We start from the raw sequence: 52,749 nt of genomic DNA on the forward strand, positions 1-52,749 counted from the left end.
CGGGAAGACCAACGTATTTTCCCATTTGTACACGGTTGCCCATTATACTTTTTTATTGATGAGGTTTACCCACATACTTTTTTTTTGTACACGGTTGACCAATATTACCGACTATCACAGGTAAACCGGTCAACTTTGGGTCAACCGTGTACAAAAAGAAAAGTATCTGGGTAAACCTTATCAATAAAAAAGTATAATGGGCAACCGTGTAAAAATGGGAAAGTACGTCGGTATTCTCGTGATTAATCCAATTTTAATCAACGTTCGTAAACATGTACTCTTTAATCAACACAACTATATATTATACTGTCAATTGTTTCCTTACATTCTATTTTCATGATTATGTCCATATTATAACTATACTCTTACACACAACTCAACATCGTTCTAATATAGATCATTTTTAAACCACACGTTAAAAATGAAAATAATATAATTCATCTCGGACGTACAACGCACGGGTCTTAAGACCTCGTTACAAAGAAAAAACAAGTTTTGAGGTCGGGCACCAACATTCATTATTATTGGGTTGCAATGATATGCAACATCCACAACGTCAAAATGTTCAAAATTTTTGTATTTTGGGTTTCGTATGAAATATTTGGTTGTTATCCCTTTTTTAGTAAGAAAAATATTTGGTTGTTATCCCTTTTTTAGTAAGAAAGATTCACATGTATTAAGTATGCGGGATCATCCATAAGATATTTTTTTTAGTCATACATCACTACTTTTTTTTTGATTAATCACGAAAAGACCAACGTACTTTTTCATTTGTACACGGTTAACCATCATATTTTTTTATTGATGAGGTTTACCCACATATTTTTTTTTTGTACACAGTTGACCCAAAGTTGACCGGTTTACCTGTGATAGTCGGTAATATTGGTCAACCGTGTACAAAAAGGAAAAGTATGTGGATAAACCTCATCAATAAAAAAGTATAATGAGCAACCGTGTACAAATGAGAAAGTACGTTGGTTTTCCCGTGATTAATCCCATTTTAATCATATATGGAAGAACATCTAATGTAACTATGTAACTATGTAACTTTGGCTATTTGAATTAATCTAGTTCAACCAACACTATAGATTTCCGAATTCGGGTATCATTTAAAACTTTTTTACCCGTCATAGAAAAATTATTAGAAAATAATGCTAATATTAAAATTAAAGGAACAAATATGTCAAATTGTCAACTTTATTGCTTGAGTCATGGTGCAAACTGCAACAAACGGATAGCTTACAAATGTAGAAAATTCAAAAATAATACAAGAAAGCTATACATTGTTATGAGTAAGTCAACATATTGAGATAGTCAAATATATAGTTTTTGGTTAACTACTATGTGGTAATCACCTCTAAAATCAAAATGATGACATGCACACAAAAAATAATTAAATGACATTTCGCTAAAGAAAATAACCACAAAAAAAAGAAGTATATGATATGTTTAGTCAATGAGAAGCCTCTTTAGGATTTATAGTACCATCTTCTTGGCATGTCAGTTTTCATTAAATTTGATGATTAGGTAAGACTTTACATTATGCTTACAAAAGGACTAAACATATATATTGTTGCTATATGGCATATAATATAACATCGACATACATACATTTTCTATTTTCAAGTATAAGAGGAAAAAGACCCCATTAGTTGTCGGCATTGAGCCTTTCAAAAAAAGAAAAAAAATAGATTGTGGGCATTGTAATAATATTGCATTTCTAAAGTCAAATCAGCAAGATGGCAATACAAGTTGAACATGGCAACCATAACCATATGGCAATATTACATCCAAATAAATGTTAGAACCATATGGCAATATTGTATCCATATATATATATATATATATATATATATATATATATTATAACAATCCTAATTTTAACTGTACAATACCGGTCCAGTTAATATTGTAGCCGGTTCAGTTACAAAACCCAATTTAGTCACAACAGTAACCGGTTTAGTTACGATAACACTTTACAATTTCTATTGCACATGATACAACTTCTAAAGCATAGAATATACCAACAACATATACACACATACATAAACAAATCTTTCGTAATCACCGCTGGTTACAACCAACGCCGGTACCAATCACCGCCGGCAAGAACCACCACCTCGAATAACGGCGGCGGGAGTGATGAACCATTAAAGATAATATGTCCATGTCCAACATCTCACACCACTGGTAACGACCGCCAATAAACGCCGCTGGTCACTACCGCCAGTAACCACCATCGGATTAGAGTCTAGATCAATGAGAATCAAAAGTTGACTGCCACCACCGGACATCAACTTCATCCAAATCTTTGACACTTACGACCAAACCATCGCAACTAAAAACCTTAAAAACCACATCTATACACAGATATAAGATGACTTAGAAAGTGAATGATGTACATGCTATCGATAACACTGCCAGATGTATACCAGTTTCGGTGAGTCGGCGATACAGCACCCATCACTGCCAACAACCACACACACACCACACATACGCATCAATTTTTGAAGAGAAACAAAAGTGGCGTATTGTTGGATGCGGGTTCTTCCCTCCTTCCAGTGATGAATAGGATTGTAACACCCGTCGTTTAAAAATATGGATTTCCAAAAACTTTCGCCTAACGGCGTCAAAGAAAGCGGAATTAAACTTTAAAAGTCCAAACCAGCAAAATCTGTTTGGTTTATTCATTAAATGGTGTTACTAGCCATATCATCAAAACAAATCTAAATGGAAATCCATTGGTTGCCCAACATTAAACAACCGACATTATAGTAAATACAAATCATAAATATCTAAACATAAATCGACGTCTAATGCGGGTAGCCACTATGGGTAAACTACAGCCAGCTTCAAGATCATCTACCCATGCCTCACATCTTCTCACATCTACCTGCTTACTATTGTTGGACCTGAGGGCACAACACATTTTAAAAGAGCAAGTGTTAGCTAACGAATTAGCTAAGTAAGATAATACATAGTTTATAAAACGTTTGTCCATTTAAAACATTATATAAAAGTCATATTAAGTCGTTAAGGCACATATCATCAAATATATCGTCTCACATACATATCATAGCATCAACATCTTTCATATTAGGATGAGTCATCCTAAATGTGCCTAGTCATCTTTTGCATCTCCACATATCACATCTAAACATCTTTATAGTTGTGACAAAAGTCACGCATCTCATATAACATATGCATCGTTATAAGTGTGACATAAGTCACGCCCGACTGGATGGACAAACCTTACGGCTGTACATCACTGTCCTTAAGGAATGACAAGCCAATCCAGGAGTAATCCGTATGTACATGACAAGTGGGGCAGGTCAGACCTCCCGTATTACTCTTCACATCTTTGACCATGTTGCAAGAAGCCACCTAAGCAACCACATCTACGCACTTAGCCGAGCAAGGGCAAGTATGGGTTAAGCTTAACACTTCACATCTAAATTATGAGCTCGATTTCACATCTCATATGGTTTAGGTGTTTATACTACCTAAACAATTACCACATATACATCTTTACGTTTGGGTCCTTAAACGTGCACGTGTCATGGTAACTTAATAAGTCTAGTGAACTAGATGAACAAGCCATGTAATCATGCACATTTCACATATCATCAACATATATCACATTTCAAATCATCTCGAAACATTACATATCATTTCATAGCATATCATTACATCTCATATCATTGCATAGCATCTCATAGCATATCATTACATATCATCTTTCATTGCATAACATAGTTCATCACATGACGTATTTCATAATAACTCAAAGCATTTCATATCATATCATAACGTCACATATCTTTGGGGTAGCATTTCAGGCTTCAATATGCATATACATAGCCCATATCACCTCCCGTGTAATCCCGATTAAGCATAAGTATACAAGATATCAATTGGGAAATTATTATATGAAAACTATGTTTTTGTTGAACCCTCAGCGTGTCAAAGTAGTGTATCTTACCTGATGACGAGCACAACGATCAATAAGCAACTTTAAAGTGTCTTGTATGTGTTCCCGACTACCTATAATCATTAAATGATTATTAACAATCTAATCACCTTCTTACTTATGATCATAACCAAGCTTTAAATACTTGACCCATGTCAATGCTTGATTTAACAAAGATCCGACCATTAGATTAGAGTTCACTAAACTCGACAAAACTTGACCTTCGCTCACTATATTAACCATCTGAACACTTTTAGGTTTCATTCATATTTAAAGGATATTACCATTGGAAAATAGACTCTCCCACAATTTCGTGGATAGCTTATTTGTCAAAAACGGAGTTACGGTTCAAAAGTTATAGTCGTTTAAAAATGTTAACAAAAATCAGTCCCTAACGGGAGTTACGAATATTTGTAACGGGAGTTATGAAAATTTGTAACGGGAGTTACAGTGGAGGTGTTATCACAATTACCTAGCTAACGGGAGTTACACAACCGTAACGGGAGTTACGACGACCAGTCGTGAAAAACAACTCCAAAACCTAACCAAACACATCCCAAACGACTTTAACACAACTCCAGGTCTTATGAACATCAAATACACTTAAAATAAGACCAAAATCACTCATTGAAAACACCAATTAATTCTTGAATCATATACCAACATTATACAATCGATTTAAAACCCGTAATGACCTAAAATCGATTATAAACGTAATCGAATCCAACCCAAACCTTAAAACCAGAAATCAATGGGTTGAAAGGACTTATTATGCATAAAATAAATGTGGCTAATCATCAATTACCTGGAGATAGCGAAGGGGATGTAAAACTTGATCAAAGCACCCTCGAATCACCCAAACGACGATGAAATCGAATAATAAAATGCTATGGAACCAAGGGGACAACTAGGGCTTCAAAGGAAGAGTATAATCTCTGTATTATGAGTCTAAGGATAGGTTACAAGACCCTTAACCCGTTTTTGAGTTTAACCCTATGTCAAAACTAGTCCTTAAGCTTCCAAACGACTCATATTTAGCTCAAAACACCTATAGGGAACACTTACAACACATTAAACATTTTAAGCACCTCTAATGACATTTAAATATACCTTTAAACACTTATACACACCAATCATTAAGGCATTAAAGCCTTGCATTTAAAACATATTAAACATATAGACGCAGTGAATCGTCTAAAGACTTAATAGACACGAAATTTTGACTTAACGACCAAAGTCAACCGTTAACTAGAAAGTTCGGGATGTTACAAGGAATCGGATGATTTTTTTTACTTTCTTTACTAAAGTAAATGTTAAACAATAAGCACCTGTAATGGCATTGAAAGATCTATACAAAAGCCTTAAAAAAACACGCCCAAAAGATTCCCTACAAGATTTATGGGTGTTTTGTTTTCTTGAATCTTGCCATATATGTGTGTTTTTAGAAAAATATTTGGAAAATGAATATATGGCTTTTGTGGGTGAACAAAAAGGTTAAACCGATCGGAGTGGGGGATAAAGGTTCCGACGCCGCCCCTTTGCCGCCTGCTACACCGCCACGAGGGGCGGTAAATGCCAAAAAAACTCTCTCCCGATCAATATTAGACGACTTGGCTTGTTGATTTTTTCAATAAAATGAACCGTTACAAACGGCTAATTTGTACTAAATTCATTTTTAAAATTTTATTTTTTTAAACCTCATTTTATTATATATATATATATATACACTACTACACCATTTACAAACTCAAAACCAATTCATTTTATACAAACAAAAACCTTCTTTATCCTCATTTTCTCTCTACATTCTAGCTTTTCTCCCTATAATCAAATGGTTTAGACTAGGGCCGAAGAAATAAGTTTGGCACAAACTTCGGTCGAGGTGTCAGACAACCCTTGTGCAGTAACTACCAGAACGTACGTTTTGGTCTAGAGTGACCCATCTTTTCCTCACTTATGAAAACCAACCATCGACATATCGAGATTCAGATGCGGTGGCCGCTAAATGGCACCGCATGCGCACAAACATTCACGTATTCGATATGATGTTCAACCGTGTGAACCAAGGTCACGACGATGAACACGGTGCAATGGTTGCAAGGACTTCCGAGTACAATGCGGTATCTCGAAACAGTTTTGGCCACGTGGAGGAGTGAGAATTGGTACGAAACAATCTGAAGTTTAAAAAAAATTAATCATTTAGTTGTTTAGTTGTATTTTGTGATGTTTAGAATAATTGTTTAGTTGTGTTGTGTGTCTTTTTATTTTAAATAAATTGTTTGACGTGTGTTTTATATTTTTTTTAACTTATTATAAGGTACGAGTAATATGTTATTTATTTATATTATTTATATATGTTATTTATATTTATATTTTTAAAAACAATAATAAAAACAAAAAAAATATTAAAAAAAGGAGGGCTTCCCAAAAAGAGGAGTCTCACTCCAAGAAAAAGGAGGGCAACTCTTAAAGAGAGCCTCCACCAAATGGCGAAAGTTCCCTAATACAGGGAGCCCCGTTTGCCCCCACTCCTCATGGTCTTAAAAAATAGTATCAGTCGGTTGGAAGTGGTATAGGGAGATGGGGGCTATAATTGTTACTTTGTTTAGGGAATCAAAGTTACATGTATATCGTTACATATTTACACGTTTCTCTTATATTTACATTCCGTTTCTTTTAAAAGCTACGTGATAGTTGCGATTGTTCAAATTTATAACTGTGTTTATTTCTAAAACCCGTCATAATTATTTACATAATCTAGATTATATACCGTATATCCTTTAGAAGACTATTATTTTTAAATTTATTTAACATAAATATTTTTCAAATGACATTTTAAGCAACTAATACTTTATGTGATGACCGCTAGTGATTGTTACATTATGCATGCGGCTGTGTTTGGGTCTTCAGATACTGCAAAGAACTTACGTAAAAACACACAACAATTAAGACCCCGGCAACGCCGGGGAATCCCACTAGTTATCCAATAAATGTTCGAAGAGTCGGTGTATAACTAGATGTATACATCCTCGTTGGTCGTGTAAATTATATTTAATTCGTTTCCATAATCACACTTTTTATTTTTACTTTTTTATATAGCTTTGACTGTAATATGTGTGCGTGTATATATATTGATGAAAATTATATTAATAAAAATACATTTAAAATTATAATTCATCGACATATTTTACATCAGATATTATATAACACAAACAATATTATTTACAAAGTTGAAAGAAAAATTAAGTCAAACTAGCATTTTTACGTTGGAATGAAAAGAGTATAAAATAACAATGGAACACTATTCAGAAAGCCTAACCGATTTATAACTTAACTAGAGCACACTAATTATATCCGTCTAATCCATCTATTTATTAAATAAGAGAGAACACTACATTTTTTAAAGTTATTTTATAGAGACCGGCATGCACATAAAAATTATAGAGATTATACCTTTTGCTGCATAAACATACAAACTTATAAAGAAAACAATTTCAACTGTTTAAAGAATTAAAGACTGTTTCATCATGTTAATGTTATTGACTAGATCGTTTCTAACATAAGACCTAGCAAAGTACGAACATAACATTGCATTTTGAGTATAATAAAACGTTTTGAACCTGCCGTAGTGTTTTGAGTATAATAAAGCGTTGTTATAATCAATTTTGTCAACTGCTACATGAATCATTTGGTGAGCCACAGTTGTTCTTCTTCATATAACAGGGGGCTTTTATGCCGTTAAAAACACAAAGATAAACATACATTCATTTGGGTACAAGTAAATCAACAGCAACGAGTGGCAGATACATATAATAACTAGCTTAAAGATCACTCAGTCTGACCAAGATAGTATCAAAAGTGTTGCAAACTTGCAATACTGCGAATTTACACAATTAACCCTTCAGAGCATCAAAAAGACCCAAAGCAGCTTCAAAACTGCACAAACAACACCTATGCAGCAACACTAAAGTGCCTTAAAAACATAGCAAAGAGCTTAAAAACAGACGCAAAACATTTAAAAGTTAAGACAACTTGAACAATATACAATAGAACTTGAATACAGCCTGAACAAACACTTAAAAAGCTTAATAAAAAGTCCAAACAGCTTTAAAACACCACCTAAACAAAACAAAACAAAAAAAAAACACTTAAAGCAATACCTGATGGTTAGCAACAAAATTCCAGCTACGTTTTTTCTTGGTTAACTTAGGTATCCAACACGTTACGTTCTGTGAGATGACTAATCCCAAGGCGACCACCTGCTATTGGAGTAGCCCAGAGTCGTTGCTGGTGAACCTTTTGTATAAGATTCGAACTTGGGATTTCTAGGTATTTTCACCCTTAGAGACCAAGTTTATACCACTAGACCACACCACCTTTGTTGTTAAATTCCAGCCACGCTTTTCATAATCATAAATGCACATTTCACAAATTTTCAAAATTAAGCACTAACATGAAACAAAATTACTCATTTCTTATCATTTTGCTAAAATTAGGAGTTGGGGTTTATAACCAAATTTTAGGGGTTTAGATTACCTTCTGAAGTCATGCTGGATTAAGTGGATATCATTAGAGACGGTAAAGGCGTTGATCAGATAGATGGGCCAACTTTTAACTCAATGGGCTAAAGGGAACTAACACGATTTCATATGGGATGACTAAAAAATGAAATTCGGCAGGATCTTGAGTGGGACCTCATCCCCGCCATTTATAAATTAGATCCGCCACTCAACAACGACCAAAGCTACTACAAAGGATGCTATAGAAATTTGTGCTTCATGGTTCGATTGGGCACAAATACCCATTATTACAACTGGGTGACTGTAAATTTCAATATATTATTGAGCAGAAGTAGTATAACATATTTGTTCTTTTTAACATAAATTATTACAACTTTGAAACCACTAATGATATAGCTCAGAGCTTTGAAATGGCATATGAAGGTAAGTTTGACCTGGCAGGGAGTTTGAGATCTTCCCACTCTTTAATGTCTAATGCTTGAAAGTAACGCTCAACCATACTGTCACTTACAAACTCAAGTTTTGAAGGTTCCCACTAAAAAAAAAGGAAAAAGAAAATTAACGCCCAATAGATATAAAGAGTCAAATGGGTTATGCGAAATGATTTAACCTAAAATTAGTCAAGAGTGCTTAGCAGGTTAAACGGCTAAAATGCATAAAACACTCTAATCATTTTATTTAGATAAAGTTCAGATTTTTCTTGTAAAGATACAGCTTTTTAGCAAACTAACCATTTAGAAAGTCCAAAAAAGTGTCTGTAAGTCCACCCAACCCAGCCTGTATCAGAATTACACATTTTGATCCACTACCCAACCCAACTGATCCACCCATTTTCCCATTCCTATCTATTTACCTTTGGGTTTTTATCCTTGTCTAGCAGCAACGCCCTACATCCCTGCATTAGAAAGAGGTACGGTCTTGTGAAGGAAATATGCAGAGGATAATACCATCTACATTGCATAAAGTACACAAGAAAATGCATAGAGGAGCATGTCCAGCCTTCTGGATTGATGATTCCATAGAATGCAGATCATGCATAAGTATTAAAATTCCAACTATCAGAAAAATGGACGCAAAAACTCTTCCAGAGAGTTAAATTTACTTGTACACTTGTACATTATCATCATTTCAAAGCGCTGACAAAACCTAATTTAATTTACAGGACTACTGTGTTTTGTTGATGGTATTCAAACTTTATACTCTTAGTTAATAGTTGAGCACTTCTCTTAGACTATATGGTTTGGTCCAACATTGAAACTTTTAGGTCACAGATGAGTGATGGCAGTACTTAATTGGTACCTCAAAAAAATCCCTGCTGAATTGTCCTTGCATGACTGTACAAACCATCCGGTATTCACGGATAAGACATTGACCAACACCTTGAAGTCTCCCTTCTCTAATCTGCACACCATAGGCAAATAGATATAGAATCTTGGGTGTCCCTTTTTAACATAAAAAGGAAAAATCATGAATTGTCTAATTGTTATTTTTCCTAGTTTAGAACTCACTATAGAGAATATGATATACTATTTTACAGTGTTCAATAATACAGTAATTAAACATTGTAATTGAGTAGAAAATAATTTTACCTTTATAAATTATATTTAGAGAAACTAATTAATTATTTAGAACCAAAGTCACAGTTAATCCTTACAGAGCGAAGAGAAATTTTGAGACTTGTTGGAGATGCTTTCTTCAAGGACTCAATAGTCCATGAGATCCATTCATCCATATTTTTAGCAGCCTCTTTCTCCTAGAAAAAAAAAACATTTATAACCAAAAACATATCCAAATTAGCAGGTAAAACTGTAAATAACTACATGGGAAGCGCAACATGAATTGTTAAAAGATTCCAAATCCAAATCACATAGTCGTGCTTTACCAACTATATCATTGTAGATGGAGTGATCATATTGATTAATTCTAGGAAGTTCCATTACATGCATTTAGGGAACAACATGTTCTATGTTTGACACGTAGTTAAACCATTCACACAACCTACGGGCTATATCAAATATTGCAGCTTCCATGCGGATGGTAGATCAGCAGATTTTACTCAAATACAAAATTTTATTTCATGAAAAAGAAGCATAAAACAAGGTCACGTCAAAGCTTGTCAACTCTTGAACTTACGAGTGCAGAGATGATGTCTTCAATCGTTCTCTGAGAGAAACAACCTTCAATGGTTTTCAACCTGCAGCATACACATCATATACACATATCAGCCCGAAAGCCTAAAACTTAAAAAGTGGAGTCAAGAATGACACTATCATACACATATCAGTCCAAAGGCCTCAAACTTGAATAGTTTGTGTTAATGTTGACGAAATGTCCGGGTTGACTAATGGGTCAACATGGTTAACTTTTGGTACAGGTTATACATAATTATCAATATCATGAAAAATATTTAGTGTGTTTAATGTAATCACAAACATTACATTACTCAACTAATATACATTTTGGGCCCATTTGATCTATTTCACCCATATCACTTCGAGCTGCTTTTTTAATCCATTTGACTCATTGGGGATATAAACATATCCAATGATTGACCCATGTAAACGGGTCACAAATGCCACAACTAGTTTATGTCAAGGGAGTGCTTCGCTTGAACACCTGGAACTAAAATTCAGCCAAAGATGCTAGAAATAAACAGGTTCTGTTTATTTTATGCAAAACATGAATATGAGTAGAGTATACCGAAAATATTGACTCTTCTCTTTCAACTTGGGAGTACTCGAGAATTCAGATATGATCTTGCTGATAGTATTTGGATCACCTGTATTTGCTTTGCATAGTGCATCTTCTAGTAAGGATAACTTCTGTTTATGTGATAGAATACGTCAGTCAAACATCAAAAAGAAAACAGCTTTGTGCTATAGAAATGAAGATTTATTAGAAAATTTATAATTACACTTAGCATTGCACAAGTGATAACTAAAAACAAAAAATAACTGGCTGTATTACTTTTAAATTAGATACTTCAATGGTTGACTGGTTGTACAAAAATAAAATAAAATAATGCACACTCATATATCGTATAATAATGGGAAGCATTTTCTATATGTATATGTGTGAATATTGGAGGAGGCGATCGACCTATAGACATACAAATGGGTCGATTTGGGTTATATGTTATATCAAATAGGTTTATGCTAAATCATTTAACTTAAGAAGGGCTCACAAGTCATCCAATAAACTGTAAAAACCTCAAATGTTTATACCTTCCTAGATTGCTTATATTTTATTTTATTTTTTAATTTTGAAGCCAGATAATAATTGTAATAACCTAGTTTCTGTAATACAATAATACATTAGTCTCTTGTACATAATTCAAAAAGTGATGAAAAAGTATTCATGAGTCGGCCAGACCTGACCAAGACTGTTTTGGCCCACACTAATTCTCGAAAATCAAAATGAAATTTACCTCCAATGGGACGAAGTGGGTTGCAAGACCACATGCAAGCATTTCAGCGCCGTCCAATCTAGCACCTGTAAGACCCACGTATTCTCCTGCCAAAATTAAATCTCACACATCAAAAATGTTATACAGACATAGACCAATACATGATGAACTAAGCTTTTTTGAATTGAAGAGTGGCAATGCCATTAATCTGAATTAAGATAACATTTTTGAAAGCCTGTTGCATCTTAAGTATAATCATATGTAGACTTGAAATCAGAGTTATGCGAAACATATCTTCATGAAAACATTATTTGTGGAAAACAAAAACTCATTTTTCAGCAAAGATCATTCGTTCATTGTATATCATAAGATGGAACTCCATCAGACCAAGATCAAATTGGAATTACCAAAGAATCCAGGTAGTCGCGATAAGTAATAAGAGGCGCCTACATCTGGAAATAACCCTAATGCGGTCTCGGGCATTGCAAAAACCTGCAAAATGTTGGAATCATGAAATGTTTATATTGAAAACAGATGAGGTTTCTAGAAAAATAGCTGCTCCTATATAATGGTGTATAGTCATGGGTACAGTTTCTAGGAAGCAGGAAACCTTCTATAATAAGGGGTGGTTATTGGGTTAAACGACACCAAGACCAAAAAATGCAAATGAAAGCAGTAAGAGATATACCGAATTATCTGTAGCAACACGAAATCTACCATGCATTGAAGCGCCTGCACCGCCTCCCATAACAATTCCCCTAAGGAGTGATACCTTCAAGTAGGATTTCAAGTTGACATGTTGTGATAACTGTGTAGCTAAAAAGAAACCATCAAGTCTGAAAGATGCTTACCTGCGGTTTAGTGTATGTTGCCATTAAATAATTCAATGTAAATTCTTTGGAGAAAAAATGTGCACCTACTTTCCAGTTAGCTGATACCGGGAAAAAAAATCATCACATAAGCAATAAAGCTATACTTTCATTACGGCAATTTGCAAAGAATAATACCGAGCATGTCCAAAACTGAATTCGTCATATATGGCAGAAAACAGCCTGAAGCTTGCTCAAGATACCTTTATTAATATCATTAACAACACCTGCAACATCACCGCCGGCACAAAAAGCCCTTCCTTCACCCTGTGTCCACATTCCATTTCAGTGTAAGTCACAAAGTTAAGAACAAATTCTAAAGGATGCTAACTTATATAGGACGGAAGATTACAAAAGAGCAAATATACCATTTAAGATGAAAATTAGACGAGGAAAACACAAACATATATGATTTTAACTTAAATATACTGTCAGATTGTAGCTTATCAAATTATCCCGTGTGACATAATGAAACATGAATCTTGTGTAATCTCATAGTCAAGCAATGATATTCTGCTTGGAGTAGGAGTACCTTCATAATTATCAGCTTGACACTCGGATCCTCTTCGTAGGCATGAAATAGTTCCAATAACCGTGAAACCTACAACGACATAATAAATTTACAATAACTGGAAGAAAACTTTAGTTTAGAGAAATAATTAGATTAGATATAAAATGTGTGACTTGAGGAAATATAATGAATACCATTTCAAGGGAAAGCGCATTTAGTTGCTTAGGCCGATTCAGTATGATGATTCTCACATTTAAGTTCTCTTTAACCAATACCTGTCAATATCACAAAGAAAGTTTTAAGCACCCAAATATTATCCTTCCATGAAATGTTGAAAATGTTAAAATTCTGTGAGTGGATATTCGTAATAATCAATTGATAATCCGTATAAAAACTTTAAGTCGTGTAAGAAGACTTTTAGATTCTACAATTTCTCCTTTATTGTTACAAATTCCACAACCGGATAATTCAAAGTATCACTCAAGTTTAGCGTCCTTTAACCTATATGGGCTTACCGGACCTTATGCTTATTACGTTCATACTTCATAGGTGCTTATATGTATGTTTTCTTGCATGACCCGGTTCTTATATGCTTATATGACATGCTGGGAGGGCAAGGGGGTGTTTGCATATGTCACTCATAATAGTTGTGTTTGTCCTATATATTTGGTATCAATGGATGCTGCTATGTTTAATACGTTCTAAGATGTTTATTTCATATAAGTCTTCGTTAGCCTATCTTATATTTATCGTATTCAGGTGGTACTCGGCTTTTACTACACTCATGCACTTGTTTCTTTCCCTTTTTCGGCCAGAGGTCCTTCTGAAAGAAGCCTCTTTACCCCCATACCACGCTTACCCGGATAGGGTGCAGTTGTTTTTTACGAGACCAAAAACCACTGCCAAGGTAGCCGAGTGGTCACGCATCTAGACTTCCTCTTTTTAATAAGTCTCTTATGTTTGGAAATTTCTAAGTAAACATTTTGGGGACTGCAGAATGAATACTAGAAAAATTCAGTGCAGTGGAAATTAGTTTAGTAACTTCAAATTAAACAATATTTTCAAGCAATTACTGATAAAGAAAGTATAAGCATAATAATCGGAAATAAATAATAAGAGGGTAATTTATTTATAGAAATTGTTAAATTCAAAATAAAAGAAAAAAGAGAGAGTAAATAAGAGATTACCTGATTTGTTGGCGCCATGATTTGTGAAGATCAACACACAGAGAGAGAGAGAGTCGGAACAATGATATGAGTATATGACTAATCAACACAACCAGAGTGCAATACATTATCGGGTCGGGTCATGTCTGGTTGGGTCAGTATAGCAAATGGGTTGGGCTTTTCAAAATAGGAAGTGATATATATTTTAACAAAACATGTATTGTAAAATTATATATTGTGCTGTAAAACATATACATTTATTATAGATGATAAAACATATACATTTATGAAGTACTTTCTCGAATTTTGATTTCTTAATTTCGTGAACATGAGACTTTTCTTTATTCTTATCTCGTTATAATTTGTTTGACTTATGTAAGTTTTATTTATTGCTTTATACTTTCAATGTATTAATATACATATGATTTTTGTAGAGTTGCAAATATTTGTTTCAGAAATAAATTCAAATTTTCATTACCCAAATTTTCAATTTAAAGGTAGTAAAAAGAGAGCACTGTATATATAAAATAGATCAAAAGTATTTTCTGTAATAAGGGAGAACATTAGTTTAAATTGGACTCTGGAAACACTTTCTATTCGATCAAGTCAAACACATTGTACGTACTCTCGATCTCAATACATTTATACATTTTGATTTCACATCGATCTGTATCCTCTAATACACAATGTTAACATCAAAAATACATCCATGATTAAAATCCTAATTAACCATCTCATTAAACGCTTTTTCCCATAAAAACCAAAACGACACGCGTACAACCTACAAATACTTGTGATGTATGGCCATTTTCCGGCTGTCATGGCCAGGTGACGTGGTGTACGCGCCACCAGAATAGCGTGTGGCCGCACCACCATAGCTTCCATGTGTGTGATCAGCAACATGTCGATTGTTTAAGCCACTTCCACCATAGCCAGTTGTGTTCATGTGGTCACCTGTGAGCTTAGCTCTGTGTTGGATATATTCTTCAGCATGCATACCCATGGCGATTTCAGCTTCTCGTATTAGCCTTGCCTCGTGAGCTTCCTCTTGTGCTCTTGCCCACTCGGCCTATTAGAAAAACCAAGTTCATTTTGTTCATGCTTAATTACCCTGAATGTGTTTGTTACTATTTTCCCTTTTTACAGTAACATCTAAATAGTTATTAAATCTCACCATATAAAATGCCACATTCAAAATGTAGAATATAACTCCAAGTTAAAAGTGGGGGAAAGAAATTACAATTTAGACATAGTTATGTTGATAAAAATGGTGAAACATTGTATAAATTGTTACAATTATTATGAGAATACATGTACATATAGATGATTAAAAAAGATCTAATGTGCTTATGTTTATCTGTCATTATGATTATTAATCACATGCTTTGTTTGTCCTTTACCAATCTTGCTCTTCGCAAGATGTTTCATACCCAAGGTAGGCTAGCTTCAAGCCGGACCCATTAACCACACCCATTTCAATCGTGAGAGGGTTTGACTCGGGTAAAACGAGCACATTTAATATTGACCTGGTTTTGGTTAAATGTGAGAGGGTTTGAGGAACCATGCCTGTTGTTGTTCATGTCTAGAGTCGGACTTCACCTTGCGTGTTCCACGGATGTCGCTAATCTTTTCTCTAATGGCTTGCATATTTCTTGACTTCCTCGTTTCCTAAAAGTCAGATGTGTAATATATTTTGGTTGTTTGATGAAATGAGATAATGACAATGATTTCAACAAACATACGATATAGATACTTGTTTCATATATATGTACACAAATGAATGTTACCGAAATAGATGTGTACTTTTTGTGGCTAATGACATAGTGTTGGAACACATTAAATATAGGAGTGCTTTAAGGTCGACCTATCATATTAAAATCTTGGATATGGTTCACTGATTTGAGAAAACTACTGATTAATTAGATCAATATTAATACGTTACACTATTATTACATACTTGCATAACCATCTCTAAAGGTGTGTATTAGAAAAATATCTTGGATAGCCATACAGAAGTCTTAAGAACAGTCATGAGAATACCAGTTAGACCGCATACAACATAACTAAAGACTTGACTTTTCTCGGGTAGCCTGAACAAGAATCGCTCTCTAATACAAATATTACTTACATAACTAGAACACTTTCTGAACTGTATGTAGGAAGAAAAAACTTTTCCAGTTCAACAATGAAAAAACATTAAATACACTTTTGTACCATAGGGAGGGATGAAAGTGGTTCTAAACCCAAATCAGACTGGGTTTCAATAGATCACTTTTCAGTTCTGTTATTTTGCACTTCTTGGCTTTGGTTTGGTTCGGTCCAGCTTGACCCAGTAAACACCTATATTTGAATATATAATTCACAATATCTAAACGAGTGGTGACAAATGCCTTGCAGAACTTACATAACACAATAAAGGGAACACGGTTTTTGTTTTGCTAATTTGCTTACAGAGTTTTACAATTATATAGCAGCGGATGATCTATACTTAGCTTCCCCTGTAGGTCGAGAACGAAAAAGGCGAAAGCAACAGAGGAACATGAAAATGTTCGGTCTTCTGGGACTCTTTCACCTCGAAGACAATAGAAACGTATGGGAAGAAACAATTTGGGTTGTATTTTCCTGTGTTGAAACTTATTCGGTACACACCAGGGCTCAAATCATTGACCACTTTCATTAATTGACCACTTCTTCCATCTTTATCTGTAGTTGATGAACCTTGCGTTATCCATTTGTCTTTATCCGAGCCACCAAACACTGGGCCAGGCTGTATGGCATTATACATTTCTAACAGGACTTCAACTCCAGAAGCAGGACACCCACGGGCTACATCTAGTATATGAGTGGTGATGGGTGGGCGAGCCCGTGTAGTCGCTGCAGATAATTTTGCATCAGAAGCTATTGATGGAGCAGTCAAGTGCCCTCCCAATATGGCTACCCGACCTTCTACATTAAAAGGACGAGCGTCAACATGGGTAAACATATAAGAGGCAGCATAGTGGTTGGGTTGGATAACAAGTCAAAACAGTTTGGGTCATAACAGACAATTGTAAGTACTGGTCAAAAACTCAAAATTGGCGGAGATGAGTCGACCCACAAACCCTGATTTTGTTTCTCTTTTTGTGTTACGTTATAAATAATGAAAGTATTAAACATTATCGAACATTAAAGTTTTTAACAATCAATAGGAGGTTTATGCATTTTAAATACACTTTGGATGACTTTCCACCCCTTTGACCATGTTTTGTCCATTTTTATTTTTGCTTTTTGGCCCATTTAAGTTAAGAAAAAAAAAGGTATAAACCAAGTCGAAGTACCCCTAAACAGGTTGTCATTTCAAGAACGAATGGTACATTGGTGACCAACACGCCATATTGCCATCAAATCTACCATCTGATTAGAGTACACGATAGTGGGTCCCAGTGTCTATTGTTCACATAAACTACCATTACATCATGTCACATTATCACTAATTAAACAGGTCACATTATCATACCACAGCATCAACTGTGTATATTTAGTGGGTATGTGGGTGTGATACTTTATATTTAAAAATATAGAACAGTAAAAACAGTTATATTTCAGTTCATTGACTTATATTTGCACTGAACTTTGCTCGTTCATAGTTAGTTATATTGTTCAAGACAGGAAAAATTGTATAGGTAGAATTGAAGAAATATATGAAGGGAGGTATTAAAAGAATATAAAAAAGATCAATTTGCAAAGTAAATGCTACCTTCTACTTTGGTGACATCACTCGCGGTGGACTGGACCCGAGTAGAAGCAGAAACTTCTACGTTCGAGAAAAGCTTTTGAAGACGTAATTCCGTGATTTTCATTTGTTCTCCGGCTGCAATCTCAAACTCAACAATTGGCCTATTTGAAAAGCGCCTCTACAAGAGCAGCATAAGATCAGCTCAAGTGTCTACCACAATGACGTCCTTGTAAATATACTTTTTTTTTATTTGAAAAATCCCTCGTAAATTTACTTTACTGCTTTCTTTTATCTTCCAAATGTTAGATTTATGTATGCATGGTATTTTTACTTCTATGTATAAACATATGCCAATACTTTTATGTTACGGATCATTTAGAAAGGGTCAACAAAGATCTACATTACATATGGGTCACCAAAGATAGTGAGTATGTAGTCCACATGTCTAATGTTCATTGGTCAGTAGTAACTCGGTCTAGATAATTGTGGGCTACAAATACTTGTCCCCGTCCCGTTAATCATTTTAACCAGTTCGTATTAAAGAAAAATTATAGTCACTCTCAGGTTGTTCTTGAGCAAACTAAACTCAATTGAGACTGTTCTTCAATTGAGATATAGATATACAAGCCGTTCTTGTTTATCTATATCCATCTCACATCTTATCTGCCATTGTTGAACTTAGATAGGGTTTCACCCGTATCATCTTATGTAAACACAAGTAAGTACATATGTAATTTGGCAACACTTTACTTTATAAAAGGGAGATCAGAAAGATGACATTCTTAAAAACGGAGGGAAAAAACAAAGATTTTGCAGCAATGTTTGTCCGTAATGACATTCAATGCACTTTGTATCCTACATAGAGTAAAGTCAGTAAACTAAACAACAAAATGTGCAAATCAAACCCAAATGTAGAATACTCTGTTGGCTAAAAGCTAAAATACTAAATTATAAAGTGATTACCTTCACTTGAAAAACAATAATGTAAACATAAATATACCCTTGGGTAGAGGAATGAGCAAATGACTACCTACATCTCACCTCCCCTATACCTCGCCTTTGGCATCCAATAATAGGTCGCGTCAAGCCATAAGCTAAGTAAGCTTATAAACCACCAACCAATCCCATACTTGGCCGATGTGGGATCATAACAGGGTATTGGTGTTGTAGTTGTAAACATAAATGCTATCAGTAAATATCATGGAGAAAAGGATACCACCCTGGTAAAATTTTATATTTTTATATATAAAAAAATTAGAGATTTGAAACAAGAGCAGTCCTGAACAGTGAACGCTACTTGAAAAGAAGGATTAGTCAAGCTATACAGCTTTGGGACATGCCCATAAACACGACACTAGCATTACAACTTCCACATAGATGACATCATTAATATATCTGTTCGGCAAGTTTAAACAAAATAAAAAGTTCCTTTCGTAATCTCTTCATGGTCTAATTCCATTTTTAAGCACATAGTTGCATTAGCATATTTAACTTGTTGAGAAAGAGAAAACGCCATATTTAATGCAATTACCTGGCGACATCTAATGTTCAAATGAAACAATGTTTATTAACTTCAATGCACTTGTATACTTGCATGGAAAGATTTGGATATTTAGGGTCCATATTACTGGCTTCCACGTTATGTTCAATCAGTTAGTTTTAAGCCCAATTACTGAAGGGGACAAGCAAGAACAGTACATACTTTTCAGGCTACATGTTCATAATACCTAGAGTAGCAAGATAGATATACCTTCAATTCGGATAATATTTCAGGAGTACTCCTTCCAGATGCACATATAAGAAAAACATGCCCAAACTTTTGTTTATATCGAGAATTCCACTCATATAATTCCTGCATAGAAACACCTAACTTATTTATCTGTGTAGCATCCCAAACTGATAATGTACCTTACTAATATTCAAGAAACTGTGAATGTCTAAACAAATGCAATAAAGAGACGGCTGCTATGCCTGAGCAGTATAATATTTAACTACAGTCAAAATTGTGATACAACATAACCATGTATCTCAGTTGGCAAACCATTTGTGTCATTATTTTATATGGTTTTTGGCTGATAGCACTCATGCGCCTTTATACCTGTAAAGTAGAATCGGTTGCTGTTGCTAGAGCAGTTGACTGCTCCCCTTTGCTCCATCTATAAACAAAGAAAACAAAATTTAGTAGAAGAGCTAATGGGAATGCCACCTAAATATACATTTACAAAAAAAATGTTGGTCCAGGCCACCACAATATACATTTTTTTCCATCAGGACCAATCATGAAATTTTTTTTTTTTTAATTAAAACGGAAATAAAGCCAATCATGTATCAAGTTTTCAGTGGTTGTATATATAGAGTCCAACTACCCTTTTGCTAGACTCCCGCCATGGGTGACAACTGGGTCATCCTCAGAGACATTAGATTCCACAAATAAACATGACCAAAAATTGTATATTATATTAATCTCTTAAGGTCCTGAGCACTTTTGTAATATACAATCTTTCTTACATAAACTTGGGCCGAATTAGTATAACGCATACGTTGATGGGAAAAAGCCAAATTAGTATAACACATGTACAATTGTACATCTTTTGTTAATACAAAAGATTTAATAAAATGGTATCCTAAAAATTCATATCAAATTCCAGATCCAATATTAAATTAATATATAAGCACACAACATACTGAGCACTTGTGGAAGAAATATTGTGAGCAGGTGATGATGAAGGATTTTGGCCAATTTGTGGGTGACCACCAAATGCTTCAAGCCAACCATTTACATCAACCTAAAAACCGTACAGAATAAATTTTCTTAGATTTCATTAAAAAAAAAAAAAACACTTGATATAAAAAATCAAAAAAGTTACAATATACATATATATATTTATCCTGCTGGTAAGGAAGGGAAGAAAGAAAGAAATATTAGTACTTTATTGAACCAGATGTAATTGGCGGCAGCAACAGCTTTTTCATAACTAGCATAAGGTCCATCAGCGATCATATACTCCGCAAATTTAGTGCTTCCACAACAAGCTATGAAATCATTTTTACTGAATTTCATTTCCATTTTGATTTTGATTTCGATCTTTCAACAAAAACACACACTGAGGCAAACGAAGGTCCACTCGAGGAGAGGGTTGAAAATGAAATTGATATGTAAACTTTGAGAGAGTCTTTTATTTGGTCCCTAATTTTGGATTTCTTGCTTATTTGGTCTGTTTTTTTAACTACCAGGTTTGTCATGTATCTCAAAGCTTAGGTGACAAACCGACAATAATGTCAAGGGATTAGTGTCTGTGAGTGTAATGAACTATCTCCAAATGTTTATGTTATATAATGATATATTCGATTGTTTATGCAATGTAATCAACTTGTTATTTTGTCTATCTGATGTAACGAGTGACCTACTAAACTGGTATCCGGTCACCATTTTATATCTGTGTTTTATGTAGACGCTAACTCATCAATTTATGCACATGTGGCATGCTGAGCCGATTAAAATTGACTTTATGTTTGTATCTGTGTATATATATTTAACATATATATACACACAAAATTGCATATCTATATTCACTGATGATCTTCTCTTTGAATATCACCTCCCCAACAACCACAACACGTATACCCCAAGACAACCTTTAACGGCATCACATCACTACCAACATCTTGAATCTAAAGTTTCACTAATGGAATTGTTGGTGGTCGCCGGCGAGATCCGCCCTAACTTCTTCATGAGCAACCATCCCATTTTCCTCCTAGATTTGACCACGGTCAACGGCTAGCGATCGTCGTCGTGTTCACCCCATTTAACCACCCAACGAGTGAGGTTAAATAAGGTGAAAGAAGATGATGATAATGATGATAGCGTCGACTTCCAGCAAAGTTTTCGATCAACGGATACCTGTTCCAAATAAGGTGTTGAATCGATTACAGCGGTGGTAGTGGTTGTATAGCGATGATGATTTGCCATCATCATCATCCGACTCCGATTTGGTGTTAAATCTGATTGCGATACCTAATAGACTTTCCTACTTGGTCTTTCTCACACACACATATATGTATACATAGAGAAATTTATCGGATGAAGATGGCAAAGAATAATTAGATGTTGAAAAGATAAGTGTCAACTGATTGATTGATTGATTAGTAAAAGTATTTGAGTGGATCTTACTATTAAATATGATATCCCAGTTTATTATAAGTTATTATAAATATACTTGTATTGGTTTTAATAAATGGGAAAGTTTTGTTAATAAATATATACTTATATCAGGGCCGATTTAATTGTATATCGCCGGAAAAATTGAGTTGTTGGAAGTTGGTCGGAATTCATTGGAGAAGATGATCGAAACATGGAATTCACTAGAAGTCTATATAATGTTATGAACTATGACTTAATGTCTATTGTGTGTAACATAAGTGTCATCCTATGTGGCATTAACCTATTACACATAAGCAGTTACCCGGTAACTTACATCAGATAGACAAAATAACAAGTTAATTACATTGCATAAACAATTGAATATATCATTGCATAACATAGACATTTGGAGATAGTTCATTACACTCACAGACACTAATCCCCACTACAAGAAAAACTGATATTAGTGACAGATTTGCGACGAAAAAAAATCCGTCCCAAATTATAGACGGATTTTCGACGGATTTCAGACAACCAACCAATTAAAATCATACAAAAAATTTACGATGGATTAGGGACAAATTACCGACAGATATATAAACCGTTGGAAATCCGTCGCTATTAGGGACAGAATTACGACGGACTTGAACTTGCCGTCCCTAATCCGCTGGTATTAGGGACGGATTCGGACCGTCGAAAATCCGTCGCTATTAGGGACGGATTTCCGACGGACTCCGACTTGCCGTCCCTAATCCGTCGCTATTAAGGACGGATCAGGGACGGACCAAATCTTTTTTTTTTTACGACGGATTTACGGCGAACTTAAATCTAGCCGTCCCTAATCCGTCGCTATTAGGGACGGATTTGGGACGGACCAAATGTACCTTTTTTTATTTTTTGACTATACAAGCAATGATTTGCATATACAAGTAACGATAAAGTGTATTTATACATTAGAGTTCTAATGTTATCATCTACGCACCAATAGACTATTTGTTTGTGGCGTTCACATGTATAACCGAGTCGGTGTATATGTAGTTTTATAGTCGAACGTTACTGTTTGTCTATAAAGTTGGAGAGTAGTGTGACTTTTTATACTTTTTAATTTTTAAACGTGTTCATTTAGTTATATTGTTGTATGTAGGAATGCATGTTCATGCGCTTTTGCGAAAATTGGAATTTTAAAAAATCAAAAATATTTGGCCGTCCCTAATCCGTCGCTATTAGGGACGGATTTGGGACGGACCTGATGTAAAATTAATATTTTTCGAGTATTCGGGCATCGATATGCATATGCAAGTAATGATATAGTGTTTTTATACATTTATAGTTCAAATGGCACGATCTAAGCACCAATAGAAGATTTGTTAAGGGCGTTCACATGTTCAACCGAGTCGGTGTATATGTAGTTTTATACTCGAACGTTAATGTTTGTACATAAAGTCACAGAGTTGCGTGAGTTTTTACACTTTTTAAATTTTAAATATGTTATTTTAGTAATATGACTGTATTTAAGAATGAATGTTCATTTGTTTGTGCGTAAATTTGATTTTTAAAAAATAAAAGTTTAATTGGCCGCCCTAATCCGTCGCTATTAGGGACGGATTTGGGACGGACCAAATATAATTTTTTGTTTTTTCGAGTATAATTAAGAACAATGATTTGCATATACAAGTAATAATCAAGTATATTTATACATTTAGATATCTAACGACACGATCTACGCCCCAATAAACGATTTGTTTGTGGCGTTTAAACTTTCAACCGAGTTGATTGTATATGTAGTTTTATACTCGAAAGTTACTGTTTGTACATAAAGTCGCAGAATTGTGTGAGTTTTACACTTTTTAATTTTTTAGTATGTTCATTTAGTTGTATGACAGTATTAAGGAATGAATGTTCATTTGTTTTTGCGAAAATTTGTTTTTTAAAAAATAAATATTCAATTGGCCGTCCCTAATTCATTGCTATTAGGGACGGATTTGAAACGGACCAAATGTTATTTTTTGTTTTTTCGAGTATACGAGCAGTGATTTGTATATACAGGTAATGATAAAGTATATTTATACAATTAGAGTTTTAATGGCACGATCTACGTACCAATAAACCAATATAACAATTTGTTTGTGCCGTTTACTCGTTCAACCGGGTCGGTGTATATGTAGTTGTATACACCAATAAACTATTAATTTGCAGTATTTACTCGTTTAACCAAGTGCGCATATATGTAATTTAATACTCGAACCTAAGTGTTTGTACATTAACTCGCAAGGGGTGTGAGTTTATACACTTTAATTTTTTTAAATATGTTTATTTAGTGATATAGTTGTATTTATGAATGAACATTTATGATTTTTTTTTGTTGTAAAAGTATTTTTAAAAAAAATTAAAACTAAAAGTCCGTTTCTAATTCGTTGTTAAATTTAAGAATTTGGGACAAATTAAAGACAGACCAATATGCGATTTTGCGTTCTCTCGAGCATGCAACCATTTATAGTATGTGTGTGGAATTTTTTTACTTTGTATAATATGAAATGGGGAAGAAACAAAAATGATACTTATTTTTTAAGAAAAAACAGATTATTTCAAACTAAGTAATCTTTGAATATTAGTTATATTTTCATTATTATTATCTATACCTAAAAAAGCATTATTTATAAATAATACGGAGTAAGTAAGAGTAAGTCATAAAGAGGCAAATGGTCCATGTAATTATTTTCTATTTTAAAAAAAGTACTCTGCACTTCTACAGCTCCACTAGCTTTGAATATTGAATTGAATAATATATAATAAACCAACTAGCACTTGATCCTAACCATTAATTTACATGCTCTCAAAATCAACGGATATTGATTACGATCCATGTGATTGGAAATCCACCAATCATAACACCTTTCTATATTTTTATATATAAACAAACTTCTTTCATAAATCAAACAAGATCTCACCACCATATCAGTTTCACACTCTTTCAAATAGACTCCTTTCTTTGAAAAATGGATACAAAGAGAAAAAAGAACCAGATCTCACCACTAAACTTTCTAACACTTCATTAACTCTTTCATCTCAAACACACACACAAACACACCTACATACACTAAAGCTACCACCAACAACACTGCCACCACATGAGCTGCAGCCGCCCAACACCATCAACAACGGTGTCGCCGCTGGCCACCACCATCAACACCACTGCTCCGCCGCCAACCACCACGGTTATCATCACCATTAACATCTTAATTTCAAGGTTTTTTAACCATTGTGTTATATTGTATATTGTTTAGTGTAATTTTGTTATTGTAAATTCATATGAAAATATAAAAAGTTTATGGGTATAAATTTGTATTATGTTGTAAAAAGTTGATTTTAATTTGTAGTGTATATTTGTTGATGTTTATTGTTAATTTGATTTGCATATTTTAAAAATAGATATAGAAATAAATACATATTTCGTATAAATACAGTATACGTATACCTACCGTATATGTATATTGTATTTATATATTTTTTTGGGAGAAAAACTTTTAGTGACGGATTAGGGACGGAATTGTCCGTCAGTAATTCAATATCCTTAAATAATAATCCGTCGCAAATCCGTCCGTCGGTAAAACGCTCATTGCAAATCCGTCGTTAAATTAGTCCGTTGCTACTGAATCCGTCCTAAATCCGTCGTTAATCAAACCGTTCCAAATCCGTCGTTAATTTTGTCTGTTGTAAACCCGTCGGTAAAATTTATGTCCGTCCCAAAATCCGTCGTTAAATATTTTTGAGGCCGATTTTAGGAACGCCATAATCCATCGGAAATCCGTCGCTAAAGTCGTTTTAGGACGGATTTGGGACGGATTTTGGCCGTCGGTAATTCCAGTTTTTCTTGTAGTGCCCTAATGTCAAATAAGTTTTTATCTTACATGTAATTTTATGGTTAAATTTATAATTTTTTACAAATTATACTGTAATATTTAGGATAAAGTTTAAAACTTTTCAAAACCCTAATTGATCACTCTAAATTCTAATTAAAAATAAATAAATTTTGAACTCAAGTGGATTTCTCATAAAGTCAAAAATATTACTTATGACCTACCAACTTCATTGGCACACCATTGGTCTATTATATTTTGATAACAAAATAATTATCTTGATGAACAATTCATGTTGATAAAAAAGATATGTGAAGATGTTAGAAATATACTTTGTAAGATTTTAACTAACTCTTTTAGTGAATGTGATGGATATATTTATAATAGAATAAAAAAAGAAGTTGAATCAAGTAGTTAACATTTTGCCTCTGAAGATAACGGTTAAAGGTTCTATCATCAATATTTTGTAAGACAAAAGCTCTTTTTTCATCTTAGATAAAACCTCAAAGCAACATATCTATCTTAGGTAGGGGTAAAACTTTTACATCTCAACCTCCTTCGGATATCGTCGTGGTATTGAAACCCAAAATCCGTAAAAGACGATATTGAATATTACTTATTTACTTTTTACTATTTTAATAATAATCTAGATAACAGATGACGATTTTTAAGTTCAAACTTATATCTTGTAACCATAAGCCTTTACACTGCTTGCTTAGGATGTATGCGTGAACATGGTCGAGGCTTGAATTTCATATAGTTTTGTGACCGAAAACTTTGTCTTGACCCATAAATCATCTTGATAGCGGTTTACACGATTTTAATAGGTTAAAAATCAACACATAACCTTAGAATACATGTACCAAAACAATAAAGACAAACATTTGTTACTTTAATTTTACAACATATGGGATAGTTCTTTATTATTTTCAAAAGATATAAAAACAACAACGTTAATTTGCCTCGGGTAACAATATTTTCCTTAACTAAATCGAAGACCAAGCATTAGCATCGACCCAATTGAAAGCAATTGGTGCTAAGAAGGCATCGGGAATTCCAAAAGAAGTCACCAAAGCAAGTGCATGCGGTCTTAATTCACTGCAGAGTTTTAGAACTTCTTGCCTAACCACTGCAGCATTGGCTGTTGATAAGTAGCCATATCGAATAAAGGAAACATCTTCTTCCATCACAATTGTTGTGTACATCGATCTCATTAAACCTAGTACATCCTGCAACATTCAATAGATTTATCATAACCATCTTTACTTGGGTTCTTCGCCATTTAAATATAATCTACTTGAGAAAAGTTCAATACACACCTTTAAAGAGCCATCAGGAACGGTTGCTTCAACATCAAGGTATGTTTGTAGAATTAAACGATCTGCAAAGGCTCTGCCCAAATCCTCGGCAATTTGATATGTCTAATAATGTATATATATTTTTTTATTATTACAAATTGTTAAATAACGTAGATGAAAAAAGAAAATGACTGATACTTAGGAGACTGGGTTGGTTATTGCATACCACTGTGAATATATGTTCTATGTTTTCTCCTTGAGCTTGGTGTTGTGATACTTGTGAAACAAAACGATGCAATAGATCTCTCTCTCGTAGGCAGAAGATGTCGGTCTAAACATTTCCAAATAGTGTACATTAAACCAACATCGATACGTTCTAAGAAGTGTCTGAAAAAAATTATTTTTTTATATTATATTACTTGGAATTGAGTGGTTCTTAGTGTAAAGCTTGTGAGTTGAGACGGTATAACAGGCTTGACTTTGTTTAGGTGTTCAAGTCCTAAACCTTGAATTGGTTTGTTCCTTTTCTTGGCTCCCAAGAACTCTGCTAGGAGTGCCTTACTAATCTGATAAGTCAATTCACATTTGTATTTAAATGATCAAATGATTATATTACCAAAAAAGGAATGTAGATGCATGGTTACTTAATTACCTGTTGCATCAAAACATTATTGTCGCCCTCAAAAGTCAATTGCACATCATACTCGCTTTTTAAATGACCAACATGATTTTCTGTCTTCACACCTTGCCCACCACAAGCTTCTCGACATTCCTGGCCAACCCAAAATCAACAATAAACCATAAGTTTTCACTAGAAAAATGTACAAGTTAATTCAGTTGTATAAAAATTAAATTTCATAATGATGGGACAACCTGCAGGGTTCTCATGCAATGCCATGTTAAAATAGCCTTAAGTGCACTAGAAACAATATGGACTGTTTTCATTGATTTAGGTGTTCTTTTAACATATATCATCTTTAAGTAGTTAGAGGCAAAACACAGTGCGTATCTGCATTGCAAATTGAAGAGAAAGTACTTAATAAATGCCAATAAGGTAAAATAAATTAACAGGTAATTAAGCACATAACTTATTTGATACTTACGTCTTTGCAAGAAGAGGTAACAAGCGTCTTTGATGACTTGGATAATCAAGTAATAGAACTTCAGGTGCATTTGGTATAAGTGAAAAGGCTCTTCTTGACATGGAGTACCTTATTGCAGTTGCTAAACCAATCTGTCCAAATTATAGGGGAACATATAACTATACGTCACAACTTTATAAGCGTAGCTTTTATAGAATGACATTTGTTAAAACAATCTAGCTAGTAAACTCACCTTTGTCGTGTTAACCGAACTCGCTGCAATAGTCACACGTCCAGATGTCAAAGGTGCCATAAATGCACCAAATCTTTGAAGTGGATCCTTGATTGCACTCAAATATTGGCCATCAGCTGAAACATCTGCAACAGAATTCAACATGTTCTCTCTTGGTATTCGCAAATTGTCAAACCTGAAATACATGTAAGGTTACCTGCAGCCACTTACATATAAACAAATATTGTATCTACATACATGTTTATGCTATCCATACCATATTCGACCATTGTCAACACCATTTAAACCTATTTTATGACCACAATCAGCAATACGAACATTTGGACATATATTTCCATTTAGGTCTCTGATCTGGGCTATAAAGGCATGCACTCCTTCATTCACACCATTGATTTCAAGCTGGGAAAACACGACTGTGTGTGTAGCATGCTGATAACATAATATTCTTCAAGTCATCATCTAATCAAGCCGATAAGTTTAATTAAATTGGCCCCAAATAAATGGAATCTTACATTAGCTGCACCCCCGATCCAGTATTTTTGAGCAGATTCATAAGGAGTGCTTATGATGAATTCTTGAGTGCTTGCATCATATCTAGTAATTGTTTCAATGCCACGAACCTAAAAATCCAAAGTTAAAGCAGCACATATGTGACACCATGCGTATATAATGTAATGGAAACAACTCCATTAAACAAAAGAAACACTATATCATGTTTGAACAAATTCTTAGTTAATATACATTACTTAGATAAACGTTTGTTATATAGCATTTTTCTGAGGGTGTGTTCATATGTACGTTACTAACTTTTCCGGTACATATTTTGTGTTTTACATATGTGGCTAAAACATATAGGCACTTGGACAAAATACATATTGATGCACATGTCACCAACCTTTTCTATTAGAGTAAAAAAAGTAACAAAAAACAAATGTCACGTACATTACTTCCATGTCCTAACTCGCTCATTGCAAAGCAACCTTTAATTTCATAGGTCTCGGTTGGTTTCAACCATTTATCGTGATGACGTTTTGTGCCCATGAATTGGATTGCACCTCCCCTGCATACATATTATGTTCAACATAATATTCAAAAAAGAACTACTATAAACTATATATAAAGAGAAAAATGTAGTATCATTTAATGTAAATGTAACAACCACAGACCAATAACAGTAACTAGTCAATTAGGATTGACTTACTGGTTGTTGGGTTATGCTAGGCTAGTTGTTTTTAGAAGTTGGGTCTGCTGGTTATTATTTATGGATTTATCCTATAACTTAAAAAGAAAAAGAAGGTTGTTCACCAAATTTTTTAGAGAAAAGTTTTTATTCCTTTCTCTCCTAATTTTTCCCCCCCTCAAATTTCTATTTTTATCTTTTTAAAAATAAACACAATTATTAACAAATTTATACTAAATTTAAAACCAACTCTATAACAACTTTTAACAATAAAACTATTTTATCTCTAATTTTTTTATTTTTTTTATCCATAAAAACATTATATGAATACTATTTTTGTATATATCTATTAAAAGGAATTTAATTTATTATATTCCTTAATTTAAATTATGAAATTTTCTCAGTTTTTGACAATTATTTAACATCCAAATTTTCTAATTTCCTTGAATCGTCTCCTTAAAAAAAAACTAGCCTTGTACCCGCACGATGCAGCGGTGCATAGGAAAAAAACACTGGTTAATTAGTGGTACCCGCACGATTACCGGATCACTGTACCTATGGCTATGCGTGTTTTAGACAGCGGAGACGACGACGGTTTTGGGGGGGGTGGCTATGTGTGTTTTATAGGGAGGCGAATCTGAGGGGATGTATGGGTGTGTTTTTTGGTATAATATGTGAAACTTCAGGGGAAAGGAAGAGAGACAAATTGGGCATAAAGTTTTCTTAAGGGTATTTTCGATATTTCAGGATTAAAGTATTTGGTGGTAATGTAAATTAAAAGGGTAAAATAGGGAATTTAAAGGTAGAGTGTCTAATTTGGAGATGAGTAGTTTGATTATATAAGGAGTATAGATATAGATAGATAATATAAAGCTCTAAAAAAGTTATATGTTTTAAATTTGGTAAGGTTTATATTTTTATTTTATTTTGATTGTAATGTATTTTTCTAATAGTGATCGAATAATATATGTTTGAAAGTAACCATTTTTATATTGAATCGTATAAATTTATCTCAATATAACTTTTTAAAAATATGATTTATTTATGTGGTATAAACAAAATCGATGTTTTTAGTTATTTATATGATTTTGGTTTAGCATTTGTATTTAGATCAGAACTATACTTTATAGGTGATTTTTTATGCATATATGATGTTTTATGAAATGCAAATTATTACATATGGATATATTTTTATTTTATTTCATCGAAGTATCAATTCATTTAGTCAAGCATAATTTTATAATATATCATGAGAACTCAATAAGTATCAGAACGAAATCTATAAAACATATTTATAAAACTATATATCCGTCCATCAGACTATCAACTAACCTATCAGATAAAACATGAATGTCACTATAATATTCAACTATTAAAGGTAAAATTTCATGGATTTTCATATATTCTTTTCCGTAATCAAGATCATAATACCAATATAAATCATAGGATGTGACCAAAATGATATATATATATATATATATATATATTCATTCGATGCATTCCATACAAAAGAATAATTCACATAAATTTTTGTCAATAATCATATTATCATAAGTTCGAACACAATGATGAAAAGATGAAAACAGTTAGAATTAATTATGGATGCATATCAATCAATATGGAAACCAATAAGTCAAATCAACATACGTTATGGCAGGTTTAAGGCAACGTACATACCATAAAAAGAAATGCACTCCAAGCTTAATCGCTAGCGAGTGATCGTACATAGCAATAGCTTCGGCACGACAAAATCCCCACAACTCTGCCTCTGGGCCCTTTCTGCTAAACCACCCATCGAAAGCTCCTTGTTGCAATAAGTATTCAATTCTTCTCATTGTCATGTCTCTTTGGTGCTCCATTGGTTGATTATAATCTGGTGAAATAAACACTTTGCCACCCCGTTCTCTCGGACAAAACAGGTCACTCTGCATCATCAAGTTCAACATATAGTCGATTTCATCAATGCTATTGCCGTCCACAAGCCTACGAAGTGAACTCGTGTCAAAATCAAATGATGGCTCTGATGTGGCACATGGGGTGGCTTGAAGCATATGCGTGATGGGGTTGTGGTGGTTTTGGAGGTGGCGGGCTAGGATTTGGGTCCGGAATTTGACTTGATCCATGTATGAAGATGATGATGAGTCCATTTGAGCTTCAATTTAGAGGACGACGACTTTATTTCTCGGGGTTTTTATTTAATAACGTTTGTATAAGAATGCAAGAATCCGGTTGTTAAGGGGAGCATGGAGAAAACAAGTTTAAAAAGATAATTATCAAAAAATGCGTTTGCACTTTAGAATAATTTAGGACAACGAATTACTTTTTGTCGCCATGCTATTATAGTATATATATATATTTCGACTATGAATGCAATATATACCTACTGCATGCATTTTTTCTCTTTTTATTATATTTATTTTACACTAATAGCAGATTATTTAAACTAGTGACTAGACGGGTACCTATTTAATGTGACGATAATGACATAGTGGTGGTAGCTGTATGATTACTAATGTAAAAGTAATTGATGTAAAAAAAGTTAGTGTAATAATTTTAAGAGTCAGGGAATGTATATTATAAATAATTCATTACAAGTATATTATGTGAAGATTTATAAGTTAGTGAATAAGAGAGTAATTTGCGTAGATAAAGACTGAAGCGTGTATTAGGATATATTGGATAGATATAGTGTGCGAGTTAAAAAATAGTTATTGGAAGATTAATTTTGGTAATTTAAAGGGATTAGTTTCCTGAAATGTAAGAAACTTTGAACGAATGTTTATAATAGAAAATAACTAATTTAAGTTGTGTGTATTGTATGTAAACAACTCGAAATAATGTTTATTGTATGTAAGAATTTCGTTTCAACCAATTAAAATATGACAAGTGACAGTCGTATATGGTTGTCACGTATGTTTTCTTACATACAATAAACATTTTTTTGAGTTGCTTACATACAATACACACAACTTTATTTTTTCCCTACTATATACATTCAGTCAAAGATAGTTACATTTCACGAAACTAATCCCTAATTTAAAAGATGAAAAATTGAAAAGAAAAATGAGTGGTTTGTTTTATAACAAATGTCACATCATTAAACAATATGATCTTCATGTTGAGTTGCATCACGTCGCCAACATAAACATTAACTAGACTTATGCCTAAACAATGTGGCGACGGTAAAGGTAATGATGGCGGTGACAGTGGCGGGGGTGGGGCGACAGTAGGGGAGACGATGGTGGTGAATGTAAAAGTAATTGATGTTAAAGATGGCAGAGTGGTTATTTTAAGGGTTAAAGGATATATATTGTAAATTATTTTACTAAGGATATTATAGGTTTGTTAGATGAAGATGTTTAAATTAATAAATAAATAAATAAATAAGAGAGGTATTTTTGGTTTTTTAAAAACTGAAAGTTTAAGAAAAAAAAATGGTAATTTGTTTTATTAGATAGTATAAATATAGATAGTTGATTTTGCCCCCCAAATAATTACTCGTATCAATTATCGTGTATATCAACTACGAGTTAGCTATATCCCTTAAGTGGTTAATTTGATGACTTCTTTTTAAAAGGTTTTACAATTACCATAAAATGGGTTATAATGACTCATGTGCAAAAAGTAGTTTTTGACCCATTTGATTTCTCTAGCAACTCCAATTGATTTAATGTAAAAGTTGTCTAATAGATATAGTCGTAATACATTTTTGACCTTGTATTTGAGATTTTGAGTGCCATGAGATCACAAGTTAGAATATTTCAAATTGTGACATTTACCAAACATCATTTTTGATTCATATGTTTTCAGTGGTTAGCGAACCACTCTAATCAAAATTCCCACCAAATATATCTCTTGATAAACACTTTACTTATACAACAGTCATTGATAGTTTTTCATAACTGGCCGGCCAGTGATAACTCCAATTTCGACCATGGCCAAAGTAGAAGCAAAGAAGGAAACGATCAGCATTGCAGTTTATAAAGCTAATTTACATTGCCCAAAATGTGCTCATGATATCAAAAAGCCTCTTTTGAGAACTCCAGGTACTGTATATTTCATGCATATGCTTTATTCTAGGTTCATATGAAAATTGTTATATGTATTTTTATTTATATAAGCAAGGTTTTTAATACAAATTAAGTCGGGTATACTTTATATTTTCATAAAGGTATAGTGTTTACTTATTCACTTACATATTTAATTTTTGTTTGTAAATTAGTTTCAAGTAGCAAATCAATCCACACTTTTTTTAACAACAATATCTATTGAACATCTAACAAAATATTAGATAAACCTTTTATTTAGCTTTATCTGTCTAAAAAAACTCAATATTCGTACCTGCTTTGGTAAGATTATATAAACAAAAAACTAATACATGTTTTTTGTGGTTATTAGGAGTCCACAAAGTGGATATTAAGCATGAAAAAGGTGAAATTACGGTAGAGGGCACTATCGAGGTGAAAAAAATTCATGAAAAATTACAAAAATGGAGTAGAAAAAAGGTTGAGATTCTATCACAAGACAAGAAAGTGATAGTGGAGAAGAAGGAAACAAAAAAAGTGAGAGTTACTTCGATTCAATTCATATTTTTACACAATTTTAACATATTTAGAATAAATGATCCTTTAGTTTATACTTTATACATTTAGATCTAGACAAAACTTTGATCGAAAAAAAATACCAAATAAGATATTTTAATAGATATATTTATATTATATTAATAAACAAACTATGCTCCCCTATTTTCCAACTCTCTACCTTTAAAATAGGGTAATTTACATTTTTTGTCCCTGAACTTGACACGTTTTTCACTTTTAGTCACTAAACTTCAAAAATTGCAAATTATACACTAAACTTACCACTTTTTTCACATTTGGTCACTGCGTCAACTTTGTTACCTTTCCTCCGTTAACTTCCCAGATTCGTTAGTTTTTTTTTTTTTTTACTTTTCTTTCTTTCCATTTATTCCATTATTAAAAGTGATAATCGGCCTAACTTCAGGTCTTTTAGATATTGTTTTGTTCGATTAGTAAAAATAAACATTCATTTGTGAGGGGTTTTGAAACAGTTTTTTTTTATATTTACAGTTTACTACTTTATTAGTTATAAAATAGTTTGATTAGATAAAATAATTGTTTTATTTTGAATAACGATGATTATTTTTTAGTTGAAATTTTTATTTATAAAGTTAGATTTTTTTTAGTGCAGCTACTTGAATTTTTTAGTCTTCTTATGTCTACTTTAACCGTAAATATTTTTGTTTGTTTTATATAAATTTATATAGTTTTCCTTAATTCATTTTAGAGAAAATTACATTTTTGGTCCCTTAAGTTGGCAGGATTTTCAATTATTGCCCTTAAGTGAATTAATTACAGAAAAAACCCTAAAGTTGGTCAAATTTTTCACTTTTAACTATGTGACTAACAACCGTCTATTAGGTCCGTTAAGTGAATAACATATTCGTTATTTCACTATGATATTTTCTTCCCACACTCGAACACAAACCGGATTCGTTAGGTTTTGCTGAAAACGAAATATCCACTGAACTCACGACGACCGGAAATTTGAAAATCATGATCGAAAAATTAAAATCTAGATTTATTTCTTCTTAGCTCTGAATCAGAACACGAAACATGTTGCAATGGACTCGGAAATCAATCGCGAATGAACCCTAGCCAAAATAAATCCGATCTAGACTTCGCCAGAAAAACTTGACTCACTTGAAAAACTTGTTTGAATCGGAAAGAAAGACAAAACAAAGCAATTGCACTTCAAATCCAACCAGATCTAGCCAAACCTGATCCCGATCCAAGCAATTCCGTATCCAAAAACCCTTGTTTCTGAACTCAGATGTGTGTGTGTCAAGTGTGTGTATGTGCTTGGTGTGTGTTTTTCAGTTAACATTTTGTTTTCCGGCCGTTGTAATTTTCAAAATTTTGGGTTTGTGTTTGAGTTTGGAAGAATAAAAAGAAGGGATCATGGTGAATAGACGAATCTGCCCCCCACTTAACAGAGCTAATAGTCGGTTGTTAGTCACAGAGTAAAAAGTGAAAAATTTGACCAACTTCAAGGTTTTTTCTGTAATTAATTCACTTAAGAGCAATAACTGAAAATCCTGCTAACTTGTGGGACCAAAAATGTAACTTTCTCTTCATTTTATTAACTATTGCTAAACTATAATAAAAATAAGATAATGTAACGGTTATCTGGAGTAACGTGTTCTAGTTTTTTTTCTCTGAATAATCGAGAATGCCTTATAATTTAACCGTAAATATTTTTGTGTATAATTTGCAATTTTTGAAGTTTAGTGGCTAAAAGTGAAAAATGTGTCAAGTTCACGGACCAAAAGTGTAATTTAACCTTTAAAATACCCTTAATTTTCAACACACTCCTAACTCACACACTAAATCTATCCAATATATCCTTAAAATATTTTACACCCATATTTATCCAAAATATCTATCTTCTTTATTAATTAACTTAAATATTTATACCTAATATCTCTATCATATTCTTAATAAAGTTATTTACAAAAGATACATTTATTAACCATAAAATAACTACACTACCATTTATATCAATTATTATTTTTAATTTAATAACCACATCATTACCACCACTGCCACTAGCACCACCCGTTGTCACCACCGCTTCTGCATTGCACAGGTACCCATCTCGTCACAAAATATATTAATAATAATAATTAATGGTTTAATTATCCAGTTTCACCTTCTTAGTGTTTTAGTTATATAATAATTTTATAGTATAACGTAATTTTTCAACTTTAACTAATCATTTGAAGAGTAAAACATTATTACTCTTCCAGTGTGCAATTAAGGATATTAATTAAGAAAAAGAAATTCAAAGTTTACTTTTTTTTTTTTCTCATTTAACACTATATTAATTATTATTGAAAATTAAATTTTGGTCTATACTCTCAAGTTTCATTTAAAAGAGGAATAATATAAATGAAAGTAAACATACTCACAAATTGCTTCTTTAGTGCTAAAAAAAACTGAATCATTGTTTAATTATCATTCTAACTATTTAAAGGTCAGAATAGTCATGCTTCTGAAATTTTCAGCTCTCTCAAATTTTACTAATAAGATTTTACCAGCATAATTTTTTTCTTCTATAGTTAAAGTCAATAACTATTGTAAAATTATCTTTATTATTACTCCTTTATAAAAGAAATGACATTTTTTTATTTTAGGTAATTCTATCTTTGAATTATCAAAATTACCCTTGACTTTTTATGTTTTGCCCTTAATGAATTATAATTTATACTCTAAACCTTTATTTTAAAAATTAACTCTTTAAGCCTTTATCTCCTAAAAATTTTCACTATCACAATTACATCAACATACATCACTTGACACCGCCACCACCACCAATAGTACCATCACCACCGACACCACTAGACTGCCTTCCCCACCACCACTAGACCACCTTCCCCACCACCACTAGGCCGCCTTCCCCACCACCGTCGCAGCATTGCGCGAGTACTATGTTCGTTAAAGTTAAACTATGTACTTTTAATCAAACTTTTTTTTTTGAACGGCAATTTTGGGCTCAGCGTCATGGCTACCCAACTCCAATTTCAGAGGAAACTCATACTAAGAAAACCCTTGTTTCCATTCTTGAGAACATTTTGCTCACACCAGGTTTTGAACCCAATCAAACATAATACCTTAAACAAATTAAATATGTAATTTTAATCAAAAGTTAAGGTTAAATTAAAAGTTTTAAAACTATATTATTTATTTTGTCAACAGTTAAGAACTCAAGGAGCTAAAAAGAAAATATGAGTTTTTGTCTGTTTGTCCAGCAACCCTCCAGGCTCTCCTTCCTCTTTCTTTTATCTTTTTTCTATGAATTTTATTTAAATTAAACTTGTTAGAGGGACATTAAAGACACATTAACGGTGAGAGGGTTCATCAACGGGCTTTTAACCCTCCGAGCATTCCTCTAAAACCAACCCATCGGGGGCGGGGCGGTGTGCCCGCCGGCCCACTCCATGCCCCCCTTATATCATATCTAATTAAGAATAGTTTCTTCTCTTTTAACTCACTCTCCTCTCTCTCTTGTTTTTTTTTTTCTTATTTATAATTAAAGACTTTGGAACACAAACGTATGTATATATGTTAACACAAATTCAAAGGACGGCTATAATTCTATCGCGTTGTTACTTTACAAAGTACTTTTGATAAGGAAAACTAGTGGGTCCATAATTTTGGCCGTTAGTACGTACACATTAAAATTACAAATGATCGACCCCAAGGCCCCAACATAGTTTTTCCCCATCTATGTACATTGTTATTTCACCAACGATTGGGATAGGCTCACCATCTGTAAGTTATTATTGCTATTTTTTTTTTTTATTCTTTTAAATAAATTTCATTTTAGGAGCATAGCTAAAGTTAATAATTACATATCTGAGACTACTTAAAAAGTAAAAATGTGACATAAAATAGGTATTTTATTAACAAAATTTGCTACATTGTTATTTCATTCAACTTCACATTTAGTACGTTTTAGCTTAAATATAAATAACTTTCATAGTTTCATGGTGGACTGGACGACTCCACGCGCGGGTTAGCTAGTTGCTCATGATCAAAGACAAGCTATTTAATTTAATTTCAACTTTGTCAACCGTATTAAAGTTTTTAATTTGTTTTTTTGTTTTTATTAATTTTTGGTGTGACTGAAGGAAACTATAAAGACGACCAAAATAAAAGCATATATGCACTGCGAAAAATGCGAGTATGATCTTCGATCCAAGCTACTGAAACACAAAGGTAAGTTAATATCTGCACAATTCATCGAGTTTCTGGTTTTTAATATACTATTCCATTTGCGCGCAATTAATTGAGCTGATTAGAGCTAGCATTATGGGAAATTAATGGTAGGTATACATAATGTCAAAACTGACATAAAGTCGCAGACCGTTGTGATAGAAGGAACCATCGAGGCCGAAAAGATTGTGACCTACATGCAAAAGAGGGCACGGAAACACGCGGAAATCATACCCGGCCCTTCTTCAAAAGATGAGAAGGTTGAGAAGAAGGGGGAAACAAAAGAGAAAGTGATTGTTGATGTAACTACTACAAAGATTGTAGAATTTGAACAGAAAAATAAAGTAGAAGCAAAAGGTACGGATGGTGAGGCTCCGTATTTTGTTCACTATGTATACGCCCCTCAGTTGTTTAGTGATGAAAATCCTAATGCCTGTTTAATAATGTAGACTAGCTAGAAAACATTATTTATTAATTGACTTAATTAATTAAGAGCATGTATTTTAGCTCATCATGAGCTAGACCGTCTTAATTTGTAATGTAAGTATATGTTTATTTATGTTGCTTATATTTTGGCATAAGATTTGTGCTTGATGAGTTTGAACTTAATTTGTGAAAGAGTTTAACTAATCAATAAATTAATTAGTCATCAAATACAACAGCAAATTAAACATATATGTTTTTTTTTTAATGAACTTCGAGAACATATAAAAGATGGGAGTGGGAAGCGTGGACGCGAAAGTACGTAGATGATGCCGTGTAAATCTAGGCGCATATACAAACAACGAGAATAAGACAGTCAACGAAAGAGAGAGATTCTCCTGAGTACCATGCTATATGCCCTTAGTTAGTTATGCCAAAAAACATAGTAAGATTTTCAGCCCATATGGTTTACCATGATGAACTAAACCCATCAATATATATTCGATCACGTGGCAATATGCGGTCCAACAAGCTAGCTAGCAGGTCCAAATGATCATGGCTGGGGTCATGATCAAGATCAACCATGTGTATCTAGAATTTATGCTTTTATTGTTTTCATATTATAATATAAAATATCAAAATTATCTTTTAACAATTAATGAAATAATTAAACTACTTATGTTCAAAAAGAAAAAAAAAAAGATTAAACTACTCGTAAAGTCGTAATTAATTTATGCATATATAGTAAGTGTCCGGTATATATATATCTAGAGCTAATAATTATTTCCAGAAACAAAGTTCATTATTTTTTTTTTAAAGGTGAATTTCGTTAGAAACTTCGTGTCGTGATTCGATAATGAAAGGTCTAGCATACATTGTTTTAACTGGGTCCGCGCTAGAGAGTTCACTCGATGTAGAAATGCCTATTTCAAATACCCGATAGGGGGGTCTCCCTCGAAGTAGAAATGCCTATTTCAAACCCGGCATGCCCTCTCAGACTTGAACCTGGGTATACCCAAGTCAAGCCCTCATAAAGGGACTTAATTCATATGTCCTACTCAAGGCTTGAACACAAGACCTCATGCAAGGGGATGATCTTTCAACCACTAAGCTAAAGCTCAAAGGACAACAAAGTTCATTATCTAGTTAGTTAATTTTCTTCATACATTTCTATATGGAGTAATTAAGAGATTATCAGATGGGAACACCCGGCCACGTCAAAATCTTATTAGCATACAAACATAAGAAGGCACCTGGTATCCCGACCAAACTTTTGGTAATTCAACCACACTATTTGCAGCGATAATCGCTGTAAATAGTGGTGTTTTGTCTATATCCAACTATTTTCAGTGATAACTGACAGGGGGCCTGCTATTACTTTGCCAGATTTGTCATTACACACAAGAGACCCACACTATTTGCAGCGACTATCGCTGCAAATAGTAGTTGTGGTCAAGATACCAAAAAACAATGGTGGGGATATGGGCTCCGCATAAGAATTAGCTAGCTTGACTGATTATTAAAAGCTTGGTAATCTCCCAATCAAGATTTATAAAATGTCAAGAAATTATTTCACAATTTGGCTAAGCTCTAGCTATCTAAGATTATTTGGCTTGACTGGAAACTTATTGATCTTCTTTAGTCTTGTTATGATTGACTTTTGAAGTTATGTTTCTAGCATGCCTGACGAAACTTGACCAAACATATTGGAGCTGAGCCTTGGAGGGCCACAAGCCCACAATATTAGTAATTTACTCCTTTGGAGGGTCCAAATTAATCTGTATGTATCTTCTTCTACTTATCTTATAATTAATATATACAACCAATTAACTTTATATATGTAAAAAAACATGAAAAATGCAAAAGGATGTCAAATTTTTGGAAGGGCCACAACTAACCCTGGCGCCCGTCTAGCCCCTAAAGATTCGTTCCTGGTGCTTAAAAAATAAAATAAAAGTAAGATATCCATCACTAGCTAGCCAGGCAATTTTAAATTGAAAATTGCTGAGTGTTGAAGCTAGCTAGATTAATTAGTTGGAATCACATGCCAGGCCATCAGTACATCAAAAGCTACACTAATTAGTTTGGAGCTTACGTAGTATCAGAAAAGACTAATTATTAGTACCATTGAATTAATTATATGTATGTGCTTGAAACTTAATCTGAATATCATAAGTTTACAAAACTGGATCTAAAACTGTTATTAACCATCACATGCACAAAGATTGACATTGTTAAGAAAAGTTCACCTAATATAATATATATATATATAGAGAGAGAGAGAGCTATATATCATATCACAAGATAAACTGGCCGGGCATCCAATTGATACCAAACGCGCAAACATATATACAAGAAATTAAGAAGTTACGTACGTTAGCCTTCAACTACATATAATTATATATATATTGGGACTTCATGATTAATATCGATCAGCCTTTCATATAAAGTACGTACATTTCAACATATCAAAATGCCAATTCGATTAAATCGATCTTATAAGGATCGAGTAGGGTTAATTATTCTAGTATATATATGTTGAAATATAAACCATTATAAAACACATACATATATAGAGACATGCCCATCGCATGCAAATAGTGCTACTATACATGTTAACTAACCAAATCGATCTTATATAGCTAGCTACTGTATATTCAAAAAGTCAAAAACCCTACACTTGTATGTTCACAAAATGATGGTCGAATTGAAGAGAGCAGGAAAGCCTAGAAGGTAGGTGGTACTCATGAAGATCGATATATAAATATGTATAAAACTGGACACACGGTGCAAGTACTCTCGGAGTTATAAATTGCTGTACTACTTTTGATTATTAAATATGTTTCAATGCAGTATAGCTAGTGAGTATATAAATTACGGAGTATAAAAAAAAAACAAAAAGAAATTAAGAAGCATCTGTTCAGGAAAAAGGCTAAAATCCTCACATGCCCAGCCAGCTTATTATTATCCCTGGGAGAACACATGTTTATCCATCGAATCTAGCAACGAACTAGCTAGGAAAACCAGACATACTGCTTCATTAAAAGATGGACATATAAATTATAATATTAGGGTTTTTCTATCCACTTTACTCAAGAACATTAAATAATTTCAACGAATTCACGACATATAAAAAAGAAAATTAACATACTGTAATTAATTAAACTATATACGTAGTGTATTCTGGTACGTAGCTAAATGTTACTCGATCTAATTAAGTAGGTGTATTGTTTTTGAATTTTTATATATTACTCAAATTGATTGATTGAAGTCTTTAGTCAATTAGAAATACTTTTGATTTCAACAACCGATAGCAACACGTTGATTTTTAATAATAAAATATGAAAAATGTCATTGTTGTTTAGTATTCGTACCATATTCTATGAATGAAGTAACATATAAAAATCACCAAACCCAAGAAAGAATAACATTAATTATAAATCAATTACTACTAGTTAAGTTAATTATTATGATGACAATCCTTTGCAAAGAAACTAGCTTAATCAATTTTTGAAAAATCAAAATAGTAGTATCACAAACACACTACAAGATAACAAGAAAACGTAGTACAAAGATGATTAATTTGATGTTAATGAATAATAGTAATTCACAAATAAAGTGCTAAACACTACAATTGGATCAAGGGATAGAGGAAAATGGAACACACAAAAAATAAAATAAAAAAGTGATAGCTAATATTGATAAATGATGATGATCCATTGTTTTTTTATAACATTTAATTATCTGACCTTTTTAATTATTTATCCAAAAGGCGGTCGGCTCGCTGTATTACCAGGCCAACCACCAGCACCACTACCACCGCCACCGCCGCCGTCAACAGGTAAATGAACATTAGCTGGCATGTTAAGTGGTAAATTAAAAAATGGTAACCCCATAGATGATGGGTCATGAGGAAAGTTATGGGCACCTCCATCAGCATTATTATTAGCACCACCACTGCTGACAGCAGCTTCATCTTCATCTAAAGGAAGTCTCTCATATGCAACATTAGTAAAAGATGCAGCTATTACTATAACTGGTCCAGAAGCTATAAGGGCTCCCACAACATTCCCTCCAACAACTTGACCCTGTCCACCGGCTAAATAAATTGTCAAACTAGTCGCACCCGGTGGAGCCGGTGGCGGTAAAAAAGAACCCGAAAGTGAAAGTATCTCAAACCGGCCATGAAGTGTCACAACAGATCCAGCTGCAGCCGGTTGCCGAAGACTAACGTTGTTTACCGTCCCACTACCGCTGACTATACATATCCCACGTTGACGTTTCCTAGCGTAGTCAGCAACGGATTCGTAAACATCGCATCCGTTGCTGATTTCAAGTATGTGAGCTCTAAGGGTGTTTGCGCTTTCTCGGGTGATGATAACTGGTGGTCTTGGTTTGTTTTTGGAGCCGGGAGGACGACCACGAGGACGGCGGCCGCTTCCTTCCCCAGAACCAGGGGTGGATTGGTTCGTGTCGTCTTCGGAATCGGGTGGGATTTGGAGGTGAAGATCAGGGCGGTTTTGGAGGGTGAAAGGGGAAGTAGAGTTGTTGTTAGCCATGTATTTGGGTGTATGTAAATTAAAAGAAGTTCTAAAAAAAAAAAATTAAAAATAAAATAGAGGCTAGGATAGGAGGAAAGAGTCCAAGAATATAATATAAATAAATTATGAAGGTAATGGAGAAAATTTAGGTTTTAAAAAAAAAGGTAACACATGAGGGTTCTTTCTTTATTACATGTGGGGAAGAAAGAGAGAGTATATATGTGTGTTGCTTAATTTATATAATGGAGGAAAAGGAAAGCAGAACCCTACGTAGGGAATATTACTTTGAAACTTTCATTTAATAAGTTAATATATATTCGAGTATATATATAATTAATGCTTTGAATTAGGTAACTAATTGTAATACAATTCTATTTTTTTCTTTTCTTTTTTTACAGGTGACTCGAATAGAAACAAATTTCCTTATTAAATACTGTAAGTTGTACTGTAATTTATTCATAATTATATTCGAAGTATTTAAAGACGACTTTTCACAACTATACATGTCGTGCCTCTAATCTAGGTGTTCATTTATATATATACTGGCCGGGAAGTTAAAGATGAATAAACTAAAACAAACGTATATATATCATGAAACTCAACAAGCAAGGCTTAGCAAATCTTAAATCAAGTGGTTAATTAACGCTTTTGTTTTTGATGATATGCAAACGTTAAAGGTCCGATTTTAATTTCTTATAAGACAAGAGTATCTTTTCTACTCAAGAAGTAAGTTGCCTATATTGCATCTTTATCTTCACCGATTATACACCATTATATTGTAGACGGTATATATTAGCATTTATAAACCGTGGAAGACGATATCAAGTGTTACTCACTTAAATGTATCATGAAAATTACTTAGCACAACTTGGTGATCCTTTACCTCGACAAGATAGTTCTTAACCGGCACATGCATGGTAATTGTAACATCTCAAGTTAATTAGACAGTTCAAAGAGAACTAATTAAAACTTTAATCACATAGTATTGGAATTAAGTAGATGAAATGAGTTAAAAATGTAAAGCTTAACTGGTCAGAGAGGCGCTCTCAGTTTTACCCAGGGTCTTGAGTTTGATCCTTGGGGATGACAAACCTTGCGGGTTTTCCCTCTGAGTACCTGTAATGGTCCATAGTCAATACCTCGTTGTCTATGGTACGTGCAATGTTTCACCATTATATGTTGAGGTTTCTCTGATGTCGTATAGCGACTGAATGTTAAAAAAAATATAACAAATAAGTGGACAAAAACATGAGAACTACTGGTTTATTTCTCATTTGCATCTGAACTCAAAATCAAAGAAATATCGTTAAATAATCCAAATTCAAAAGTTTAATATCTCAATTTTCTAGATTTGAAAATAATAAAAAAAAAAAACACATTGACTTGCTAAAACTAAGGTGTGGGTTGTTGTAATCATTTTAGAAAGAAAAAATTATATACAATAGAGGACACTTAATTCTTGGAAGAATTGAATTTGAGCTAACTTTGAAGGTACCCGTTATTTGTTATGATTGTATCCGTAAAAGGAAGCATCGGGTATTAATTACTTACATTTTTTCTATTTATTGATTCATTATTCTACAAATTTAAACCCTGATTTACAATAATGATATAAATCAAAATATAAATTATAGTTTCAAGTATCGTTGTATATCAACCTCCTAATTAAACTAATCTTTATTAATAATCTTAATCAATTTTTGGTTGATTTATTGCATTTTTTCCCCAAAAATTATCTTTCTAGCTAACACATAATACACGCTCGAAACGAGGAAGGGAAGGCTGTGAAAAGTGAAAACGGTGGGAAAAACTTGCTTAATAAACAAGAATTAATATTTGACAAGAACGGTCCCTTAACTATGACATTTTAATATTTTAGTCCAAACTCTTAACACACGCAAGTCTAAATATAGCATGTATTCCAATATTTATACATTATTATATACTTTTGTCGTTTTATATATCTTAATCTTGGCCTTTTATTTAAGATGGTACGGCAAAATTTTGGAATGTTGTCTGATTTAATTAATAAGTTTGAGTACACAATAGTGAATTGAGATTTTCAAACTAGTGCCCTGTGCATTATTTAATGAAGTATACTTTCTTAAAATATTTTAAATAAAATATGAAAATATGTATTAATTATTTATTTAAAAATAGAAATTGTTAGGTTGAATTAATACACATTAAATATATTTTTTGATTAATAAGGAAATAACAAGTTCATTAAATGTTTCTTAACTAGTGCACTAGGGGCACTAGTTAGTAAATCTCTTATCAAAATGCTTATATTCGAATTAGTTGAACATAAGAGATCCAACAATTATAATTAACCACATATTACTTAGTCAAATTTCTATCCCAACGATGGTGTAGTTTGGGATATCTTGTGTCAAAAATATGTTAATTAGGTTTCGTTTTCCAAGTTATTTGACACACTTCAGGACATATATAATATATAGGCAGTATGGCACTATTATGAAAGGACACAACTCGAAAAGAATTTTTTTTATATTTTTAATTATCGGAATTCACCAATTGACTTTGAACCAATAATTTACTCTAGTTGTCGCCATTGTCGCCATTGCTGCTACCGTCACCATTACCCGTCACGGCCACCACCACCGTTGTTATTACATCGCCACCACTACCGTCGTTACGTACACCGTCGCATCGCACGGATACCGCTCTTAATACGTACATGAACGACGTTTTTGATGTATAATCGTATATGAAAGGACGAAGTATATGCGTCAATATCACAATGAATAAAACTATTTTCATTTGAAGAGTAAACAATAAAGATTTATAGGTGAAAGCGTGTACCAAAACTACATATCACATGTGAATAAAGAGTAAAGTGCGCGCAATTTCTTTTCTTTGCTATAGATAATTGTGACCAATATATATATTACATGGGACGAATAAATTCTTCGAGACTTGAATTCATATTTTTGGACAAACATAAAAAAGGCTGAAATATTCTCTAGATATGAATGAACACACCAAGTTTCTAAGTTACAATTTGTTTTTTCAATTGCTACATTGAGTCCATACATCACAATGCATGAATAATGGAGTAAAGCGATGAGAGTTTTGGAGTTAAAGTAAAACATATATATAGAAGTATTTTAAATGCAATACAATGGCCTTGTGGGGGGTGGGAGGAGGCAACGTGTTACAAATTAAAGTTACATCGCGTTTATTCCTTCCAAAAACATTCCGTGAATCAAAGGCGCCCTTACACTGTGTTCTTGAGTTGTTTGAAAGAAAGAAAAGAAAAGAACACAAAGAATTGCAAAATAAGTTGTGTTCTTGAGTTTAACTTAAGGATGGAAATGAAATGAAAGGGAAGGAGTTGAAAGGATTTTTTAGTTGATTTTGTTTATGTTGAGTCTTGGATTCGCTGATAAGACTTACTTGCTGACGTGTGTCGTCAGCGAGTCCAGTGACTCTCTTCAGCGGGTTGTATGCTGCCCAAATGTTTGTCATGGCGGGAAGAATTCAAACCAGATGAAGACAAAAGTCACATGGTGGTTCTTCCAACTGTAATTTGTCTTGTATGACAAAGGTACAATTGGGACCAAAGCAAAGTTTTTCTCTTTCATACCCGATTTGGTAAAGAAAACAAAGGCTCATGCATGCAAGTACTTCGAGCCAATGAAACGTCGACAACGACCATCGAGTCACTATCATTGTAAGGTTGTGTTGCCCTAATTCTCCTCTATAAAAGGCAACACAACCGCAACATAAAATGTGTGTTAGTCACCTAGAAAAAGTGTATGTCACTTTGTTTGTAATTGTTCAAGTTTGTAACGTGTCTAGACTTAGTAATTACTTTGTTCATTTGTATTCTTTTAAGTCAAGTTTGTAATATCGACCATGTATTCATCGTTTAATCAATGATACATATGATTATGCTTGCATAGATTTGTTACACTTGAACTTATTATCGTTTTTGTTGATTACTTTCTTATTTACTTTCTTGTCTAGTTTAATTATAATACAAGTTGTGCAATCCGTGGACTATCAGTTTAAAAAAGTTTATCCCCATTTTTAGGATGATTTGGAAGGAAGATATGATGACTTCTGATCATTTTATTTCTTTTATAATTTAAACTCAAGAACATAGTGTTAGTATCCATCAATTTGCCAACACTTAAAGTTGTAGATTTTTAACTCAAATTTTTTAGTTTAAATAAATTTCTAGACATTTTTAGCTCAATATAGTTTGATACATAAAAGCATGAGAAACATTTATAACTTGTTCATGTTAACTAAAAATATAAATAATTGTAATATTACTTTTAATTACGACTAATGTTATTTTATCAGAGATTAAAATTAAAATGTCGAACCTAAATTGTACTTTCTATGTTATATAGCGGATAGAAATTAAGTACATGCATGTAATTAATAAAATAAAAAATACTGTAAATAAATACTGTAAAAGAGAACCTACTAGTCAAACGCGCCTTTCTGAAATAATGTATATGAAACATGTCCACACCCACACCTCTAAAAGTTTGAAATAGGACTGGTCACGATATATATATTTGTTTTTAAGACTAGAAACTAAATGGCAGAATAAATTATTAGTATATATGTTCTGAACTTTCTTGTAAAACTGGAACAAACTCTGCTTGTTTCCTTAATATTCTACCGGTTTCATTTCTTGTTTCTTGTTGCTCCTACCCATGTATATATGTGACAGCTTATATATATATATTATATATATCTTCCAGCAGTATCATGCATGTCAGCTATTGTTTAATCGATCTTAATTAATGATTCTGAGTTCTGCTCTGTATATCCATCGAGTCCCATTTACTTTTTACTTGGACAACTAGATCAAAGACCATGAACAAGTTTAAAGATCACACTACAAAGGAGTAAAGGGAATTGAAATAAAGCTGTTTGACTTTGAAAATCAAGTTAATCTTTGTCGACGTCGACATGACGTTGCCAAGTGTTTCTTTTTCTTTATCAGTAAAACAATTAGTTTATTATAATAAAAAAATCCTACCAGACCTTTTGTTGAAGATTTATTTTCATTTGAAACTAGCGTTATACCCGGTGGTTAGTCGGGGATAACCAAATGTTAAATATATATATATATATATATATATACTAAAACCAAAAAAAAACAAAGAGAACAAAATTAGAAAACACAGAGGAATACGAAAATAAAATGAAAAAGTGATAAACAAATGTTACATGTAAAAAAGGTATAAAAACCAAACATTTAAAAATAAGCACGAATATTAAATGAAAAAGAAAAAAGATAAAAACAAAACATATACGATCCGAATAAATTATATATAACATTTTAAAGAATTATAAAAGAATAAAATGTTAAGTGTAACAAAAAGTTATAAAAAACAAATATTAAAAAAGACTGGAAAAAAAAACACAAATTATATAAAGTTAAGGGGTAAACATAATAAAAAGGAAACAAGAGGGGCAAAAAAGAAAAAAAGAAAGGGACAAAAAAGAAAAAAGAAACAAAGGAGGGGGCAAAGTGTATAAAAAAAACAACAATATAAAGAGAGGAAAGGGGAGGGTTTCAAACTCATGACCTCTTTCCTTCAAGTGAAGCCACACACCACTACACCAAGCCTCAGACATGATAATTATTTGACAAACATTATATTTAAGTTAAGACTGCAAATGAGGACAAAAATAATACTGTTCACACAAGAACTCTTTAAATAGGTTATAATATAATATAATTTTGGCTTTTTCTTTTCCCTCTAATATAAAATTGCCTTCATTTTTTACCATTTAATTAATTCTTTTTTATTTTATTTTAAATAATGCGGTTTCTACGATTTGTCATCACCAAATGTTGGTTCTGAGTATCTTGAGATGAGACATGTTGGCGACTACATCTGTCTTTCTTAAAAACATAAAATTCTTGTAGTGAGATAGTTCCAAATAGTATATCAAATATGCTTCTTAGTTAATAAGACATACATTGTTTAAAAAAAATATTAGGTCAAATAAATATGTGTCAAAACATATTCTCTGAAAAGAATAATTATCGTACCATGGGAGCCCCGGAGGGAGTGCAACCAAGACATACGTCCGGGACACAATTTTGAGGGGCACAAAAATTTTATATATTATATTATATATGTAAAGGTTTTAGGTAAAATAAAACAATTATTAGAGTAAAATAAATAAACAATATATGTAAAAGTATAATATTATAATGTCTATCATTTTGTTAATGTTATAATGTCTCAATTATATAAAAAAATTTGCTTATATATTTGGATTCCTTAGAGTTGGGGGCACTTTTTTTTCTCGACTCGAACTGGGCACTTGATTTTTCAAGGCCGCCACTATCGTACATTGTTGTAATTACAAGCTAAAAAAGAAAACGATGGAATAAGGTAACACGATATATCAACATTGATAATCTTATAATAAAAGTTTCTAAACTTAATATATGTAATCACTATATATCTTTTTTGTTTAAGCGTAATTAGAAAGAAGAAATACGAGTAGTATAAAATGTATGATGGTTTAATCTCAAATCAAATTATGAAAAGAAGCCCAAAATACTATGACATTAGGAGTTTATCAATTTAGCCTTGTTTTGGGCTTTTGGCAGATTTTAATAGGGGCGACAGTCTTGTCACTTTGGGTGGAGAAATAACCTTTTTTGGGCTAAATATGGCATCTTTAGACTTTATTAGTAAACAAAATTACTCAATTAGTTAGAGGAATTACAAAGGTAAATACAACAATTTTACAGAAAGTTAATCAGGTCTTTAGATGCCAATGGACGTTTGATTTAGTGATACAAAGGTGAGGTCACTGAGGTGGAAGGTTTTGCCTCTCCATAAATCCTACATTCAAATCCGGATTTTTACGTTTAATTATCAAAAACAAATGACTAATAGCTAACATTTTTTTATTACGAGTAATATTTATCTTTATTTCATAAACATTTATCGTTGAATTGATCACTCAAATAGATTTTCAGATGTATCCTTTAACATTTCATAAGATTATATTTGCATAAATTATACTGTAATTATTTCTCTAGATCATTGAATTTAACAACTAATTACATTTTTGCATTAATATTTATCTTGATAAGCATTTATCTTTTGTTGATCACTCAAATAGATTTTCCAATGTAGCCCGAGTATACCCTTTAACATTTCACTAGGCGGTGACGCTAATGCGATGGTTATGGGTGGCGACGACGATTGATGGTGGTGACGACGAATAGTGTAAGCTACTGATGTAAATGTAATTAATATAGTGGTTAGTGTAATTATTTTAAGAAATGAGGACTAATGGTGTATAATAGATATCTGTGGAAATAATTAAATTAGTGAATAAGTAAGATAATGATGTAGAAAAAGAGTAGGGACATTATAGTCATATTGGGTAGAGTAATTTCAACATTTTCATAGATAAAATGTATTATTCTTTTTATAATATAGTATAGATAAAGATAAGTATATATTTGCATAAATAATATTTCTTTCTCTAGAATTGAATGCAAACATTTATGTTGTTCCAAAAATATAACTTTGTCAAGTGTCTCGATATAATATCGGCTATGATGTTATTTGTTATTTAGTGCTTCTGTAGCCCTAATAATAGTCGTAACATCGATCATTTGTAGGTGTTATTCATGTGTCTATTAATTAGTCTCCCTATAGTCATCAAATGACTACTGAAACATATATTATAATCAAATTGTGATCTAGGATGCGGAGGGGTCTAGTAGGTAGTGGCCGGCGTGGTGAAACTTTACTCAAACATGCGGTTCACGGAGGTCAGAAAATTTATCTCAAAGTAAATTTAGAGCCGTTAGTTTTACAATTTGTATCTATTGAGATGTGAATTGTTCTTAATATTATTGAAACAATGAAAGGCTTTATATAATCAATGTATAACTTGTTCAACAAGTAAAGACAACTAGTTATTAGGAAACTATAATCTACTAAATATATAAAAGTATTAATCAACTAAATATAATATAACTAGGAAACTATCCTTAAACTAGGTAATATCCTTAATACGCTCTCACAATATGGCTTACCCGTAAGAGAAGCCAATCTTGGACTTGAACTTGAATTTGACATGTTGGACTTGAACTTGTAAAAAACTTCCTTAATACGTCCCCACAAGATGATTGACCATAGCTCGGACTTGAACTTGAAACATTGATCTTTGACTATCGGTTTTTTTTAAGGTAGCGAAGAACTCGATTGAGGTACTAAAAATTTGATGAAAAAAGAAAAATAGGTTGCTCGTTGGAGCGGAAAAAAAAAAAAGGTTGCTCGTACGAGCAAAAAGAAAAGAAAAAAAAATAGGTTGCTCGTTGGAGCAAAGAGTGAAAAAAATAAATATTTTTTGTACGTTGAAATCGGCCACTACGGTATGGGCTTATGAATGAAATTGCTGGTTGGAGCTTTTGATTAATGGAACCGGCCACTACGGCATGAGCTGATGGATTAAAAATCGCTCGTTGGAGCTTTTGATTAATGAAACTGGACACTACGGTATGAGGTTGCGCATTGTTTGAAGGCAACAAGTCAAATAAACCGGCCATTACGGTATGGGCTGATGAATTGAAATCAAAAAATTTGAAACCGGCCACTATAGTATGAACATAGATTTTTTCCCTTAAACAATAATTTGGATTTTGATTCGACAACTATCGAACTAATTTGATTTGCTTTGTTTGTGATTTGCGGCCGTAAAAGTAAAACACACTATTGTTTTGAAGTTTTCCAAGTCAGTAATAATAAAACAAAACAAACAAATTGACTTGATGTTGTATTACAAAGGAAGATATTGTGATGGAGGGACTTCAACTGAAAAACGAAAAAAAGAATAGAAAATTGATTTTTGACTTTTGTGGATATTGTGAACGGACATCTCGAAAACCATTTTTTTTTTTTTTAAGGTTTTGGTGTGTTGCAGCCGAGAGGAACAAAGCAAAGAAACTTTTTACGACGATTAATCGAAATAATATATGATTGGGGTT

General features: G+C 32.9%; 6 protein-coding genes across 8 annotated transcripts; 1 reads left to right on the plus strand and 5 right to left on the minus strand.

Annotated features, from left to right (window-relative positions):
* Positions 1-8,788: 8,788 nt before the first annotated feature.
* On the minus strand, positions 8,789-14,575 carry LOC122593300 (3-hydroxyisobutyryl-CoA hydrolase 1-like). Its single transcript, XM_043765692.1, has 14 exons — positions 14,464-14,575; positions 13,471-13,551; positions 13,298-13,366; positions 12,969-13,032; positions 12,748-12,827; positions 12,585-12,668; positions 12,304-12,388; positions 11,918-12,003; positions 11,191-11,312; positions 10,624-10,684; positions 10,145-10,243; positions 9,790-9,891; positions 9,344-9,385; positions 8,789-9,025 (listed from the first exon to the last, which is right to left on the minus strand). The coding sequence occupies exons 1-14, from the start codon at positions 14,479-14,481 to the stop codon at positions 8,888-8,890; spliced, it is 1,131 nt and encodes a 376-aa protein (XP_043621627.1). The 5' UTR covers positions 14,482-14,575; the 3' UTR covers positions 8,789-8,887.
* Positions 14,576-15,021: 446 nt separating this feature from the next.
* Positions 15,022-16,178, minus strand: LOC122590479. Its single transcript, XM_043762682.1, has 2 exons — positions 16,009-16,178; positions 15,022-15,511 (listed from the first exon to the last, which is right to left on the minus strand). The coding sequence occupies exons 1-2, from the start codon at positions 16,087-16,089 to the stop codon at positions 15,224-15,226; spliced, it is 369 nt and encodes a 122-aa protein (XP_043618617.1). The 5' UTR covers positions 16,090-16,178; the 3' UTR covers positions 15,022-15,223.
* Positions 16,179-16,819: 641 nt separating this feature from the next.
* Positions 16,820-21,311, minus strand: LOC122593522 (uric acid degradation bifunctional protein TTL). 3 transcript variants are annotated; one of them, XM_043765942.1, is made up of 6 exons: positions 21,087-21,311; positions 20,843-20,943; positions 20,256-20,313; positions 19,908-20,009; positions 18,179-18,335; positions 16,820-17,385 (listed from the first exon to the last, which is right to left on the minus strand). In XM_043765942.1, exons 1-6 carry the CDS (start codon positions 21,222-21,224, stop codon positions 16,931-16,933), a joined length of 1,011 nt encoding a protein of 336 aa, XP_043621877.1. In that variant the 5' UTR covers positions 21,225-21,311; the 3' UTR covers positions 16,820-16,930. The 3 variants fall into 3 exon arrangements, with proteins under 3 accessions (XP_043621877.1, XP_043621878.1, XP_043621876.1); XM_043765943.1 differs by having other exon boundaries at positions 16,820-17,316; positions 21,087-21,310; XM_043765941.1 differs by having other exon boundaries at positions 16,820-17,388; positions 21,087-21,310.
* A 5,668-nt stretch (positions 21,312-26,979) lies between these two features.
* Positions 26,980-32,193, minus strand: LOC122592985 (acyl-coenzyme A oxidase 3, peroxisomal-like). Its single transcript, XM_043765316.1, has 12 exons — positions 31,646-32,193; positions 29,731-29,848; positions 29,301-29,408; positions 29,045-29,217; positions 28,789-28,963; positions 28,557-28,687; positions 28,327-28,462; positions 28,106-28,225; positions 27,873-28,019; positions 27,680-27,784; positions 27,475-27,576; positions 26,980-27,384 (listed from the first exon to the last, which is right to left on the minus strand). The coding sequence occupies exons 1-12, from the start codon at positions 32,113-32,115 to the stop codon at positions 27,142-27,144; spliced, it is 2,028 nt and encodes a 675-aa protein (XP_043621251.1). The 5' UTR covers positions 32,116-32,193; the 3' UTR covers positions 26,980-27,141.
* A 1,522-nt stretch (positions 32,194-33,715) lies between these two features.
* Positions 33,716-39,325, plus strand: LOC122590496 (heavy metal-associated isoprenylated plant protein 4). Its single transcript, XM_043762697.1, has 4 exons — positions 33,716-34,014; positions 34,367-34,530; positions 38,682-38,769; positions 38,881-39,325. Exons 1-4 carry the CDS (start codon positions 33,903-33,905, stop codon positions 39,213-39,215), a joined length of 699 nt encoding a protein of 232 aa, XP_043618632.1. The 5' UTR covers positions 33,716-33,902; the 3' UTR covers positions 39,216-39,325.
* Positions 39,326-42,862: 3,537 nt separating this feature from the next.
* LOC122593630 (AT-hook motif nuclear-localized protein 23-like) lies at positions 42,863-43,830 on the minus strand. Its single transcript, XM_043766056.1, has one exon. The coding sequence runs from the start codon at positions 43,746-43,748 to the stop codon at positions 42,951-42,953; it is 798 nt and encodes a 265-aa protein (XP_043621991.1). The 5' UTR covers positions 43,749-43,830; the 3' UTR covers positions 42,863-42,950.
* Between the last annotated feature and the right edge of the window lie 8,919 nt (positions 43,831-52,749).

Source organism: Erigeron canadensis, chromosome 3 (genome assembly GCF_010389155.1).
Source record: "Erigeron canadensis isolate Cc75 chromosome 3, C_canadensis_v1, whole genome shotgun sequence".
Taxonomy (NCBI): domain Eukaryota; kingdom Viridiplantae; phylum Streptophyta; class Magnoliopsida; order Asterales; family Asteraceae; genus Erigeron; species Erigeron canadensis.

Excerpts from the sequence above, each read along its gene's own strand:
- LOC122590479 (XM_043762682.1), bottom strand. The coding sequence starts at position 16,089 with ATGCAAGCCATTAGAGAAAAGATTAGCGACATCCGTGGAACACGCAAG. Across the intron at positions 15,512-16,008 it reads CTAGACATGAACAACAACAG|GCCGAGTGGGCAAGAGCACA; the intron begins GCATGGTTCCTC and ends TTTTTCTAATAG.
- LOC122590496 (XM_043762697.1), top strand. The coding sequence starts at position 33,903 with ATGGCCAAAGTAGAAGCAAAGAAGGAAACGATCAGCATTGCAGTTTAT. Across the intron at positions 34,015-34,366 it reads GCCTCTTTTGAGAACTCCAG|GAGTCCACAAAGTGGATATT; the intron begins GTACTGTATATT and ends TGTGGTTATTAG. Across the intron at positions 34,531-38,681 it reads AGAAGAAGGAAACAAAAAAA|GAAACTATAAAGACGACCAA; the intron begins GTGAGAGTTACT and ends GTGTGACTGAAG.
- LOC122593522 (XM_043765941.1), bottom strand. The coding sequence starts at position 21,224 with ATGGAAATGAAATTCAGTAAAAATGATTTCATAGCTTGTTGTGGAAGC. Across the intron at positions 20,314-20,842 it reads ATTTCTTCCACAAGTGCTCA|ATGGAGCAAAGGGGAGCAGT; the intron begins GTATGTTGTGTG and ends CTTTGTTTATAG. Across the intron at positions 20,010-20,255 it reads CAACCGATTCTACTTTACAG|GAATTATATGAGTGGAATTC; the intron begins GTATAAAGGCGC and ends GTTTCTATGCAG.
- LOC122593300 (XM_043765692.1), bottom strand. Across the intron at positions 13,033-13,297 it reads TCAAGCTGATAATTATGAAG|GGTGAAGGAAGGGCTTTTTG; the intron begins GTACTCCTACTC and ends ATGTGGACACAG. Across the intron at positions 9,892-10,144 it reads TCAAAATTTCTCTTCGCTCT|ATTAGAGAAGGGAGACTTCA; the intron begins GTAAGGATTAAC and ends TATGGTGTGCAG.
- LOC122592985 (XM_043765316.1), bottom strand. The coding sequence starts at position 32,115 with ATGGACTCATCATCATCTTCATACATGGATCAAGTCAAATTCCGGACC. Across the intron at positions 29,218-29,300 it reads GGATCGGGGGTGCAGCTAAT|CATGCTACACACACAGTCGT; the intron begins GTAAGATTCCAT and ends TTATGTTATCAG. Across the intron at positions 28,964-29,044 it reads GTTGACAATGGTCGAATATG|GTTTGACAATTTGCGAATAC; the intron begins GTATGGATAGCA and ends CATGTATTTCAG.
- LOC122593630 (XM_043766056.1), bottom strand. The coding sequence starts at position 43,748 with ATGGCTAACAACAACTCTACTTCCCCTTTCACCCTCCAAAACCGCCCT.